The sequence below is a fragment of the Sciurus vulgaris genome (genome assembly GCF_902686455.1).
Source record: "Sciurus vulgaris genome assembly, chromosome: 9".
NCBI lineage: Eukaryota > Metazoa > Chordata > Mammalia > Rodentia > Sciuridae > Sciurus > Sciurus vulgaris.
In genome coordinates, this window is record NC_136469.1 from 3348205 (window position 1) to 3420293 (window position 72089).

Genomic DNA, 72089 nt, shown 5'->3' on the forward strand with positions numbered 1-72089 from the left:
TGCCAACAGAAATGTCACCCCTAATCTCTCTGATACCAAAGCCTTCTCTTTTCTGTCATGCGATTCTCAGGCCCACAGCATCATTTTCAGCATAGCACAGGGATACATTTCCTCCCCCATGTTGTGTGCCCAGCCAGTCTCCAGCAGTAAAGCAACCTTATCACTGAGCAGTATCACCAGGGGTTCTCAGAGAGGGCTGCATGCTCTCAGCAAGGAGGCTCTGCCATCATGTCCTGAGACACCAAGGGAGGCTGAGGAGAGCCAGGACCTGAACTGGCCTGCACTGTGTTGCTGACAGGGCTCCTGCAGCAGGGCAGCAGTCTGCAGTGAGTGCCCAGGATGAGCAGGGGGAGCTCAGCAGAAAGGGGGCCTCCTCTGTTCACTATCACCACTGTTCACCTATTCTCTCTGAGGTACCATTTGTGTGGGAGGGAGAGGGCATATACCCACAGGCGGGAGAGAGGGGAAGGGCAAAGGGAAGAGTGTGCTCAGGGTCAGGAGCTATACAGAAAATCTGGAACACACAAATGGCCTCGCTTCATCAGACTCTACAGCAGGGGTGCGTGTCCACCTGGCCACACCCACAGGTGAGAACAGGAGTCCTTGGGACAGTGAGTCCTAGGATACCAGTGGCACTATACTGTTGGGGAGAAAGAAGGGCATACCATTTGTATAATCATAAATTTACATATGGTAATGTTGTTTGATTCATTCTATTATTTTTTCCCTTCCCCCCACCCCTCCCACCCTTCTTTTCCCTCTATACAGTGCTTCCTTCCTCCATTCTTGCCCCCCTCCCTAACCCTAACCGTAACCATAACACTAACCCCTCCCACCCACCCCTTATGTGTCATCATCCACTTATCAGCGAGATCATTCGTCCTTTGGTTTTTTGAGATTGACTTATCTCACTTAGCATGATATTCTCCGATTTCATCCATTTGCCTGCAAATGCCATAATTTTATCGTTCTTTATGACAGAGTAATATTCCATTGTATATATATATACCACAGTTTCTTTATCCACTCATCAATTGAAGGACATCTAGGTTGGTTCCACAATCTGGCTATTGTGAATTGAGCAGCTATGAACATTGATGTGGCTGTACCTCTGTAGTATGCTGATTTTAAGTCCTTTGGATATAGACCAAGGAGTGGGATAGCTGGGTCAAATGGTAGGTCCATTCCAAGTTTTCTAAGGAATCTCCACACTGCTTTCCAGAGTGGCTGCACTAATTTGCAGCCCCACCAGCAATGTATGAGTGTACCTTTCTCCCCACATCCTCGCCAACACCTGTTGTTGCTTGTATTTTTGATAATCGCCATTCTAATTGGGGTGAGATGGAATCTTAGGGTGGTTTTGATTTGCATTTCTCTTATTACTAGAGATGTTGAACATTTTTTCAAATGTTTGTTGATTGCTTGTACATCTTCTTCTGTGACATGTCTGTTCATTTCCTTAGCCCATTTGTCGATTGGATTATTTGTATTCTTGGTGTAGAGTTTTTGGAGTTCTTTATAGATTCTGGAGATTAGTGCTCTATCTGAAGTATGATTGGCAAAGATTTTCTCCCACTCTGTAGGCTCTCTCTTCGCATTGCTGATAGTTTCCTTTGCTGAGAGAAAGCTTTTTAGTTTGAATCTATCCCAGTTATTGATTCTTGCTTTTATTTCTTGTGCTATGGGAGTCCTGTTGAGGAAGTCTGGTCCTAGGCTGACATGTTGAAGATCTGGACCTACTTTTTCTTCTAAAATCTGCAGGGTCTCTGGTCTGATTCCAAGGTCCTTAATCCATTTTGAGTTGAGTTTTGTGCAGGGTGAGAGATATGGGTTTAGTTTCATTCTGTTGCATATGGATTTCCAATTTTCCCAGCACTATTTGTTGAAGAGGCTATCTTTTCTCCATTGCATATTTTTGGCACCTTTGTCTAGTATGAGAAAGTTGTATTTATTTGGGTTTGTGTCCATGTCCTCTATTCTGTACCATTGATCTACCTCTCTATTTTGGTACCAATACCATGCCGTCTTTGTTACTATTGCTTTGTAGTAAAGTTGAAGTTCGGGTATTGCGATACCCCTTGCTTCATTTTTCCTGTGAAGGATTGCTTTAGCTATTCTGGGTTTCTTATTCTTCCAGATGAATTTCATGATTGCTTGCTCTATTTCTGTAAGATACATCATTGGGATTTTAATTGGAATTGCATTGAATCTGTATAGCACTTTTGGTAGTATGGCCATTTTGACAATATTAATTCTGCCTATCCAAGAACATGGGAGATCTTTCCATCTGAATTCTATGGTAGCAGGATGCTGTGTTCCTGGAAGCAGCTGGGGAGGGTTTACACTGCCAACTGGAGAGGTTGCCTTTCTGAAGGACACAAGACCAGCACCAAGCAGTGAATACACCCAAGACAGGAAGTTCCACAGGGCTCACCCTCCCCACCCTGGCCTCTCAGCCCCCATGTCGGCTACTTCCTGTCTCCTAGTTATTCTTCAAGGGTTACCTGAGCAAGCCTGTCCTCCATGCCAGCCTGGGGTTGGCAGTGGTGCTCTGGAATCACTGAGAGAGTGAGCATTATCCATGTCTAAGTGGAGGGTGGTACTGCTGCCCCTGTACTGTCCCTGCCAGGGCCCACAGGACACCCACAGTAACTCCACATTGAGAAGATCCAGGGCAGAGCATCAAGTGAGCAGACACCTGAGATGTGACCCCAGCAAGGCAGCCTGTGGCTGGTGTCGCTCAACTCTTCTTTGCCCCAAATAGCTAGGAACAGCCAGGTGTAGGAGCCATACCTGTAATCCCAGTGGCTTGGGAGGCTGAGGCAGGAGGATCGCAACTTAGTGTGACCTCAGCAACATAATGGGACCCTAAGCAACTTAGTGAGACCCTGTTTCAAAATAAAATATAAAAGGAACTGGGGATGTGACTCAGTGGTTAAGCACTCCTGGCTCAATTTCTGGCACCAAAATAATAATTGTTATTATAATTAGGAACAGATGATTCTGGAGGCACTACCTGGAAAGAGGCGACTGGACAGGATTGAGGGACTGCAGAGAGGCTAAGCAGACGTGGTGTGTGGTGAGAGATGGGTCACAGGAGGTGCTTGGTGAGACTGCTCTGGTGATGGCCATTGGCCCCAGCCTGCTGCAGCATCTGCATTCTCACCAGAGCTTCTGGGCTTCTCTCCACAGAGTTCCCTGGAGGAAACATTGTCCCTCTTCACGGCAGGTGATTAGGCATGCTAGCTCCGGCTGGTCTCCTGCTGTTATCTTCCTGCTCTTTCTTCAATTACTGTGAGATTTCAGGCACATAACTTAGTTTCTTTTACCCTAATGTCCTTGTCTACATGTAGGGATGGTAGCAGTGCCACCCTGCAGCATTTTGTAACAATTAAGTGGAGAATCAGTGTCATTTACAGATGGTGTATAATAAGTGCTGGGGACATGAAATCTCTGTGTAATATTACTTCTCAAGTGCTGGGCACCTCTGCCTTTAATCATGAATGACAGTGGGGACTGGTCCACCTGTGTCCCTCATGGTGCTCCCACTGGGAAGGGGCTGCAGTTGACCCTCAAGACTCTAGGGAATGGCCACTCTCAGACCAAGTCAACCAAAACTTCCAGGGTGGCATCGAGCACCTGCCAACGGTACAGCTCTCCCCCTGCCAATCCCAATGTGCAGCTGTGGTGAGGACCGTCAAGCCAGGCCAGGCTGCACAGTCTGACAGGCATCAGCCAGGGCATGGCTGGAGGCTTGTTAGAGTGTGCCTCTCTACAGTACCAGATGTGCCAAATTAGTCTGAGTGCTACCAAGATTCCCCATGTTATTTAGCTGCATATTGAGTTTGAAAAGCAGGTTCCAGTAACACTGTAAAGCAATTGCTTTTAGCAGCCAGTAATCTCACCAGCAGCAAAATCTTCTGGCAATAATTTCTTTCAGCACTTAGCTTCCTAGTGTCAGTGGACAGTAAGGTCACTAAGGTTTAAGAATTTTAATTAACAAGGGCTGAGGACATAGCTCAGTGGGAGAGTGTTCGTCTACCATGTACAAAGTCCTGGGCTCCATCCAGTACCACAGGGGGAAATAAAACACTCCAGAACATGCCATCAAAATTCCTGGAAAATCTCCCTACCCAAGCACACTGAAAGATTATTTACTTTTGGTAAAACAAACTAAATATCTATAAGAAGTGCCTTTATTCTGTTGTGTTAAGAGACAGAAGAGGTTAATTTTTGTCCTAAGGTAGAATGAATGACTTCTTGTTTTAGAATGAGAGGAAAGTAGGGGGCCATCTGGATGGATAGGAGGAGTAGAAGGTGAAGGGAAGAGGAGTCCTGTGAAAGTTATGTGTGACCACAATGGCCCAGGTCACGGGCAGAAGGTCAAAGCACCCTGCTCCCCTTCCTTAAGCAGGTTTTTCTTTGAGTGTAAGTTGCTCTGAATTAAAACTGGAAGGATTTTCTTCACCTGTTAAGTAATTGGCCTAGGAAGTGAGGATTCTGTGTTTTACCAAGATGATTTCTTGTGCTTAATGTGTTTTTTGTTGTTTTTTACTTATTTCAGAAAATTCAATCCTTTCTGTTTAAATGAACTAAGATATTTCCAGGCGAGGTGGCACATGCCTGTCATCCTAGCAGCTCAGTAGGCTGGGGCAGGAGGATCCCAAGTTCAAGTCCAGCCTGGGCAACTTAGTGAGACCCTGTCTCAAAATAAAAAGTAAAATGCACTGGGGTGTGGCTCAGTGGTAAAGCAGGCTGGGTTCAATCCCAGGTACTAAGAAAAAAATTTAAAGAACTAAGATTTTTCCACAACTATGTAATTATCAGTATTTTCTCTTGAAGTCTTTAAATTGTTCCCTGTAATCCTATTTTGATGGAATTTTAAATGTTTGGTTTTTTTTCCACAAATTTAAATTCTACATTAAGCCTTCTTCTTGATCATGGATTAACTTTGGAATTTTCCAGATGGGTTCCAAAAGGTATCTCTTCTTACAAAAGAGAGATGTTAAGCTAATTGGGCTCAGGTTGCAGATTAAATTATATGGAAAGCATTGTCAAATAAGCAAGCTCTCTCTGAGTTCTATTTGTATAGATGTGCTCCTAGTATACTTTAGAAATTGTATGAGCTAGGCACAGTGGTGCATGCCTGTAGCTCAGGAGACTGAGGCAGGAGGATCATAAATTCAAAGCCAGCCTCAGCAAGTTAGTGAGGCCCTAAGCAACTTAGTGAGACCCTGTCTCTAAATAAAATATAAAAAAGTGCTGGGGATGTGGCTCAGTGGTTAAGCACCCCTGGGTTCCATCCTTGGTACTAAAAAGAATAAAAAGGAACAAAAAGAAATGTGTGAAATTCGCAGAAATCTAGTGACCCTATTACTGCCCTGTCGGCCACAATCCCAGCTCCATCCTGCAGGGTCACATGGCACAGAGCACCAAGCTCCCTGTAGGTCTCCTTATCTGCAGAGTGAACGGCGTCACGTGGTGCTCTTCTGAATAATCCGCTAGCCGCTGTAGACCTGTGCAGCTTCACCTGAGGGAGCTTCATGGGGAACTCTGACAAGCACAGGTTCTGATGACGCTGAGATCACACCCTAGCTGGGGGAGAATTCCCTCTTTCCGGCGGCAGAAGCTGATCAGGTCCCAAAGTGATCTACCCAACGATAAGCAGATCAAGATCATGTGAGTGCCCAGGTCGGGCTCTGGCAGATCTTCATGCTAAATCAGCCAGTACCAAACTCGCTACGAGATTCAACGTCAACGGACTCCATGGGTTGACCCGAGTCCAGCTGCCCAGGACAGCCTCTCATGGCCGGTGCCGTGCCCTGAATCAGGGAAGCAGCGCTGTACTGAGGTGAACCCGCCGTGGGTGTGGACCCAGGGAGAGCAGAGCGGGCTGAAAGCTTCCTTCACTCACGGCTGTCAGGAGCAGCAACGCCACCCACACCATGAGCAAACCCAGCGAGGACACGTTCTAAAATCGCTAACATGGTTCTGGCAATGCGTCGTCACTCTGGGCGGTATACACCCCGTGGTGGTCCATGTCCACAGAGGCTGCACCATCCGGAGCCCTCCAGATGGCCTCCATCAGTTTCCAGGACACGCGTGTGCTAGGTGCATGAGCTCTCCCATGCAGGAAGACGGGCCACAGCGGCCGATGGTGGTCACCAGGAAGCATGTTGGCTTGCGGCTGGCCTGGGGAAGTCTCAGCACAGGGCCTGGCTCCCCGGAGGTGAGGAGCACGTGGGGGACGCTGCCAATGCTCAGCAGAAGGCGGAGAGCACGGCATCCCTCGGGCCCACAGAGGCTGTGCCAGTCCACGGCCATCAGGTCCCCCCTCTGGAAGACAGACTGGGCCCTCGCGAAGCAGGTGAGGGAAGGTCCATGTCTCCAGCAACGAGACCTCCTTATTTTCTGCTCTCACAAACTCTGACACGGATCAACCTAGTAGAGATCGAACTCATTCTGCAGAACCTATTCTCACCAGGTCGAGGAAGCCTTCCCGGACCCTCCAGCTGATGACCATCTGACCCGTCCTGTTCAGGGTACTGCCCAATCCAGGAATCACTCTTTGCACAAATAACATCTGCTAAATTTAACTTGTCTAAAGTTTTTCTTTTATCAAAAGTAACTGAAAGAGAAATTCTAAATATTGTGCTTGACGGGAGGAATATGGTGTTTTCACTACACCATTTCTTCCAGCTCTTTCACACCTGATCATAAGACCCAGGCCGCATCCTCCCAGGCACACATGCTCTGCATGGGGTAATTTAAATCCTGTCCCTTACACCAGCTGGGGAAGCACAGTTCAATCATTCAACCTCTCTGCATTGAAGTGCCTCCTTGAAATTGAGCCCCAAAATTCACCTTATAAAACTGGGATGCAGAGTAGCAGAAAACATCTAGACAGCACCTCCCCCCATGCTTTGTTGGCCCCAAGGAAGTGAAACCCTGTTTGCATAATTCCACAGTAGCAATTGGGAGTTTTTAATGTGATTTCTTACTTCCCTAGATATCTGTTTCTCACTCAAAGACCTCAAATTGGCTACCAATGAGCAGATGAATTATGCTCATAAGAAGCCCCAAAGGGACAAAACTGGTTTTAGAGACTTATCTTTTAGATTCGCCAAGAACATTAATCATGCATGTTAAAATTTTCAAACATCTTTTTTTATTCCTCGTCGCTGTCAGTTTCAAAGCAGAGAGTGTGTCCCTGCACTCTGAGCAGGAGCCTCCAGCTGACACCCTCCGTTCTGCTGCCCGTCCCTTCCCCACGTCCACGGCTCTGCGTGGTGCGTGGTCTCCCTCTGCTGCCACCCACCGCCCTCCGCCCCAGTCTGCACAGTCTGTCCCACTCAGTGTCACTCTGGAGGCCGGGCGGACTGATGACAGCGAAAGAACAACTTCACCCAGCGACACCTCTTCCCAATTTGTGCTGGCAAACGAATCCCCAGGATCGGGGCAGTCACAGTTAGAGAGCCGTGTCACGCACACAGCGTGGTGGGCAGCAGGAACGACTCCCGGTGATCAAAGATGGAAACGAGGGAGGCCGAGAACAAACCCAGCAGTGACCATGAGAGGCATGTTCTTCCTCTCCGAAGCTTGAGATAAACGCGTGATAGGCGTCTAAGCGGACAGACAGACACACGTCGCTTAAACGATTCAATGAGCAAACTCAGGTTTAGTGCCACTGGACTTCCGGGATCCCTGACATCAGCTACTGAGTTAGTGATTGGATTGACCGACACTCTTAAATCTGATCCCACTGAGGTCATCTTCTCTGCCGACCCTGGCTTCTGCATTCCGGAGGATGGCTCGTCCAAGCATCACGGCGACCTCGGTGACCGGCAGATCTTACCCTGATGGGTCACGCTGACAGGCAAATGTGGCGCACCTTCAAAAGGAGTTTCTGGTTTCCAAACCCAGAGAGAAGAGTGTCCCACGCACGAGGGCCCAGCTGCCTTGCAGGAAGGGAGCCCACTCCAGCACCACCCAGTGCCAGGGACGTGACTTTGTTGGGAAGCAGGTTCTTTGCAGGTGTTATCAAGTTAAGATGAGGTCATCCGTGATGACAGAGGGACCTGATCCCATGATCTGTGTCCTTATGAGAAGAAAAGTGTCAGAGTCACAGGGAAGAACATCATGTGGTGATGGGGACAGAGGAAACAGGCATGAAGCATCTGCCCGTCCAGAAGCACCAAGGATGGCTGGAAGAGGGGCCAGGGGAGATCAGGGTGCCAGCTCCTCTGGAGCCTCGGGAGAGCGTGGCCAAGCTCAGCCCAAGACGGCTCGATGGCACTTTTCCACTGTTAGGACTCTGTGTGACACTGGTCACACCAGCCCCAGGGAACCCACGTTCCGCAGACTCATTGTTCCCAGCAACGGCTGTGGGAAAAGCAGGTGCAGACAGCTTCCGGCTGACCACAGGTGTCAAAATACTGAGAAAACTAAGAGAAGGGTCCAGGAGAGATCGCGAGAAGAGAAAAGGCCAGACACAGGGAAATGGGCCCCAGCAACTTCCTGGGCAGCAGAGCACAAACTGCAGCTGCGGCTTTCACTGAGAAACTCACAAAAAGGTTAGTTTTCAATAGGGACCCTGGAGCCCTTGGCCTCTCCAGAGAAGGAAAACGCCTGATCCATATTTTGACTCATCCATATGAAGCCCTCCACAAGCCACCCACTGGCAACCCTCTCGGGTCCCCCCCGCTGCCGGGGCTTTGCTCTCACTTGTCGCCCTCCATGAAGATCATTCTTTGAATCTGCAAGACAGAGAACCCACCCAGCTCCATGCTGCATGTTGCATCTTTGGGGACTCATCTGGGATCTGCAGAAGGGTGAGTGAGACTGACCAGTGACTCCCTGCCCGTTCTGGGAGTCCTAAGTTCCATTCAGATGCATTCAAATAGTTCATATTCTGCGTGACACTCTCTCTCTCTCCCCCTCTCTCTCTCCTTCCCCTGAAACCAAAACCAGGCATCTGCCCTTCACTTAAGACCTAATAGCACAAAACTTTACACCAAGAATACAAAGAACCCAATCAATAAATGGGCCAAGGAGCTGGACACTTTACAGAAGAAGACATACAGGTGATTAATACATATATGAAAAAGTATTCAACATCTCTAATAATTAGAGAAATGCAAATTCAAACAACTCTAAGATTGCATCTTACTCCAATTTAGAATAGCTATTATCAAGAACACAAACAATAATAGGTGTTGGCAAGGATGTGGGGCAAAAGGCACACTCATACATTGCTGGTGGGATTGCAAATTGGTGCAGCCACTCTGGAAAGCAGTGTGGAGATTTCTCAGGAAACGTGGAAGGGTGGGTCCATCTGACCCAGCTGTTGCACTCCTTGGCCTATACCCAAAGGACTTAAAATCAGCACACTACAGTGATGCAGCCACATCAATGTTCATAGCAGCTCAATTCACAATAGCCAGATTGTGGAACCAACCTAGATGCCCTTCAGTAGATGAATGAATAAAGAAGCTGTGGTAAATATACACAATGGAATATTATTCAGCCACAAAGAAGAATAATAATATGGCATTTGCAGATAAATGGGTGGAATTGGAGAATATCATGCTAATCAGCCAATCCCGAAAAACCAAAAGTCGAATGTTTTCCCTGATAAGTGAATGATGGTATATAATGGGGGGTGGGGGATGGAGGGTGAGAGAAGAATGGAGAAACTTTAGATTATGTAGAGGGAAATGAGAGGGAGGGGTTATGAAAGATGGTGGAATGAGACAGACATCATTACCCAATGCACATGTGTGATCGCACGAATGGTATGAGTCTACATCATGCACAACCATAGAAACAAAATGATGTACCCCACTTGTGGACAATGAATCAAAATGCAGTCTATAAAAATAAAAAAATAATAATAAAAAAAGAAGGAATGGAAAAAAAAAAAAAAAAAAAACCTAATAGCACGCCTGCCAGTCTACAAGACTCAGACGAGAGGCTTGCTGGGCAGACAGGACCCACCCCTTGACCTAGGCATGGGGGCCATTGGTCCTAATGAACGTCCTTTCAGTTTCACTTTTGTGGGGCCCAGCTGGTGTGTGGGATGGGGAAGGCCCGCGACCCACGGAGGCTCGCCTGGCCCGGACACCCCTCAGGGCACCAGCCATGGGCACCTCTGATTTGCCCACCTGGAATCCAAGCTGCTTGAGCAAGGGACCCAGGTGGAGAAGGAGAAAAAGTCCTTTCAAATCCAAGCCTCCGTGGACATAGAAGACGGGTTCTTCTTGTTCTGAGATGCTGCTTTCAGTGAATTCCTCCCTAAACCCTGGAGGGAGGAGATGCCCAGAAAGGAACTCTGGAAAGGCACCAGGCCCCAGGCCCCTGGGCGATGCTTCAGAGGACTACAATCAGCTCTGAGGACACCATACGGGCACTGCCCCAGATTTCAGGGACTTAGATTCTGGAAGTGGACACAAGGGGCCTGTCAGCAGAGGCCCTGAATCCTGTGGGGTTTCCTGTTCTGTCTAGATGGGCACAGGAAGAAAAATTAAAAGACCCCATATGCACAAGTTGTCTTTGTTCTTAAGAACCTTTTCCTGGGGATTTTGGGGGTCTCCACATTCTTTAAACATCTGGACTGACTCGTCTGACCCAAAGTGCACTCTGCTCTGCTCTAGGTGTCCCATGTGCTCCTTAACTAGAGTAATTATGGCTGTGTCACTTGTTTGAAGACTTGTCTTTTTGAGCTCATGGCTTTTCTGGTGAATTTACCTTTGGTCCTGTCCTTCTTGTTCTGATTTACTTTGTTATATCTAACTGAAGTTTTTGGCCGTCTCTGTTTTTGTTGTTGTTGTTTGTCTGGTTTGGTTTGGTTTTTTTTTTTTTTTTTTTCCCCTGCTGTCTTTATTCAAAGGCCAATGAACTCTCAGATACAATGGACATCCGAACCAGGCTCTGTTTTAATTTCTAAAGAGTAAAATCAACGTTTTGTATAATATTCCTGTCTGTTTTCACAGACATTCATGCATGCCTTCATCTTATAGATGTTTGTGTCATTTGCTTGGTATCAAAATTGACTTACAGATAGATGAGAGCTCATAAGTATAAAAGAAATGGATCCAAAATGTCTTTCTGCTCACGTGACTTAAAAATTTAGCAAAAAGAAATAGTAAAGATGTTTTGAAATTACTAATGCACACGTTTTTCTAGCACTGGTGGCTATAAAATGTTTGTGGTGTCCTTTGCTTACAAGGTTTTTCTTCCTCAGGAGAAGATGGCTTGCAACGTTAACCAGCTTTGTCTGATATCTTGGTTTTCACTGGTAACCTAAAGTTCCCAGCACTCTTTGGCTTCTTAAGCTGTACAAAAGCACATACTTGGGCCTATTGAATGTGATTTTTTTTCTTTTCTTATTGATTCTTTTTAGTGATGTATTACATAAGGATACATTTTGACATAAGCACAAAAGCATGGAATGTAATTTGCTCTGATTCGGTGCCCAGCCCCTCCGCTCCCCATTTCCTCCCTCCACTCCTCTGATCTTTCTGCAATACGTTTATAGATCTTTTAAAATCAGTGTCTGCTGGATAGACTTAATGTGGAGACTCGCTGTGCTGTAGTCAAGTACGTACATTCAGAAGTTCCATCTTCCACTGTCCCTCCCCTGTGTGGTCAGACCTCCTTCTCACTATGAATCTTCTTCATCTACTTCATGGATCTTTCCTCTATTTTGATGGAATTCCCTCTTCCTATGTTTTTCCTTTTTCTTCCTTTCTCCTCACCCACCTCCCACTTTAGATGATCTTCCACATATCAGACAAAACATTCAACCTTTGAATTTGGGGGGATTGGTTTGTTTCACTTAGCTTGATAGTCTCTAGCTCCATCCATGTACCAGCTAATGCCATAATGTCATTCTTCTTTATGGCTGAGTGATACTCCATTGTGTGTCCACACCACATTTTCTTTATCCATTTATCTGTTGAAGGACACCTAGGTTGGTTCCACAGCTTGGCTGTTGTGAATTCTGCTGCTATAAACATTGATGTGGCTCTGTCACTGTAGTATGCTGATTTTAAATTCTTTGACTATATACCAAGGAGTGGGATAGCTGTGTCATATGGTGTTTCCAATCTCAGTTTTTTGAGGAATCTCCATACTGTTTTCCAGTGTGGTTGCACTAATTTGCAGGCCCACCAACAATGTATGAGGGTACTTTTCACCACATACTCTCCAAAATTTATTATTATTTGTATTCTTGATAATTGCCATTCTGACTAGAGTGAGATGAAATCGTTGTAGTTTTGATTTGTATTTCCATAATTTCTAGAGATGTTGAACATTTTTTCATATTTGTTGACCATTCGTATTCTTCTTTTGAAAAGTGTTATTTTGTTCCTTTGCCCATTAAATATATTTTTTAAATTGTTAATAAAAGGAAAACAGATTGAGATTGGCTTGTTTCGGGTCTTCACTAAAAGCAAGGTTACTGAGAGTTAAGATTCTAATTAGCAGATCAAATTCTACAGTCAAAAAGTACAAAAGGTTTCAGCTGTGTCTACAACTAAAATTATGTAAGGTTTTTTCCAAAGGTCAAATTTTGATGTGCTAATAAAAAAACCAACATCTAATTCTCTGTTAAAACAACAAAGATCTCTTGGAACATTAGTCTGTTCTTATATATCAAGATAATTTCTTATAGCTATTGGATTTTATTACTTAGGGAAACTGAGTGTAACTCTACTAAAGCAAACAGCTATTGTTTTAGGTTGTTACTATAAAATTGACACCCTAAATATATGTGACTAGAGATATGTATACATCCGAAAACTAAATATATTTATCTAAGCTTTGTCTAAGTATTATTTAAAAGTTCGTATCATGAAAGTTATGTGTGTTTAATGTAGGCAAGATAACGGACTCATACATTATATCAGGCATAAATGGGGCCTGCTGCCACTTAAAAAACCCAACTTAAACCTGTTTCTGTTTCTGATCATTAACACTGTTTTTTTAAGTTTATTTTTAAAAATTCACATGTGATTAAACTAAAGATTTGTTTGCATCTTTGTAGAGGTTAAATAGCTACCAAAGACATATCAGTGATATCATAAGATCATGCTTCTTGGTTCAAAGCTATTACATAAACTAAGGAAGTTTTGCTCTTGTTACTTTCACTTCGTGAACCATTTTGCAGAAGTCCTGCTTCTGACAGAACTGAATTAACCTAAGACAATAAGTTCTCACCTACAGAGCAGATAGGACTCCATGCTGACGTCCAGTACCAGCACTGACCCTAGTTAGATGAAAGGGGTAGCTAAACAATCATAGGCTTCTAAGCTGGAGCCCTTACTCCCACTTCAAGGATGGTGAAACTGGCCTGCTGGATGTTTAAAACCAAAACTTGAGATTAAAGCCAAGGACGTAAAAGGTCTGAGTAAAAACCAACCATTATTTTGTCCCTTGCCCCCACAGGTCAGCCAGGACCCAGGGAATGGCGGGGCCCCTCTAAGGGCTGTGTGACTCTGGTGAGTCACTGACCTCCTGGTCAAGGGGATCGTGAGGACCCTAGAGAACAGGAAGCCAACCAGTGCACATTCTGCAAAGGGGAGGGTCAGTGTGAGAGAAATGTCCCTGATGCTTCCACAGAAGCCACAGCGGTCAGCACTATTTCCTAATGGCAGTTAGGGCTACCTCCTCAGGGGATGCAGACAGGAGGAAAAGATGAGGGCAGACACACAGGGAAATGGTTCCCAGGACAACCTCCCGGCGTCAGAGCAGAAACAGCAGCCGCATGCTTTTGCAGAGACACTTGCAAAAAGGTTACTTTTAAATTGGGACATGTGTGGCCTGGAGTCCACAGCCTCTCCAAAGAAGGAAAACGCTGGCTCGAAACTCGGATTGGACCAAAGGCTGCGTGCATGCCTCGGGAACACAGAGACATGCTGGGCCAGGGCCTGACTTCCTCAAGCCTCTAGGTCCACATAAACCACAGACAGCAGCCGTCCAGGGCCATCCCCTGGGTCCCTCCCAGTGTGGGATCTTTGCTTTTTAATAAATTCTCATACTTTACTTTCACCCACTGCTACCTGTGACTCTCATCCTCTGCATTTTGTGAGACAAAGAACCCCACACACAGCTTGCTTCAGGTTGCAAATGTAGAGCCATCTCCAAGAAAGAAAAGAAAGTACTCAGGAGGGTTTAAACAGAGGATGTGTGCCCCACCCCAAAGAGGTCTCTAAAACAAGAACAGGATTCCTGGTAACCAGCCCATAAAGGCAAAGCACCGACATAGTAAGAAAGACCTGGAAACAGTTCCAGAGAAAACAGCGTCACCTACAAGAGCCACATTACTAACCACAGATGACAGCCGCCCAGCCGCCAACCTGCTGCCAACAGGAACGGACCTGGGGACACAACAGGTTGTCTTCAATAAGCTGGCGGAGACAGCCGCCCGCTGGAACTCTGCCTGACTGTACCGTCAACCAGGAGCAATGGCAGAGACACCTTCCTTCAGAACCGTAAGCACCGCCACTCAGTCTCACCGCAGGAAAGGAAGAACTGACCTTTGGATAAAACGGGGTCGAGGTCCAGAGGTGACGTGTCAAAAGAGTGGTGACCTGAGGCGTTGCTGAGCATGGTGGGAAGCACAGAGGAGTGCCCCCACGGGGCGAGGGGCTGTGGTCACTGCAGGCCAGGCACCAGGAACGCCTGCTGCTCAAGTGCTGCGCAGCCGTGGTCACCTGCCTGGAGGAGGCTGGGGTCGAAGGTCGCCGTGCTCTGGAACTCTTGGAGGGGGGAACACAGAGTCGCTGACTTCATGCTGCAGTTATTTACTAAGCAGCAAGCTATCTTTCACTTGATTTTTTGTGGTGCTGGGCATTGAGCACGAGGCCTCACGGGTGCCAGGCAGGTGCTCCATCACGAGCCGCTTCCTCAGCCCTGGACTTTATCTGGACGTGTGTATGAATGATAAAAGACGAGTAGCTCCTAAGAATCAAATAAGGAAACAACTGCAAATCAGTCGTGGGAGGAGGTTTGATGAGCTAATGGTATGCAGGAAAGGGAAAGTAAAATGCAAGGAATGGAAATTCACTAAGAAAAAATAAAATAAAGATAGAGTAAGAGACCCACCTAAACTGAAATGGAGGGGGAGCAATGGAACATTAAAATCACAGGAAAAGTACTAGGGCAACTACGGACCAAAATAATTCCGCTCGCTCATATGAAACAGCCTGCATCAAGGCAATAAAGCCCGCTGGGGTTGGGGTGGACAGATGCCAGCCTACCCCGTATGCCAGCTCCTGGAGCTCACGCTGGGAGCAAGTCCTCTCCTCCAGCATGAGCCGGCCCTGGGTTGTTCCAAGGGACAGACGTGGCAGAGGCTGGGCATTGCCTGCCATCGTGAGGCGTCAGGCAAGACCCTCTTGCTAGTGGACTCCTCTCGCAGCCGTGCTGGGAAAGCCACAGGGCAAGGAGTTCCCTGAAGCCTCCAGGGCTGCTGACCACCCTCAGCCAGAGCCAGCAGGACTTCCAGCCGGAGTGGGCCCAGCTGAGCCCGAGGTGAGAGTGCAGCCTGGCTAGGACCGACCAAAGCCCTGACCGAGGCCTCCAGGCCGCGCCCAGCTCCTGTGCGGGACTGCGATGCGAGGTACCTGGGGCGTGTGACTTGTGCAGCAGTAGGCATCTGCACAGAGCTGCTCTGGCCCTCGTTCTTGATAGTGAACCACTAGGAACTAGAAACACCTTTAAATGCAAAGCACAAAGATCAACAGAACCACCAGGAGAGTGTGACACGTCTACAACTCAGTGAAGGATCCAGATAAGCTTTCCTTAGAACATATAGGACAGGAGGAAAATGTGTTAGATTCTAACCAATTTAATTAATGAATATGGACACAGTTGCCCTCAGGAGAGAACATTTATTCTTTACAAGTGCATTATTTATACTAATTTACTATATACAAGGACACAAAACGCATTCCAACAAATACCAAAGAATCAATATCGTGAAAATATATTCTCTCACAAGACAAGTTAGTAAAGTCATAAATAGATACACAGAGAACACCAAATAATTACTAGTTGGAAACTAAGTATACTTTTTTTAATACATTACAGGTTCAGAGCATGAAACATTGAAAAATACAAAACATTTAGAATTGAAAGCCAACAAAAGAATTCCTAGTATATAATAAGATTTATGTGAGTCAATAATAAATATTTTCCCAGGGAAATATGTAATTGACTATGCACATGTTATAAAAGAAGAAAAACTAAAAAAAAATTAATAACAATAACAAGTTAAGTGATCAACTTGAAAGTTCAGACAAAGAGCCCAAGATTAAGGCCTAAGTAATGGAGCTAAATAACAAAGAACAGGCTCATAAAATAGAAAAATACAGGCTGGGCACAGTGGCTCCACACCCGTAATCCCAGCAGCTTGGGAGGCTGAGGCAGGAGGATCACGAGTTCAAAGCCAGCCTCAGCAACCTCAAGGCACTAAGCAACTCAGTGAGACCCTGTCTGTAAATAAAATACAAAATAGGGCTGAGGATGTGGCTCAGTGGTTGAGTGCCCCTGAGTTCAATCCCTGGTACCAAAAATATAAATAAAAAATAGAAAAATACATACAATAGAGAGGCTAGACAAAACTCAAAATTACTTCTTTGAAAACATTACAGAAGAGTAAAACCAGTGGCAGAAACAACCAAACAAATTTCAAAGGGAGCGGGAGAGGGAGGGAGGAGGGAGAGAGGGTACAAACAATAGACACAAGTCACCAGAGACCTCGGCCTGCTGCTACTACCACAGACACCCGGGATGCCAGCTGAGAAAGAGGCCAGGTTTGCTTTGGCCCCCAGTACTGGAGCTCTCAGTCCGTGACTGGTGGGCCTGTGGGGGGCCTGTGGTGCACAGTGCAGGTGGCACGGCCTGCATGGGAGGCTGGGTGCAAAGAGAAGGGAAGAGGCCAGGTCCCAGGGACCCACACCGCCCCTTGGCCCCACCTGGTAAAGGTGCCTCCCCTTCCAGCAGCACGCCGAGGACCAGGCCTTCAATACCCGGCCATCAGGAGACACTCCAGAGCCAAACTACAGCGCAGGGTAAAGAACCGAGCAACCCTGGAGACCGTGCGCTTCTAACTGTACGCTGAGCCCATGAACAGCTTTATGCCACACATGGCAAACTTACAGAAAGTGGCTAATTCCCTAGAAAACAGCTTACCAAAGCCGAATCAAGAAGTAGAGAACCAGCAAGCCCAACCCACCGGAGGTCTCGGCTCAGCCGTGGAGACGTCAGGGTCGGGGAGCAGCAGGCCCAGGCTCGAGCCCGAGATGGCCGAGGGCCAACTCACTCACTTCAATCAAACACAGGTGGGGAAAGCCCCCAGCATGGCCCTGAGCTGTCAGCATGGCCACGGGGAGCAAAGGGTCCCCAGAGGCTCGGGTGGCTGAGGAGCGGGCCAAGGAGGGGAGAGCCAGGGCAGAGGTAGACCGACCTCGCCGGGGACTCCGGGCCACCAGGCGAGCAGCGCGGCTCTGTGCCCCTCCTGCCTCTCCATCCAGAGGAGGGTGCGGATGTCGCGGCCTCTTGAATCCGCCCCTGGTCTGGTGGATGGCTCGGGGTGAGGGCCTGGTCTGGTCGATGGCTCAAGGGTCTTCCCAGACCATCAGCCGCGTCTGGACTTTGCACATGGGCTTTAAGCCAGAGGGCCTTCGTGTGCTCGCTCTCGGGCAGGAAAGTGAGTGTATTTTGCCTGTGGAAGGACAGGAAGGAAAAGCACGGGATAAAAGCCGGCTGGCAGACCGTGTCGTGGCTGTGGTGGCTCACAGCCACCCTCCATGAGGAATGGACCGCCTTGGTTCTTTGACCTGGGGCTCCACCACGCTGCGCTCACAGGCGGCCCGGGGTGTAAATGCAGTGGTGGGGTCAACACACACACACAGGTGCACACACGTGTGTACATGTGCACGTTCGGTAAGACGTCAGGAACCCAGGGGCAGGACACACCAACCTCAAGGCAGTAGCTGCCGTCAGCAAGGGGAGGAGCTGAGGAAAGGATTCCAAGAGGACTCCAGCCACATCCATTTTGCTTTCAAAAATTCGAAATCTCAATTGGAACAATGTTAACATTTGTCAGAAACCAGGTCTTTGGTACCTATTATCAAAAAATATTTTATTAGAAAATTATCCTCAAATCTGAAGCCCATTTTACATCATACTAGTTTGAAATATTTCCTCTCAAAATAATTCTTCAGCTCCTTGTATATATATCCAACTTTCTCTGTCCCAGTATCACCAGAGACAGGCCATCTGCCATCCTGGGAGTTGAGGCAGCCCCATGAGATAGAGAGGCTGGCATCCTGAACCCTGCAGCTGGGTCATGCTCCCGGCCCCCACAGATGGCAGGGACCAGGACTCTGTGACCTGGTCGCTGTCCACCACTGTCATTGTGAGGTCAGGAGGAAGTGCTTGAAATGTCGGAGCAATTAGTGGGTAAATGTGATTGGTAGTAACTCAGCTCAAAGCAGGGCACCCTTAGAAGACCTTATATGGCCTGAAACAGGAAATGAACAGATCTTCCTATAAAACTATGTGGTTGCAAGACCGACCTGCCTAATGCACACTCAATTCCTAATTCACTCAATACATTGATACTTAATGCATCAATTCTAATGGGAATTCAGAAGATACCAGTCTTATCTATTTGCCATTGGTGATATCTGCCGTTTCTCACATGTCCCCAAGTGGATTAGCGAGCCCTCTGCATGTTAGAGTCTCAGGAAATATAAGCAGATTTTTTGTATTTTAATTATTCCGCACATTACAAATGATTGATCATACCCTGATAGGGGATAAAGGGAGAAATTAGTATCTGCTAACAATAAATAACTGAGGAGAAAGCAGTCACGTTCAAACTTCCTCAGGAACCTCATTCTCTCTCCTCCATTTGGTTTAAAATCATATTACACAGTATATGGCAGTCAAATCCACCAAGGGGCTGTCATTCCCCCAATTTAAGATGTTCACTTTAAGTCATTTGAGCTACTTCTGCTTCATTCCTAAGTGCCGAGATCTTGGAACGAAGGACTGAGTCATACTGAGACGTTCTGCTTCTCCTCCACCTCGCCTAAGCCTGGCCTTAGGCCACTTATGCGGCATCTCTAATGTGCTGTGTCCCTAAAAATAGAGCACGGGTAAAAGAGCAGAGCGTCCTCCTCAAGTCACACAGGACTGCACAGAAGATGCCCAGCACGAGGCGCTCTCCCCAGCCCTTAGTGCACTGTCAGCAGCTCTGCGCCCCATCCAGGGCCACCAGAGCTGTGCTGATGGCGGCTTCTAATTCATCACGCAAAGCCTGGTGTCGCCAGGAGTCTGATTTTTAATCTGAAAGATGACTCAGGCGTTCACCACATTGTCAGCCGACGTCAGTGATGTCAGACCCTCTGCCTGCCACCTGCTCCTTGTTCAGCGCTCAGACGGACTCCCATTTGTGATTTGCATCCTAGTAAATGAAAAGAGGAGATCTGTGCTCTAGAACATCACAGGGGTCTGCAAACAGCAACAGCTCAGCTTTCAGTTATGATCAGCAACTCCCAAAGCCCTGCTTCCTGTGGCTTTGATTTCAGTAAGATACTGGATGAAGTGGAGAGGTGAAGGCTGTTCACTCACATGTTTAGGGATAAGGACTCAGCCTCTCTTAGGTGCCAGGTAAGGGGCTACTCATCAGAAGCTCAGCCAGGGACCCACACATGGTCTCCAAGAATTTTGATTGGCAGGAAGAATACAGGAGGAATACAATACCAGGTGCTATATAGCTATCCCACTCCTCAGTTTATACCCAAAGGACTTAAAATTGGCATACTACAATGATACGACCACATCAATGTTTATAGCAGCTTAATTAACAATAGCTGAACTGTGGAACCAACCTAGGTGTCCTTCAACAGATGAGTAGATAAAGAAAATGTGGTGTGTATACACACAATGGAATATTACTCAGCCTTAAAGAAGAATGAAATTGTGGCATTTGCTGGTAAATGGATGGAACTGGAGAATATCATGCTAAGTGAAATAAGCCAATCCCAAAAATTCAAAGGAAATGTGGATACTAATTCACAATAGGGCGTAGTGGAGAGGGAAGAACTGAAGTTCACTGGATCAGACAAAGGGGAAGGGAGGGAAGGGAGGGGTGGAATGGGAGGACAGTGGAGTGAGCCGGACATCACTTTCCCGTGTTCGGATGTGGACACCCCACAGTGGAACTCCACACCGCGCACAACCACAAGAACGGGAAGTCATACTGCTTGCATGTATGACACATCCAAATACACTCTACTGTCATGCATCACTAAAAAGAACAAATAAAACAAAGGAAAATAGATCCAGTGCCGGGGGCTTACCAGGAGCAGGCCTTCCTCCATGGCCAGCCCTGCCTTGGACTCAGACGACCCTGGGTGGTTGTTTCATTTTAATAAAAAATTCACTTGAATTTAATTAAATTTTTAATTTAGTTAAAATTCCAACTTAATTTACATGACTTATTTAAGATATTGTGTCCATTAAGTAAGGTTTGCAAGTGTGCCTTTTTATAAATAATTTCAAGTCTCTTAGAAGAAAACTTCTAGAAAAGTCAAAATAACTAATTGTTTTCACTTTCCTATTTCTTTTAGTTTACATCTTTCATTTTGTACACTTCAAACACAATTCCTCTCTTTTGCCATTAACCCTCCAGATCAGGTGTCAGCAGCCAACCCAGCCCGGCTGCTTTGCAGAGGTACATCCTGGCGGCACAGGCAGGCGGTGGTCTGCCTGGGGTCGGTGGGTACTGTCACTGAGCGCCGCCAAGGCCGCAGGGTTTCCACGGAGCCCACAGGACCCACGCAGCGCACGCATGGACTCCGCCCCTCGGGAGTGCGGGCCTTGCTCCAGGTAGCCTAGGCTGGACAGGTGTCTTCCAGACCTAGAGCCCGCGCCACCGCGTCGCCTGACTTTCCCGTCGCATTGAGCCGCGTTTGCTCCAGCCGGCTCTCAGGGGCCTGCAGGCGGCAGGCTCTTCCTGCGTCTTGACTGTGTCCTCGCCCTGATGTGGCGCAGCTCGCCCTCCGCTTCCTTCTGTGTCTCAGCCTCCACCCTGGGCGCCCACCTGCCCCGCGCTGGCCTGCCTGTCCTCTTTCTCTGTTTGCTGTGGTCCCGGCTGCACAGGCTTTCTGCGTGTCCACCAGTGTGCGCATCACTGACCCCTGAGAACAGCCACGTGAGGGGGCCACCGCCCACTCTCCCTTAGCCACTTCCTCCCTCTGGAGCCATGTGTTCCACAGGCTGCCCCTCTGAGGTTTCTGCGGTGCTTTCTGTGACTGCGTCCCCCACCTGCTCCACTTGGCCACTCACCTCCCAAGCCAGGTCATGAGCCACCGAGAAGGAACATTCTACGGTTCCACCGCAGAAACACCTCCTGTGCCCACTGCTGTTCCTGCTTCCAAAACCTGCTTGCTGCACCCAAAGAGGATTTCTGAGGGTAAACATGACAGGCTCAACACCCTTGAAGGACTTCTTAAAGTTCTCAGAAGTTCAGTGACGCTCAAGAAATGGACCAGGAAGAAAGACACAGAAGGACCAGGTACCAGCAATGTTGAGAGCTCAATTACGATCAAGACAAATTCCTGGTGACATCATAAATGTCAACAGTAAAGAAAGATGCCAAGGGCCATCAGAACAGATCGAGTCGGTGTGGACTCAGATTTGCTTCACTTCCCCACAGCTGAGGACCGCAGGGTGATAGAGAGCCACAGGGGTCTCGGGAAGGAAGGTGGGCCTGTAATTAAACCAGCAGTCATCTTCTGAGCACATGCACAGCTGATATCCCCAGGCAATCAGCAACCTGCCGACCACATCCAGCCAGCCAGAGGAAAACAGATTGGAAACGGAGAGACCACAATAAAGGGCTGCAGATGAGCATCGATCGCTGCCCACAATATCCACCATCGGAACTTCCACACGTGCCGGTCACAGCTCAGGACATAAGGGACAGGTCACAAGCTGTGACGGGGCAGACCCGTCCTGCAAGCAAGGGCAACCAGCGAGATGGGGGCCAGAAGGACAGGGGAACGGACGGACTCCAGCTTCTGCACAGGATGGGCCAGGCCCAGCTGAGGAGGAGTTGAAACACTCTCTGCAGCCCGCAGCTTCTTCACGGATGACGGTCACTCAACATCAGAAATTATCCTCGGCTTGTCAGCTCCTTGAGGTTCGCTTCCTGCTGTTCAAGTGACATAAAATCCCATGCTCTTTAGTGGAAATAACACAACCCGACTTTGCTCCTTTTCCTTGAACGCACTAGTCTGGATCTCAGGGAAGTCCCTTGCAGGCAGTTGCAGGGTGGCCCTGGAGGACGTTTTGAGCTGGCTGGATTTGGGTGCAGACCTTACTTTCATCTCCATACAGTTCTATGCTACCTGCTTGTAACCGTCCTTTTTCTGTATTTCTAATTTATAAATTATTTCTATAAATAATGAAGGAGGAGGAGAAAGAGCAGGAATAGGTAAGAGGAAAAGAAATGGAATCGTCTGAAGTCTTAAATGCTGTCAAGACACAAATGAGGTGAGATGATAACCTGAAGGCATTCAGCAGATTCTGTCACAAGGCAGTCACGGTGACAGGCAGGAGGACGATGTCTCTGAAGGGGGCCCTGGGCTACTCTGGGAGGAGAGGGAGCTTGTGAGGGTGGGGACAGAGCCAGCAGGCAGGTGCTCTGCTTTTCACACTGGAGGTGACAATGTTGACTTATGTCCCAGGATCTTAAAGAAACAAATGGTCCTGAACTTTTAATGACACAGGCACTTGGGGACATTTATTTTCATAGTGCTGCTTACATGGCATTTCAGCCAGCTCGCACAGGGCCTTAGTACGTGACAGGATTGTGGCCCTCAGCAGTCGGGAAGTCCCTGGGCATCACGCCACGTGCTCCTGGCACAGGACCTGAGTTTCCAAGGCACTCCTGTGACAGCCGATGTGACCTCACAGCGTCCAAAGCCTCCACGTGGTTTTACCCTCATTTGCAATCTAGCAACTCTAGGAAAGAGTATGGTTCACCTGTGGTGACATGCTATTAAAAAGTGGATCTTAACAGGAAAAACGTCATCCTCATTCGTCTCTAAGACCCTGAAGCACCTGCAATGTAACCCTGTGCTCTTCCACCACGTCCTTCTGAAAATCAGAGGGACTCTGTCTGCACACCGACCCCCATGAATCCTAAAAGCCCTGCCCAAGGGCAATGGGACTGCATTTAGCAGAACTTGCTAAGACATGCTTCTAGGACTCAATGCTGAAGAAACCAGGATACGTTCAGAAAAGTTGCAAATTAGTTGAGAGATCCACATGAAAATTAGGAGGTATTACCTATACACAAAGTCTTAAAAATTCCATCTCATTTCCTCTGGCTCTAATTTGCTTCCACATGTTTTCTCCCTCTGAGTTTGAATTTTCTAATTTTCTAAAAAAGGTAAAAAAAAAAATGCCTTATTGAAGCAATGATCACTTTTCACTGAGCACTGGGAAAAGACCTCATATTTCAAAGACGTCTGGCATTAGGTTGGGTCTCTGTGCTACTGACACCATGCATATAGACTTGAAGACAAAACACAACAGAGAAAAAGCTGAGTAGGACAGATCCACAGTCAGAAATTAAAACCTTAAATTGCAACTATAACTTTCTTTGAAGCATTTTGAATTTAAAGACGAATTTTCAGATTTAAGATGTAAGTTCTAAGACAATGAGGTAAAAAATTGGAATACAGAATTATACAATATTAGACATAATTTAATGATATGATCTTTAAAATGTTTATATATAGATTCTTATTTTCAACTTTTTTCTCTAGCTGATGGTCTTGTGTGTTAGTCAGCTTTCTGTTTCTATGACCAAATACCAGAGAAAAACAAGTTTTCAGAACAAATTATTTTGGCTCACGTTCCCACTGAGATCTGTTGACGTGGGGTCTGTGCTGGGGCCAGCTGTGGCAAGAAGGTCTGGCAAGGCAAAGCGACTCACCTAAGGACGGCCAGGAAGCAGAGAGATGCCAGGGACAGGACGTGTCCTTCAAGGACAGGCTGCCAGTGGCCTGCTCCCTGCAGCGGGGCTCCACACCCGAGGGTCCTGCAGCCCCACCAGCTCCTCAGGGACATTCCAGATCCAAACCGTAACTCCCATCACTCAGCGCCAGAGGGAAGCTCCATGGCTAAAGCCAAATAGCTGCGCTTGATGTTGTGGCCCTGTCCTTAGAGCACCCGGAATACATCGGACGTAATGCCCGGTCATTCAAGATGTGTGTTTCAAGGTGCTCTGTAGGAGTCATGCAGTCATGCTGGCTGAAACCTGACAGCACACTCAGTGCGGCCTGTCGGACTCCATCCTCCACTGACCCTCAGGACCATGGCTTGGCGAGCACTTGGCGTCACAGTTGCTCCCTCAACCCACATTGACCCGCGTTTGCTGAGTGCCTGAGGGCACTATGGCCGTCACTGGGGATGTGACAGGAAGCAAGGACAGGCGCCCGGCTCACGGGCTCCCAGCTGTGGGCTCGGGTGTGTGGGTTACACCGTGGGTCTGTCGTTGTTTGAGTTGCACACCTCTCAGGGGCTTCGCGTCTGCTTTGGCCACCGTGCCTGCCGCCCCCTTGATGTCACACGCAAAGCCTTCTTATGATGCTCCCAACATGCACCCACAGGCATTAGGCGGTGCTGCCTCCAATCCAGCAAATGGGACCAGGTTGAGCTTAACTCCCAGCTCGGCTTCGTGCCCGGGGAAGTTCATCTACCAGTCTAAGACCCTGTCCTCCTCTGTTAACATGAGAACAATAGCAGCACCTCCTCTGGAGAGTTGCTGAGGGAAGAAAGAAGACAGTAGGCAGATCTCTCTGCACAGTGACTGCACAGACCTGCGCTGCCGTGGGGTGCGGAGCGCTCCAGCCGTGAGCAGCAGATGCCGTCTCCCTAAAACAAAAGCCGGCCTTTAAAACATCACCTACGTCAGGTGGTGTCTAGGTGCAGGCTCTCAGCCTCTCTCCACTCTCCAGCACCGAGAATCCACCCTGGGCCGTGCACTGCGACTCCAGTGCTCCACCGCTGAGCCACACCCAGAGCAAGGGCTCGCCTTTCCTTCGGTTTTCCTAATCATGCCGCCAGTGCCGGCGGGCCTAAACCCTGGGCGGTGATCTGGATCTGGAGAAGACTGGGGAGGATATCAGGGCATGGCACAGCGTGATGCTTGTGCCCTTTACTAAGTGTACACAGAGGACAGTCCCAGCACCCAGAGACGGTCCCCAGCCCTGAAGCACTTCTCCAGCTGACTGAGCCTGAAGCGGACAGGCAGGACAAGGCAGAGCCTGCTTCACCGCGCGTCCTGCCTCGGAGGGTTGAAGAGCCACTTTATCCCACCCTTCCATCCTTGGGAATGGGGATGTGAAGACCTCAGCCTCACGCCGTGTGAGACAATTCCCAAGCCCTGGGGAGGCTGACGGAGCTTGAGGGTGCTGGACAAGTGATGGGCAGGGTTGGTCCCTGGCACCACTGCACGTGCATTAAGCCATCTTCACTGGGACCAGAGGGGTGACGGATGCTGGACTGCTGAGAGGCAGTCAGGACTAACACCTCTTCACTCATTCACTCACTGGCTAAGGGCTTACTGAAGTTCTATTCTATAAGGGCCAAGAGTATTTAAAAAGAAAAGCCCCCTCCTGGGGGAGCGTGATGTTAGTCCATGTGTGCTCCAGGTAAGGACAGACGCCGAACAGAGCTCGAAAGTCAGTAAGACATGGGCCATGAAGGAGTGGCTGGCTGGAGAAGATAGATGCTTCACGCCGCCAGGAAAGGCCTTGTTGGAGCTGGGGAGGTCTGCAGGGGGAGCAACCAGCCCGGGAGGTCCGGGTCAAGTGCTCCAGCACAGGCCCAGAGTCAAAACAGATTCTGACATGTTCTAAGACTTGAAAACAGGGAAGGGCGGCTGTGTCTTGCCCACTGAACTTTAATCTTTTTCTTTAGTTTACCACGAGCAATGAGACATCTACAGCAGGTGAAGTCAGAGAAAAGCAGGAGTCACGCAGTACAGGCCTCCTGGCTGTGACATGGACTACAGATCATTTCTGGAGAGCATGGAAAGCCATTGCAGGGGTTTTCACAGGAGAAGCCACAGGACCTGACATGTGCAAGGATCACGCTGGCTTCTCCATGAGGGCACGTGTGTGCACGTGTGTGCTTGTGCACATGCGGCATGGAAGGTGGGAGGCTAGAGGGAAGAGTGGGGCAGGGTGAGAGATGGAGAACTTTGGAGCAGACCAGGCAACGCCAGCTAGGACGGGCTGAGCAGGGAATGGCAGACATGCTGTGCTCCTGCCCCTCTGTGGCGCCGTTGTCTGTTACCCAACCCTTAAATCTGGACCCCCTCATGGCTCCCTGTGGTCAATAGAATGGGGAGGTGACTTTGTGTGACTTCAAGACTTGGGTTTAGACCTTGTAGCTTCCAGGTTTTCTCTTAAGATGTTGCCATGGGAACTCTGTGTCAAAGTCTGTGACTTATTGCCACAGGATGCAGGTGGTGTGGAGCAGACCCAGGCCCTCCAGCTGCACAGACATATGAGGGCCACTCGTGAGAGCAGGCCCTGGTCCTGCAGCCCAGACCCCATCAGCCAAACCAGCCACAGAATCTTCCAGCCAGACCACCAGATCGTGGGGAAGATTCAAGCACTGCCTTTAAGTCGCTTTGTCCTGCCGTGGTTTGCTCTGCAGCTGTAGAGAACAGAGCTATACGTAGAGGGTCAGGGGCATCAAGGAATCAAGGGCAGATCTTAAATCTTCAGCTTCAGTGACAGAAGAAGATAGTGCCATTCACTGGGGCAGGGAATCCTGAAAGAGGAAAGACTCAGAAAACCACATGTGTTTTAGCTACATTGCGTCTGGAAACACCTGCTAAGTAAGGGACATCAACAATGAGGGTGTGCCTTCGCCATCCATTAATACACGGACAGCACGGGAGGCCGGAGGATGGATGAGATGCTCCTTGGAACAGTGTCCTTGGCGAAGAGGGGAAGGAGAGCTGACCCTGGACTGAGGCTGGTCGGAGAGGAAGAGCCAACAAGACTGCAGAGCAGAGGAGGCTTACCAGGCGGAGGAGAAAGTCAGGTAGCCCCGCAGCCTGAGCCAGTCACAGAAGGGAGAGGGAGGAAACGGGCTGAGCAAGAGCGGCTGAAGCACCGCTGGCTTCTCGGGTGGAGAGGTTCTGGAGGAGCTGGGAACCCCGAAGGGCAATTTACTACCCTCTTCCACTTTCCCTCAACCTGTCTGCAAAGCAAGATGGTACAATTACTTACAGAAAAGGATGGACTCGTTGCCAGACGCCAGTGCTGATTCCCCGCCTCGCCTGTCACCTTGGCAACAGCTGAGCTGTTCGCTGTGGGACTCTACCCTAAACGTCCACAGAGCTGGCATGGAAAACCCGCACAGCACCCGACCTGACAGTACTTCCAGGAAAGGCTCCACCTGGACACGTGGAGCTCCACGCGGGAGCGTTTCCCACGCCCAGGGTCCTGCCCTCCCGTCACACCAGCCAGCTGGTTAGACAGAGCTGACCGACCATGGTGGCCAGGCACAGCCAGCACGAAGAGCAAACAGGGCAGAATCCACCTGCGCCTTCTGTTACGAGCCAAGCTTGTGTCCACCCAAGAGCCACAGGCTGGAGCCCAAATCACCAGGTGGGGTATTTGGAGGAAGTGAGTAATTAGGGCTGGTGAGGTCAGAGGTGCCTCCCTGATCCCAGAGCGTCAGTGTCTGCCCAGGCTTGCTGTCCACCAGCTGTGCCCTCAGCAGGAGGCAGCTGTGCAGGAGCCAGAAGAGAGCCCCCGAGGAGCCAGACTGGCAGGTGCCTTGAGTTGGGGTCTCCTTTCTTCCAGAACTGGGAAGATAGCTTCCGTCATTCAGGTCACACAGAGACTGTGGCATGCAGTGTGAGGAGACCGAGTCACCTTCCATGGAGTGGACACAGGTTCCAAAAAGGAGCCCTCTGTAGCCGTGCCATGGCTCACTCACTCAGCAAGCACCACTGACAATCCACTGCAGCAAGCCGCCAGCCGGAGCTCTCCAGTCCGTGGGGTCCACCTCCCCTCTCCTGCAGGTTCTCCTGCGGGATCCTTCTACTCGCCTACTGTGCTGACCAGGGCATCGACTGAATGCATGTGCCTGTCCTCAGTCACCCTCTCACCGAGCACTGCCCTTAAATACGCTTTCATCTTGGATGTGCTACCTTGTAGATTTTGTTTCATATCATGTACCAGGGAGCAAATAAAATCTTACTTATTTAAAAGATCAGTTATTTTTCAGGAGTAAACATGGCGTGGAAAGACCAGCGTGGACTTTGGAGACAAACTGGAATGTGCGATGTTAGCTCTTTCTGACCCTCCTGAGGCAAGTCATTCAGCATCCCTGAGCCTCAGCCTCCTCTTCTGATTCATAGAGTAACAATATCCATCTTGTGGGATTTTTGTGTGATTAAAGTAAAACATGTACATCAGGAGTACTGCGTGCCAGTAGTTTTCAGTAAGCTAGCTTCTTCCAACCTCTGATGAGTTAGATGTGGTGTTCCCTCAGTTTTGCCAGGTAAACACCGACTGCAGTAAATATCCTGCAGCGTAAAGTATTCCTTCCTTCTAAATGACTTCCAAGGCTAGGTGCAGCTCAGTGGGCAGAGCCCCTGCACACACGCAGAGACCTGGGATCCATCCCCAGAAAGAAAGACAAAGAAGAAAGGAAGGGAAATGACTGACTTCCGGTGCTTCCTGTGTATGCCGGGCAAGCCAGCTTTCAGATATTGCCAGCGGGCCTCTGTGGAGCCGAGAGCTCCCGGCCTGCTGTGCTGCCCTGCGCTCTGCTTTCTCAGAGAAACCCAGAGAAAGATCCGGAAAGGGTCAAAAGACACAGTTACCTTTGGTTTTTAACAATAAGTGCATTTAGTTGTTAAATAAAAAGTCAAAATCACGACAGGTTTAGTTACATACCTAACTGGCTTCATTTGCAAGCCTGCCTTCTGGCACCTCATTCTAAAAAACTCGGGCCGCACAGAACAAAGGTTTATCAAGTGGGAAAAAACGAGAGGACAGCAGCAGAGCTGACCGGGGGACCTCAGCTGCTTCAGGGTTAAACAGAGGGGGCACCCGGGCCTGGCTGGGTGTCCCCTTGAGGTCTCAGTCTGGTCACAGCATACACCGTGAGTGACCCCATCACGGTTTGGTTGGTCCAGTTTATGGGAGCCTAGTGCTGGAACCTCAGTCCAAACCCTGGGCACCCATAACTGCTGCCTAACAATGGTGATCTGAGGGGTCTGACCGTCGGTCACAGGGGTCCACTGTATGCTTGAACACAGCCCTGGCTGCTCTGCCACAGAAGCTTATTTTTAGAGCACATTTCCTTCTCTTCTTCTCTCCCTGCTCCTCCCTAAGCTCTCCGTCCCCGATCTTGGAGGAAACTGGATCGCTTTCTTCCTCATCCTGGGCTGAGCTATCTGACCTTGAGCACACACCACCACAGGAACAAAGTAACTCAGACTTGGGGTGGCACCAGGAGATCTCGGAAATGACCGTCTCCCAAATTGACAAGTGAACTACGACTCCAGGCAGAACACGTGGAATGTAGCCTTTGATTTGCCCCTTAAAAACCCCGTTCTCCCTGATGGGCAGAATCAGCCTCTGGGACAAGATTCCCCTGTGTTTCTCCTTTGCTAACAAAGTGATGAAAATTCTTTTTCCTTCTCCTCAAAACCATGCCCTCGTTATTGAATTGGCACAGGGACACGGACCTAGCTTTCTGTGATGACTTCATGAGCCTGCGACTGGAACCTGAGTTCTGAGACGAGACTAGATTCCCCTCTTCACCAATTTCCTTCTAGGTTCTTGTCTTACTACTTTGAAGACTAAAATCCATGGACAGCGATGGAAGGGAAGAGGAAGCAGAGTCGGGTTTATTTAGGACGAGAGAGACCGCACAGGATGAGGGAGGGGCCGAGAGCAGGAAGCCCCGTTTTGGTGTGCTTAGGGGCACATGTCGTCTTGGGGTACAGCATTGACCGAACTCTGAGTTAGGCAGGCATCGAAAGCATCAAGGCCACTGACCGAGCCCTCAGCCTGCGTCCTGACCCTTCCTGTATCTCCATGGGGCTTGCTCCCACCTCCCGTCTCCCACCTCTCGGGGACCAGGGCGTTGTTTGGAGTGTTATTGAGGTCTATTTTTTAAATTTGAAAAGGCCCTGACAGTGCCCATCATTTCCACTAGCCTCCTGTGCATCCTCTGTCCTTGTGAGCCTTGATGGGCCACTGCTGCCCTCGGTCATCCTCACTGCCCCTGAGCAGCCCGGTGGCGAGGGCGAAGCTGGTAACACAGGGAGAGACTGCGTCCCAAGGAAAGCTTCTGATCCCTGTGGAAGCCCGCTGCGGGAAGTGGCCATCGCAGCTGGCGCTGAGGCCAGCTTTGCCCACAGCACACTAGAGAGAAGCAGTGGCGCAGGAGAAGGGCTCCAGGGAGCGGGCTCAGGATGGCCAGTGCTCAGGTGTCATCACAGCTGGGCAGCAGGAAGACCCCCACGCCCAGGAGCTGGGGCTGGGCCTTTCTTGCCCTGAGAAGTCGGGAGCTGGACCAGGACCACAGTGCTCCCTCTCCGGCCCACCTGTCTCCAGTGGCCGTGTGTCCAGGTTGCGTGCTGGGAGACGTGCTGGGGCCAGGCGAGGAAGCTCAGGTGCAGCAGAGGCTCCTGCCCTCCCTCCTGGTGGAACACACTGAGGTCACCCACGCTGTGCCCCAGAGCCTCTGAAGAGGAGGACCTGGGACGCCACAAAGAGGAAGGGTGACGGGGCCTCTGAACCCGGGCCTGGAATTGGTCTCCTCCCTCCTATTTCCTGGAAACTGGCATTTGTGCAAACTAGGGCTGCCCCTGGCCAGCACCCAGGAAACCACTGGGGTCTCCACCAAGTCTATGTGGGCTCCCCAACCTGTAGGGCAGACAGGGGCAGGTGAGCAGCCTTCCCGGTAGTGGCCGAACTGATGAGATTCGTGTTTCTTTTTTATGTTGTTTCTTCCCAGCCTGATGCAAGCGAATGACCTGATCCCGTCTGCGGCGACCCCAGCGGAATTTGGCCTTTGGAGACTGTTTCTAATTTCTTGCTGTCAGCATGAAGAGGCTGGGATGGAACTGGGGTGTGTTGGGGGCCCTTGATTCCAAAGGGGCCCCGTAAGGTAGGAGAGCCTCCTCAAGTGGGCAGACAGGAGGGGAATGAGCACTGGGTGCCCAGGTGAGACAGGCCTTGGCGTGGTCCCAGGGTCAGCTCCAGCTGCAGGGAGGAGAAGCCCATTGCTTCCTGCAGCCCAGTGGACCACGCCAGGAGAATGGGCTTTGCCAAGCTCCTGGCTGCCTCCAAAGGGTTCCCCGCCACTCGGTGTGATATGCCTCTACCTGACAGAACACAGTAAGTCTTCCACGGTGATTGCCTTCTCTCCATCCTGAACAATTTCTCCCTGGAAGACTGTTTCTTAATCAAAGAAAACTTCCCCACTCCTAGGAAAAGACTGATTGGTTTGTGGCCGTGCGACAAATAGCCAGCAGAGCTGGTTTCACATCTAATCGATCAGTGGCTTCCCTCCGAAGCCCACCACCAAGTGACAGCCTTGCACTTTGCAAGGCAGCCTGCCAGTGGCCCGCCTGCACGGAACCTGCTCCCAAGGCTAACATTGGCTCCCTGAGCCACACACTTACCTGCGTTCGGAGCTCAGCCGCACCTCTTGGACTGACGTCTACCCACTCCTGCCCTGCAAACGAGCACCGGAGTCTTCCCTCAAATCCTCCCTGTGACCAGCAATGTGCTGATGGCTCTTCACGTGGCCGGTCCAGCTCTCCCTTGCTTAAGTTAGCAATAAATTCAGCTCCGATCTTTCTTTTGGATTTCAAGTGGCAAACTTGCCATCCGCATTCCCAGATTAAAATTACTCTGGGTGTGGAGGTTCTCGGGAAGTTGAGGGCCGAGTGTTTCTCTCATCTGCAGAAGCTAGAGAAAAATAAGGAGAAAAATAGAAGGAGGAACCCTGGGCAGAGGAAGGGGTCAGGGAACGGAGAAGGGGTGGGAAGAGGAGGAACTGCAGAACGAAGCTGATCAAGTTATGCTGTGTGCGTGCGTGTATATGTCACGAGAAACGTTGCTGCTACACATGACTCACATGCCAATAAAAACAATGAGTAAACAGGATGAAGCCCAAAGGAGCCCAGGAAGGGGGTCGGCAGAGGGAGGAGGGGGAGAACTAGGTATTAAAAGGGAGGAAAACAGGCTATGCACATTTTTGAATGCGTCAAAATGAACCCCACTATTGCACATACCCATGATGCACTAATAAGAGCATTTTTAAAAAAATAATAAAATGTCTCAATGTTGATTTGGCTTCATGTAGTTCAAGGTGCTGTACGATGCTGGACGAGCGGTCCCTCCTCCCCTTCCCCTCCCCCTCCCCCTCCTCCCCTCCCCCTCCCCCTCCTCCATTAGCATTTATTCCTTTGTCTACAACACAGGAGGTCAGCTGGGAGACTCAGCTGCCTTTCAGCTCACTCTGCATGGTTCTGTGTCTTGGAATTCCCTGTGTGGTCTGATTTCTTCTTGACTCCTACATGTTTGTTTGATAAGGCTGACTGTGTTTATTTTTGTTTGTTTGTTTGTTTGTTTGGTAGCAGAGATTAAACCCAGGGGTACTTAACCACTGAACCACAGCCCCAGTTCTTTTTATATATATTTTATTTTGAGTCAGGGTCTCACTAAGTTGCTTAGGACCTCACTAAGCTGCTGAGGCTGGCTTTGGACCTACACTCCTCCTGCCTCAGCTCCCAAGCTGCTGGAATTTAGACTGGCTTCTTCACATCACCATGCATCAACGATTGTGGCCTCAGAGCAACAGCAGTAATGGACAGGTTGAGCGTTAACTGTGCCCAACGTTGACCAGCTAGATTGTTTGTATGTACCAATTCCCTTAATATGAAGAGCTTAACAAACACTATTATCATCTCCACTTTAGAGAGAAGAAAATGGAGGCCTGAGGCCAGAAGCTGCCCGATTCTCAGAGCAGAATCAGACTCCAGCCAGACCATCCAAACTCAGAGCCAGGTTCTGGTTAAAACAACCCAAGTGCAGAGAGAGCGGTGCGCGCACACCTGTCCCTCAGCACCATGGATCCTGTTTCAGGATTTCTTCCTGCCGAGACTTTTCACTCGTTGTTCCTAGCTGTCTTCCTGAAAGATGGGTTTAGTGGGCGTCCACTTTTATCATGAAATCTTGGTGTTTGTTATTTTACACCATCTGCTTCCCACCCTTAAGTATTTGATTAGTTTAATGATATATTCTTAAATAATATGATGCACACATATCAGAGCTTCTGAATCTAGTTACTGAAAGGAGTGAACCAAGGGAATTTTAGCATTTCTAAACTGCTTTCTCCAAGCCCTCAAACAACAGCGTGACCTATGATGTAATTCATTTTGGTATAATTCCTCAGTCCTTCTGCGCTCTGGGAATTGTAGTTATTCTTCTTCTAAAAAGTGGTACTGCTAATGCAGAAAAGAGGTCAGCTCTGTCTGACATCTTGAGACCTGTTCAGAGCACAGTGCTCTCCGAGACAGCACCATCTTTCAAACGGAAGGAATCTTTAAAGCAGCACTGGAGTGTAGAACATCCAGATGGCTTGGCTCCACTCATACCTTAGCCAGATTCACAACTTGTTTGCTGCCTTTGCTGTTTCAGAGAAACCTCTGAGCAGACTCACTACCGAGTTTCCTCAGATAAATATGTAATAGAAGGTGTCACTCGGGAAGCACTGCTGTTTACGCAGGTGCAGAGGAGTCGAGTCCCTGGACAGCGGGAGCCCTCCCGGCCTCCGGCTCTTGGGGACCTGCTACTGCACTACCTGCACAAACACTCTAAGATGCAGACTGGGCGGTGGCCCAGGACAGTCCCACACACTTTCCTTCCCCGAAGCTTAGAAACGCTGACTACATTCCTATCACCCTAGGCACACAAGGAAACAGGAAAACACTGACATGCGTGCAAACACCAAACAGAACCCCCCCCCCCCCACTCCGCCCCGGGGTCCTCGTGGTCTTAAATTCACCACAAGTGCAGAGGACTGCTGCTTCTTGATGGAACATCACACAGCACAGGGACCGTGCAGGAAAACCCTGGACGTGTACATGTTCTGGGATTCTCCCATGGGTGAAGAGCCAGGCTTATCAGAATAAAGCACCCTGTGGGTCTCGGTGAACTGCGATCCAAGTGAAACGGCATATTTCCGAGGAACTAGAATTCCAGAAGATGATGTGAATCTCCCAGAAGATGGGGGTAAAAGTTTAACTTACAAATTATTTTGCCAGGTGGAGCACTATTGAGATATCTTTTTGATCTATTAGGGAATTAGTCTATAGGTCTCTGTCCTCAAAAGAACTGTCCTTTTCTGGGACAATATCAATCATTATTACTATTATTCTGCAAATCATGGATGATAGAGCTTGCACTGATTCACAAGATAACACCAAACAAAACTAAAAGGTAAGAGAGAAGCACGTGGCTGCTTCCCAGTCATTCAGCAAGTGCCCGGAACATGAATCAGCCACGCCTTCCTCTTCCTTTTGGCCCAGACCCCACTTCCTCCCACCTTGTTGTCTTATACTATTTTATGTCTTTATAACCATGTTAAATCTCACTTTGGCACAACATGAGCAACATGAGACATGGGAAATTAAGACTGAATGCTTCAGAGTGAAGTCAGTGAGGTGGCACAGAAGGACTCTTCCGCGCTCGACCCTCACAGAAGCACCGATTAGAACAACTACTTATACAAGAGACATACCTTCACGAGCCAAGGACTCCGGATGGGAGATGGCGACACCAAAGTGAAGCCCAGAGCCGAGAGCAGACACAGTGCAGATGGCGGGACTGCCCCACAGCCCCACGTCCCTTCCCCCTGTCTCAGGCAGCACAGCAATTCCCTCTACCCAGACAGGGAAGGTGGAACTGGAACCCGACTGTACAGCGAACCCTAGCACAGGCCCACCCACTGTGCCCCAATGCTAGGCCAGCCCTCAAGGGCCCAGCTCCAGGCACATGCTGCCCCGAGCTCCAGGTCAGAGCCCACAGTCTCAACCCCCTGGGCAGAACCCATAGGCCCAGGTCCCAGACCGGCACTCACAGGCTCAGGCTTCAGGACAGAGCCACAACCAAGGCATTAAGCCAGCCCCACCCAGCCCCACCCAGTAGAGAGCAGTGATAAACCACACTCTTTGGACCCAGGTTCCAGACTGGCTCCCAAAGACCTAGAAGCCAGACACATGCCTCTGGACTCAGAGGCAAGTCTATCCATGAACTGACATCAGCCCCCACCTCCCTGGAGACTCAGGACAAAGTCCATACCTATGGTCTAAGTGCCAGGCCCTCTCTTGAGTCAGCATGACACTTATGGACCTGGGATCCAGGACCATGCCTGTGGGCCCAAGAATTAGGCCCACCCACTCATACTTGGGCAGCAGGCCATTCCACCTGCTGCCCACCGACTGCCAGACTGCCTGCATAGAAGCTCTGGAGCAGCCAAATAATGTAGGGCTTTCCCTGCTAATGCCAGTACTTAAAGACTAAAGAGGTGTCTACTTTCCAAATGCTGTACACTGATGCAAGGTCACACAGACCATGAATGATCAGGGAAATATGACACCATCAAAGGAACAAAATAAAGTTTAGAAACTTACCCTAAAGAGATCTCTGCCTGACAAAGTCAAAATAACTGCCTTGAAGAGTCTCAGTGAGAAAACCCAGATAGATAATTAAAGGAAGTGAGAGAGCAATGTATGAGAAAAAGAAGTTCAAGAAGAGATGAAAACAATGAAGAAGAACCAACCAGACTCTGGAGCTAAGATGCACAATGGCTGGACGGAGAAATTCAGTAGAGAGCATCAATAGTGGATTAAATCAAGCAGAAGAGTCAGTTAGCCTTAAGACAGGTAATTTGAAATCACCAGAGAAACAAAAGAAGAAAGAATAAAGAGAGTGGAGATTACAGGACTTATAGGACACTGCCAAACAAGCTGAGAGATGCATTGCAGAAGTCTACAAGGAGCAGAGAAAGAGAAAGGGAGAAAAGTTCATGTAGGTAATGTTACACAACTCCCCAAATCTGGAGAGAAAGTGAACATCCAGGCCTGTGAATTCCAAAGAACACCTAATAGAATGAATATAAAGACATGTTCACTGCAACACATTATACTTTCTCAAAAGCCAAAGACAAAAACAGAGTTATGAAAACGGCAAGAGAAAAGCACTCATCACATACAAGGGAACCTCAGATAACCTCCACAACCCTGTATGACCAGAGAGAGGGGGCGGCATGGCCAATATCCAGCAAGTCTGTCCTTCAGAAAGCAAGAAGAGACAAGGACCTTCCCAAGGAGGCATAAATAGCAAGTGTTCACTGCTAGGCTTGCCTTGCCAGAAAAGAAAAAGAAAAAAATGAAGTTCTTCAATCTGAAATGAAAAAAACTATAAGTAGTAATGAAAAAATACAAAAGCATTAAAATCATTGTAGAGGTAAAAATAGAGTCAAATCCAGAATACTCTCATATTGCAAAGGGGTTTGTATAAATCATTTTTAATTAAAGATGCCAATATACTAAAAATAGCTAGTTAAAATCATTTGTTAATGAATACCCTATAATAGATGAAAATTGTGACGTTAATGCATAAAATGCAGAAGGGGGAGTTTAAATATAGAATTTAGTATAGAATTTTTATATGCAGAGTTGTCAGCTTAAAGCAGACCATTATAACACATTTTGTATAAACTGTCAGAATAAGTTTAAATGGTAATAGTTAAGTCTTTACCTATTGATAATTACTTTAATCCAATATAAATCAATTTAAACATCCAATCAAAATACACAGAGTAGCTGAATGGATTTGGGAGAGGGGAAAGCAAGATCCACTTATATTGTGTATGTGTGGCAACTGGTTTGGATTGAAGGACACACTGAAGGCAAAGGAAAGGAAAAGCTATGTCACAGGAATGGCAATCAAATAAGAGGTGGCTATACTTATATCACATAAAGTTAAATCTAAGTCAAAAACTGTCACAAGAGACAATGAAGGCCATTGTGTAATGATAAAGTCCCAATTTCTTCAAGATGACATAGCTTTTGTAAATGTATGTGTGGCATTACCAAAGCACCTAAGTATGTAAAGTCAATCAAATATCAACAAAACCAAATGGGAAAGTAGACGGTGATACAATGAGAGCAGGGACCTCAAGGCTTAATACTGGATGACTCATCTAGACAGAAAATCATCAAGGAAACAGCAAACTGGAAAACTGTAGACCACATGGACCTCACAGACCTATGCAGAGCATTGCCCAAATAGCAGAAGAATGCACTTTATTTTTCAAGCACATAAAGATATTCTCCAAAATAAATTGTTTATTAGGCCACAAAACAAGTCTTAACAAACTTTTAAAAACAAAGCAACGTATCAACATCTTTTCTGACCACATTGCTATTAAATTGGAAATAAATAACAAGAGAAAAAATTGAAAAATTCACCAATATGTGAAAATTAAATAATGCACTGCTGAACAGCCCATAAGTTCAAGAAGAAATCAAAAGGGAACTAAAATACTGAGTAATGAATGGACATAGAAACACATACTAGAATCCCTGGAATGCAGCCAAAGCTGTTGTACAAGGGAAGTGCGTAGTAAAAATGCCAACCTTAAGAAAAAAGGGAGATCTCAAGCGGACAATCTCACTTTGCATTTCAAGGAATTAGAAAAGAACAAACTGCTGCCAAAGGTAGCAGAACCAGGTATTAACAAAAACCAGAGCAGAGATAAATGAAATAAAAAGAGAAAAATAATACAAAAGATCCATAAAACTAAGAGTCAGTTTTCTGAAAAACTGACAAACCTCAACTAGACTAAAAAAACATAAAACTCAAATAAATAAAACCATAAGTGAAAAAGGAAACATTACAATGGATGCCACAAAAATACAAAGGACATAAAAGACTAGAAGCCATGGGTAAATTCCTAGAAACATAGATGTCAATATTGAATCATGAATAAATAGAAAATCTAAGCAGACAATTAATGAGTAAGTAGATTGAATATATAACCAAAAATCCTCCAAAAAAGAAAATCTGAGGATCTGTTGACTTCATTGATAAATTTTATCAAATTTTTAAAGAATTGAAATCAACCCTTCTAAAATTCTTCCCAAAAGTTGAAGAGCAGGGAGCACTTCAAAATTCATCTACAAGGCACGTGTTACCCTGATACCAAAGTCAGACTTGGCACTACAAGAAACTAAAATCATAAATCAATATCTCTGATGAACATAGCTGCAAAAATTCTCAACAAAATACTAGCAGACTGTCATAGTCAGCTTTCCATCACTATAACACATACCTGAGATAACCAGCTTTCAGCGAGAGAAGGTTGTCCTGGCTCACACACTCGGAGGTCCCCGCCCACGCAGTGGGCCTGTGGCGACGCAGCAGGTCCAGGCAGCAAGTGCAGTGGGAGAACCAGGCACCTGCTTCCAGGAAGCCAAGAGATGAAGAGGAGGGCACCTCAGGCTGGCGCCCTCTTGGGTCTCCCCCTGGTCCTCCTCTTGGAGTTTCTGCCCATCGCCCAGCTGGGAGCGAGCCTCCTCACAGGGCCTTCCAGAGACATTCTAGATTCAGACTCCAGTGCGATCTAACCCAGCAGCTGATTCAGGGCTCACAGGACGTGAAGGAGTGTGACCACGCCTGGGACATGAGGCTGGTCTCACACCCGGAATCGACACGTGTGACAGCACACACGGAGTGAAAACGATGGACACGGGACCATCTGATCAGACGGAGAGAGAGCACCTACAAAATCGCTTCCCTCCTCATCACCGTCAAGTGCACCGAGGGGCTCAGAAAGTGGTGCAGCTCGAGTGTGTTCCCTCAAGTCCACAGGTTGGGAGCCGGGTGTCCAGAGTGCAGGACTGAGAGGCGGTGGGGGTTTAAAAGGCCAGGCTGGTGAGAGGATCCAGGTGCCCCCACTCGGCCTGGCTCCCTGTTTTGTTTCGGGCTCTCCTCCTCTCACATGCACTCCTGACATTTTGATGCCATCTGCCAAAAGTGATGCACCAGGGGGTCCCAAGCTATGCTGTTTGAATTTTCAGCCTCCAAAGCTGAGCTAAATAAACCTCTTTTCTTTATAAGTTAGTGAGCCTCAGGTATTTCATTGTAATAATGGAAGGCTGACCAACACAGAAGGAAGTACCTTAACACAGTAAAGACATATGACAGGCCCAAAGCTAATATACATTTCCCCTAAAATCAGGTATAATGTGAGTATGGCATCTCTTACAATTTTAGGCAAGAAAAAATAATATATGTCATCAAAATTGGAAAGGAAGAAATAAAATTGTCTGAAAATGACATGATCCCATATATCAAAAACCCATAAAACTCCACAAAAAAAATTTGGGGGGTATACTGAGGATTGAACTCAGGGGCACTCATCACTGAGCCATATCCCCACCCTATTTTGTATTTTATTTAGAGACAGGGTCTCACTGAGCTGCTTAGTGCCTCACTTTTGCTGAGGCTAGCTTTGAACTCATGATCCTCCTGCCCCAGCCTCCTGAGCCACTAGGATTATAGACATGCACCACCACGCTCAGCTTCCACCAAAAATTTTCAAAATTAATTAAACAAATTTGCAAGGTACAAAATCAACATACACAAATCAGTAGTGTTTCTATACACAATAAGTACCAGAAAAGAATTTTTTAAATCTCACTTATAATAGCATCAAAGTGGGCTGGGGAGATAGCTCAGTTGGTAAAGCGCTTGCCCTGGGTTCGAGCCCCAGCACCACAAAAAAAAAAAAAAAAAAAAGCATCAAAGTACTTAAAATTAAAATTAGCTTAGTTCATGGATTAGGAGAATTAATATTTCAAAAATGTTCACACTATACACAATATCTGTAGTTTCAATGCAATTCCCATCAAAATTCCAATGACATTTTTCATAGAAATAGGAAAAAACAATCCTAAAACTCACTTGGAACCACAGAAGATGTCTAATAGCAAAGACATCTTGAGTGGAACGCACAAAGCGGGCAGCGTCACACCTGCTGATTTCATATTATATTACAAAGCTATCAAAAGCAAACCAGCCTGGTGGTAGCATAAGAGCAGATGGGAAGATCAATGGAAAGAACAGGAATCCACAGGAAGCCCAGAAACGGATGCACATGCCTAGAGTCCATTGATCTTTGATAAACACATGCCCAAAACACACATCAGATAAAGAACTTTCTTCAATAAATGGTATTAGAAAACTGGATATCCATGTGCAGGGGAGATTGGTCCCTTAATACACATGATGTAAAAATCTCAACTTAAGATGGGTTAATAGTACAAAATCAAAACCTGAAAGTGTGAAAATACTACAAGAACATAGAGGAGAAAGGATTTTCAACATTGGTCTGAGTGAAGATGTGTTTTGGTATTTCCCCAAAAGTTCAGGCAATGAAAGCAAAATCCACCTAAAATACTTGCATAGGACACAGGAAGTAACACAGCGAAGAAGCCCCCTGTAAGATGAGTCAGCCCTGCGGACACCGTTACAACCGCCATCCACAGGGGTAAATCGTCAAAACACAAAGGAACAGGAACATCTCAACATGATAAAAACAAGTGACCTGATTGGAAAATGGGCGAAAGACCAGAGCAGACAGTCCTCAATAGAAGGCATACAAACGGCCAGCCGTTCTGGGAAAATGCAGCATCCTGCTAGTCATTATGGAAACGCAGATTCACACCACGGGAAGGTGTAACCTCACACCTGCTTCAACAACTGTTGCCACAAAGGTCAAGGATACGGCTATTACGAAGGATGTGGAGAAAAGTTCACTTTGGCTGCTGTCGGTGGGAATGTAGATTGGTGTAGCCATTGTGGAAAACAGCATGGAAGTTCCTCAAAAGCTTCAAAATGGAACCAGGGTAGGGTCCAGCAAGCCCTCTGCTGGCTACAGAACCAGAGGAATCCACGTCAGTGCGCTGAACAGACGCCTGCAGTGCCATATTCCAGGTCGCATCCGCCAAGCAGCCCCTGGGTGGAAAAGCCTAGGCATCCACCCTCCCGTGAGCGGATCAGGAAGCCGGGGTGTATAGGTCCAATGGAATGTTATTCAGCACTGAAAAGAAGGACACTGTGACCCAGGATGAGCCTGCTGGACATTCCGTGAAATGGCAGCAGGCAAACCACATGATCCGACTTGTACGTGGACTCCAGAAAAGCGGCTCTCAGGAGCAGACAGGAGGATGGCCATGGCCAGGGTGGTGTGTGCAGGACACACTGGTTCCAGGGTGTGACGTGCACAAGGCAGGATGAGGTAGTCCTGGGGTCCGAGGGGCAGCATGGGGACCACTGCTGATGATGACCAGTGATGGCGTGCTGGGCTCTCCAGGGGGTGGCTCCCTTGTACTCAGCACACACGCATACAATGTCCACACGCAGTCCCCGCCAGGCAGAGGACACGCGGACTGGCGTGACCGTGGTGACCGCTGCACATTATACATACGTGGCAATCTCGAATACAGTCCACTTTCATTTGCCGATTATGCCCCACTAATTACTGTGCAGAAAATAAGGGACGCACACTCACAATATGTTTTACTCAGAGTGAACTGTGCATTTCATTTGTTAGAATTTAAGGCCTGTAACTCAGAAAGTCAGAAACCAGTGGGATTAAAGCTAGCCGTTATGGAAATAAAAACAGATATTCTCCTTCATTTTCTCTTCCGCATCTTTCTACCTGTCCATAGTTTACCCGACCCAAGCACATGGTTAGATATCAGGAGAAGTCGACAGAAAAGCATTCCTCCAGACGTTAATAGATGCTCCTGAAGAACTGAGTGACTTTCTCTCAGTAATAATATAATTAAATCAATTTAAAGTGCTTAAAATTTCCCCAGGAGGAAAATCCTTAAAGATTAAGACATCAACACCAATTTCTGAACAGCAACCATTTTCTTGGTATGTGTGGAAAAGTAAAGCATGCTCCGCCCCAAACACGCTGGTCTGCAGTGTTCTGAGCTGGTTCGGAGGCCTGCAGACACCTCAACGGCCCCAAAGCCTCCACTTGTAGGGGAAATGGACCCTGCAGAGGACATGGACCCTGGTGAGGACCCTCGTCTGCCTCTCTGGTGTAGGAAAGACCACATCAAACCTGTTGCCACAGAGAGAAACTTAGGGACACAGAGACGACACAGCGTCCCTAAAGGAAAAACCCCTGTTAAACCATAAAACAAACAGCGTGTAAGGCCCATAACGACACGCTAGCTAGCGAGGGCACAGGAGGGTCAGGAAGGGACCAGAGCTGAAGATGCTCTGCATGGCGCGTGAATCACCCGGTCACTTTCTAGTTCCCTGTTTCCAGGAGAAGACCTCCGTAGAGAGAGACCCTGCCCATGTGAGGACGGGTTAACCGCGACTGGACCCTGACCACCAGGACCCTCTGCCCCATCAAGTCCCACTGTCAAACCCAACTGCCAGAGGCGTGGATGAGAATGGAGCCTACACACCATCCAGACCCCTCCTGGGGACCCGCCCGTGCTCAGCACTTCCCAGCCAGGAGCAGAGCCCAGCCTGTGGATCCCCCCCACCCCGATTCCACGCCCTAGTGAAAGCAGCACCCGGCTCTGGGGGCTGCCCACGTCCCGCTGAGGTGCACGCTGACACTTGCTCTTCACATTCCTTCTTGGCTGCCAAGACCCGACTCCTCCTCAAGTTACTTCCTGCAACAGAGTCAAGACCAGGGAAGGTGCAAGGTCTCCCTGCTTCTGAAGACCTCCAAGAGATGCCGCCCAAGTCACCTGAGCTGTGCAGTGGGGCAACAGCTTCTGTTCCCAGGGTCTTTCCCCCGCACCCTGGTGGCTTGTGGCCACCCCTCCTGGGAGACTTGCTCTGTTCCTTTCCACGTGGCATAAAACCTTCAGTTCTCTGCTCCTCCCTTTGAATTTCATATTTGTGGCTTCCGTGCACATGTGCGTGCTAATGAACTTGTCTGCCTTTTCTCCCGTGAATCCCTCTATTGTCTTTTTATCTGAGCAGATTCAATTACTGAATCTTCAGAGGGAAAGTTTGAACATCCCTACAGATGCAGCCTATTTATAATTCCTATAGGAATTATTTCTGCATGAGGTCACATGTTAATTTCTATAATAATTTTGGGATTTCATTTGATTTGAAAAAAGGAATTAAATAGTATGACTAACAATTATTTGATGCCTATAATGTTCTGGGTGCTTTACACACTTAATTAAATTTAAACCTCTCATTTTACCTGTAATATCATTATTATTGCCTTCATTTCACACAGAGAACTAGAAGTTTGAGAGATTGAGCACATTTCCCAGGGTCAGTTATGGTCACGGCTGCCAGGAGCAACTCCAGTTTGCACGGCTTTTCTTGAGAAGTGTACATTACGACATGCACTGCAGGCTGGCGGACTGACCCACAGGAAGCTCTGTTGATGACCACCAACAGAGCTGGGGCCGGGGCCAAGTCCATGACCCTCGCAGCCACCGGTCTTGCGGGACTGTGCCATGTCTGCTGGGTTCCTTCCAGCCGGACCCCGGGGAGAGGCGGGGAGAGGGCAGTGTAAGAGTCAGGACGGCACATCAAGCCTGAGAAGAGCTTTGCAGCCAGGGTGAGGGGCCACCAGGAGAGCACACTCCTGCCTGCCTGCGACATGACCCGTCTCCCCTGCCCAGCAGCCCTCTTAAGTGGGACGTCTAGATGGACGCAGCATGGTGCCAGCCTGTTCTTCAAGCTCTTCTCCATCTCAGCCCCTTACCAGCATCCTGTGCCCGGAACAGAGCTGAGTGGGCACTGCCCGCCAAAGCCCTGGCGCAAGAGAACACCAGCGGGACCCCAACAAGAGTTCTGGGCTCTGCTGTGTTCTTCCCAGGTTAATCCTCGGGCCTCTGTGGGTTCCGGGAAGGCAGAGGCTGTCTCCCAGCTTGGGCTGAACTGCAAATAAATCCATTTTTCTGTCATTTTTCTCTTACTCTAGATGCAGCCAGGGGATCGAGTCCTGCCTTTGGAACCCCAGAGCCTCGTCTCGGGACAGACCCCTGGTAACAAGCAGCCTCTGAGGGGTCTGGGTCTTCACAGGTTAGGAGGCCAAGGAAGGCGCTCAGCAAGCCTGAGGCTGCAACCACCTTGGATGACCAGAGCAGCTCCGGGGTGGAACCAGAAGCGGGCTGGGAAGACCGTACGGAGTCAGTCAGGAGCCCCAACGCGCTGGGTCAGCATGACCAGCTGCCTGCACTCTCTGGTCTCCCATTACCCCTGGGTTAAAGGATTCTGCGGCCTCATTTCCTGAGGCATTTTAAATGCTCTCTCAGGAAAGCGGGGACTTAAGATTTCAGCAGACCTTTGGCCTCTACCTTGGTGGCACCCGACATGACCAAGATAGAGCAGGACTTTCATTTCTCTTCAAATTTCCTTTTAATGAAACACGTCGGTACGCACAAAAGCACAAGGAGAACAGCGGGAGAAGCCCGCACGGCCCGGCAGGTGAAGCCGCAGGTGCAGACGGTCGCTGCAGCCGCTGGTCTGCACAGAGTGGCCTCTCTGCCCTTCCCCCTGGCATCACCGATGTCCCTCCGTGGAGCTGGCAACCGTCACCTGCACACTGCTTTCCTTCATGGTTTCACTCAGGAGTGAAGAAGCCCCCGGGATGTGGCTTATTTTCACAGCTTTTGAACATTGCCTAACGTTTCATGACACTGTGCGTGAAACTCAAGCAAACGCCGTGTGTCCCCTCGCAGTGGACGGCTACCTGGTCACCTGTGCTGCTTGTCTCTCCGCACCCACCGCTTGTGCCCCCCAACTCAAGAGTGGGCTGGACCCGGTGACTTCCTTTAAACAAGGAGAACACAGCGACAGTGACAACGTCACGTCCCTGACAAAGTCACAAGCACCCGTGACTTCCAACTTGTCCCCACCTCCGCGGTCTCTCGAGCTGGCAGTCTCCGCCACCTTCCTGCTTGGATGAAGCAAGCCGCTCCTTCGTGCTGCGTGGAGACGCCACTTGGCCACCGACGCCCAGGATCCCGCGGTCCTCCGAACGCCCCCATCTCCACTCCAACGCCTCTGCTCCTCATCACTTCTCCGTGTCCTGGCAGCCCGCATCTCAGCAACCCCAGATCAGGCTAGGGTCCGGTGTCTTGGCCACGACCACCCAGGGTGCAGAGGAAAGAGCAATCCTCTGACCCGGTGACGACCGCCAGCGACGTGCTCCCCTCAGCCTGTCTTGAGCAGGGTCAGAAACACAACACCATCCAGCTTTTTATTCTTTCTTTCCATTAAAACACAAAGCCTCTAAATTCACCAAATTCTGTGTGATCATAGGTAATAATTTAAGTAAATAATTGACACTGAATGTCACAATTACCGAGATCTTTTCTTGCAAGACTCCGGGATCACCGCTGCTTTGAAGCCAAGAGATTAGATGAGCAAGCAGGAGACCCATCTTGGAGGGAATGTTTCTGCCCTGACTTCGGACACCCACTCTGTCCCACTCCGGGTCAGAAACATGCAGGTGCAGGTTTCCGGGAAGGAAGCATTCTCCAGGGATGGATGGCTGACCTGCAGGCCAGGAGGGGCCACTGTGCATAGTCCAGACTCACCAACATCAACCCCGCTCTGGGGGTCAGAGACCTGCTGCTGCCCACCTCTACCACCTCCACGGCCAGACCTCACTCTACAACGCCGTGGGCTGCACACACTGGGAATCCCGCCCAACCCTCACAGGTGCGACCCGCAAAGGGGTCCCGGCCTCCCCGACACGTACCCAGCCTCGTGCTGTGCATGGGGCCGGCAGCGAGAGCTGTCACCTACACCCCACCACCTCTGAGTAGGAAAGTGGACTCAGGCTGAGAAGCCGACACAGACACCAGGGTTCCCAGGGACGGTGGGCATTCGGTCTTCCCACGTCACCAATACTCACAGGTGGCACACGGGACCCAGGGAAAACTCACAGAGAAGTTAGAAGATAACTACCCAAATACAATCTCAGCATGAAGTCCATCACGCAGACACACAGGTGCCCACCGTCCTGGGAGTGCCACCCGGCTACGCAGCCTCCATCAGATGACTGACAGCCTCCACCTGCTACCGTCAGTGAGACGAGCTCTGGAGGAACCCATGCCAAGTTGCAGATTACGGCCAGTCGGGTTGGAAGTGGAGGAGCATGATAATCAGCGTTACTTGTGGATTTAATTCACGTTTCTGTCCACAAAGCTCATCTCCTTCTTGTCCAATTATTTTAGGATCATCTGGGGACGTTCTTGTTTTTCTTCAGTGAAGATAAACAAACCTGCCTTTTGCGATCTCTTTATCCTGACCAGAAGAACAAAGGCATAAATAAAAGAAATAGCAGGCATAAATAAAATAAAGAATCAACAGTGACAAAAGGAACAGCCATGGACACGGTCCAAGCGAACCCTCAACAGGGAAGCGCCTGAGAACATCAGGCCAGCCCTGTGCAGCCCGGGCCCCGCAGAGAGTCTGGGGAAAGCCCACCCGCTCCTCACTCCTCGGTGAACACGAGGAGTGTTCACTCTTCAAAGGCGGACGAGGCCTGGCGGAACCCGCCTGTGAAGGGCAGGACATGGCGCCTCGCTCCAGGAGGAGCCCAGGAGCCTGCAGGGACAGACGCCCTGCCGCTCTGCGTCTGGCCTGTGACTGGAGGAAACAACTTCCTGTGTCAGGAGCCCAGGCAGAGGGTTGAGGCCCTTCCCTAGCCTGTCTGGTCAGCCTCACCCCCTCCGGACGCATGTCCCGTCCTGAGTTGCACGTCCCAATCCCGTACACCACACCCCAGGCCTCCGAGCTAGCAGCAGAGGCTGTGTTTTGTGTAATGGGCCGGCCTGGATGAACTGTGTTCGCTGAAATGCGCCACAGCTGGTGGCCGGGTGTTATTTAACCAAAGTGCAGCCGCTGAGCAGAGGGCAGGGAGGCAGAGGAGAGGCCCCAGCACGGCTGGGAGGAACACCACCCAGCTCCGGCTGTGACCCACTCGCTGGATGCCCGGAGGGTGCTACGAGGGACAGAGCAGCTGGAGAAAAGCCCCAGGCACTGCCCGGCTCACACACTGGAGGGGAGACAGGTCCCCGTTTTACTTAGCCATTTTGCCACTGTGACCAAAGGCCTCACTAGAACACCTAGAGGGGAAGGTTATTTTGCGAGCACGGTTTCTCAGGTCTCAGTCACAGCTGGCTCCCGCCCTCAGGCGCAGGTGAAGCAGGACCTCCTGTGGGAAGGCTGGAGAGGAAAGCAGCTCAGGACGGGCACCTGGGAGCAGACAGAGAGCCCCACTCACTAAGGGTAACCTACCCGGAGGCCCGACCCCCATGACCCCGCTCCCCAGCCAGGCCCCAGCCGCCCACAGCGACCCCGTGCCCCTCGGCTGGATCCACCCTGACCAGATCGAGGCTCTGATGACACGGTCACGTCACCTCTGAGCTTCCTTGCACTGTCTGACACATGAGCTTTGGGGACAGCTCGGATCTAACCAAGGCAGCCCCCACTGGACCTCGGGAGCCGCAGAGAGGAATGACCACGCTGTGCTGCCAGCTCTCCCAGGGGCGTCCCCTGAGCCCTGGCCCCAGGACTTGCCTGGCCACACTGCCACAGAGGGTGCGAGGCCGGCCCCGCCCTGTGAAGCAGCTGCACCTGGTCAGAGAGCCAGTTCTGCGGGCGCCTCATCCCTGTGGGGGCAGCCGGGCCAGACCCTCCCAAGGCACAGGGGAAGCCTCACCCCGACAGGCCCCCACCACTGTTCTAGAAGTGGCCATGCAGGGTCCCCCACCCGCCACCTGCCACACCTGCGTGAACTGCAAGAGGGGCCCCATCTTTTCTTCTTGTTTACCCACATTTTTGTTACTTATTTGTTTTTATGTTTTTTCTTTGTTATTTTTAGGGACACATGACAGCAGAGGGCATTTTGTCATATTATACACACTTGGAGCATAACTGATTCTGATTAGGACTCCATTCTGTGGTTGTGCATGATGTGGAGCTAGACTGTGTATTCCTATATGAACGCAGGCGATGATGCCCGACTCACTCTACTGTCCTTCCTGTCCCCAACTCCCTTCCCTTCATTCCCCTGTATCTAATTCAAGGAACTCCTCTTCTCCCAGCCCCTTGTTGTGTGTTGGCATCTGCATACCAGAGAGAACATTTGGCTTTTGGTTTTGGGGGATTGCCTTATTTCACTTAGCATGATATTCTCCAGATCCATCCATAAACTGGTAAAAATCATAAAGCTATTCTTTTTTACAACTGAGTAATATTCCATGATATATATACACCACGTTTTCTTTATCCATTCATCTGTTGAAGGGTACCCAGTTTGGTTCCATAGCTTGGCTATTGTGAACTGAGCTGCTGTAAACATTGATGTGACTGTGTCACTGTAGTGTGCTGATTTTAAGTCCTTTGGATAAATATCAAGGAGTGGGATAACTGGATCAAATGGTGGTTCCATTCCAAGTTTTCTGAGGAATCTCCATACTGCTTTCCAGAGTGGCTGTACCCATTTGCAGTCCCACCAGCAATGTATGAGTGAACCTTTTTCTCTACATCCTTGCCAACACCTATTGTTGCTTATATTCTTGATGATCGCCATTCTGCCTGGAGAGAGACGAAATCTTAGCTTTGATTTGCATTTCTCTAAGTATTAGAGATGTTGAGCATGTTTTCATATATCTGTTGATCAATTATTTCTTCTGTGAAGTATCTGCTCAGTTCCTTAGCCCATTTATGCATTGGATTATTTGTTTTGTTGGGTTTTTTGTTTTTTTGGTGTTAAGTTTTTGAGTTCTTTATATATCCTGCAGATTAATGCTCTATCTGAGGTGCAGGCAGTAAAGATTTTCTCCCAATCTGTAGGCTCTGTTTTCATGTTCTTCATTGCTTCCTTTGCTGTGAAGAAGCTTTTTAGTTTGATACCATCCCATTTGATGATCCTTAATTTTACTTCTTGTGGAGTCTTGTTAAGGAAATCAGTTCCAAAGTCAAAATGATGGAGAGCTGGGCCTACATTTTCTTCTTATAGGTCAGGGTCTCTCATCTAATGGCTAGGTCCTTGATCCACTTTGAACTGAGTTTTGTGCATGGTGAGAGATAGGGGTTTAATTTCATTTTATTACATATCAATTTCCAGTTTTCCCAGCACCATTTGTTGAAGGGGCTGTCTTTTTTCCAACGTATGTTTATGGCACCTTTGTCTAGTATGAGATAACCGAATTTTTGTGGGTTTGTCTCAGTGTCTCCTACTCGGTTCCATTAGTTTTCATGTCTGTTTTGCTGCCAATACCATGCTGTTTTTGTTACTATATCTCTGTAGTATAATTTAAGATCTGGGATTGTGATGCCTACTGCTTCATTTTTCTCACTGTGGATTGCTTTGACTATTCTGGGTCTCTTATTTTTCCAAATCAATCTCATGACTGCTTTTCAATTTCTATGAAGAATGTCATTGGAATTTTAATAGGAATTGCATTAAATCTATAGAGTGCTTTCGGTAGTATGGCCATTATGACAATGTTAATTCTGCCTATCCAAGAACATGGGAGATCTTCCCATCTTCTAAGGTCTTCTTCAACATCTTTCTTCAGTGTTCTGTAGTTTTCACTGTAGAGGTCTTTCACCTCTTTTGTTAGATTGATACCTAAGTTGTTGTGAGCATTTTTGTTTTGTTTTGTTTTTTGTTTTTGTTTTGAGGCCATTGTGAATGGGACCTGCAGAGTTGGTCTTTCCAACTCCAATATGCTATTTGCTATCCCGTAACCAAAAAGACAGAGAGCTAACACTATGATATTCAGTTGGAAAATAACTCAGCATTGCACAACAAACCAACATCCCAACACACACACTACACACTCAGGAGAATGCCAATCACTAACATGCCCATTCCATGAAAGTGGTAGAGAGTCCACACCACCAGATGTGCAAACCTCAACATAGGAACATAAAAGATATGAAAACAAGTTGAGTCAGATTTTTTTTTTTTTTTGTCACTGTGATCAAAAGTCGTGACAAGAACAATTAGAGGAGGAGCACAAATTAAAATTTATTTTGGCTCATGGTTTCCAAGGTCTCAGTCCATGGATAGTAAACTCTATAGCTCTGGGCCCAAGGTAAAGAAGAACATCATGGTGGAAGGGCATGGTGGATAAAAGTAAGTCCATGCTCCCTGCTGTTATTCCTTAGAGTGCTAAAAATTTTGGCCATAGCAATTAGAAAAGAGAAAGAAATAAGAGGCATATAATTAGGAAAAGAAGAAGTCAAACTAGCCCTGTCTGCGGGTGATATCATTCAATACACAGAAATACCTAATGACTCCACCAGAAGACTATCTGAACAAATTAAGTAAAGCAGCAAGATAAAAAAAAGAACATAAAAAATCAGTAGCTTTTCTATAGGCCAACAAAGAATTTGCTAAGAGAGGAATCAGAAAAGCAGTTCTATTCACAATAGCCACAAAAAATAATAAAATACCTTGGAATAAATTTAAGGAAGCAAAAACTTCTACATTAAAATTACAAAACACTGAAGAAATTGAAGAAGACACTAAAAAGTGGAACAATCTCCCATGTTCATGGATTGGGAGAATTAACATTGTTAATATAACATGTTAGCCATATAACCCAAAGCAATCTACAGATTCAATACAACCTCCATCAAAATGCCAATGATATTCTTCACAGAACTAGAAAAAGCAATTCTAAAATTCATGTGGAAGCACAAAGACCCCAAAGAGCCAAAACTATCCTGAGCACAGAGAGAGAACTTGAGGCATTGCAGGACCTGATTTCAAGACTTCCGATAGAGACATCATAACAAAAACAGCATGGTGTTGGCATGAAACAGACACCAACGGAACAGAGTGGAGAACCCAGAAGTAAATCCATGCATCTACGACCAACTGATCCTCAACAAACGTGCCCAAAACTTATAATGTAGAAAGGATAGACCCTTCAACAAATAGTGCTATAAAAACTACATCCATGTGCAAGTGAATGAAACTTGACCCCTATCTCTCAGACTTTACAACATTCAACTCAAATGGATCAAAGGTTCTAATGTAAGACCTGAAACTCTGGAACTAGTAGAGGAAATCATAGGAGAAACACTTCAAGATATCAGTACAGGCCATAATATTATGGAATGGATCCAAACAGCATTTAAACAGATAAACTAATAAAGAAAATAGTCTATATACTCATTGGAGTGTTATTGGGTCATAAAGAAGAATGAAATCCTGTAACTTGCAGCAAAATGGATGAAACTAAAGGATACCATGTTAAGCAAAATAAGTCAGACTCAGAAAGATCCTGGAAAGGGTGCTGGGCAGGTGGAGGGAGGAGAGCAAGGGCCAAAGAGGAGTGGATGGACACAATCAGGTGTCATATGTTCATGTACGGAAATGCTACAATGCATCCCATTAACTTTCACAACTAACATGTTCATCATCATCATAATAAAAATTATCAGGAAGGAAAAAATAAACACACTTGAAAGAATTTTATAGGCAAGTTCTTTCCATGTTTAAAAGGAGTATATTGTTCCAATCAAATACAAACTTTCTAGAACATTGTATAGTTGGCAACACTTCTCAATTTTCAATTTATCTATGAGATATATATCAAAATGAAAAAGAACTGAATTTCTGACCTTCCAAACACCTCCCCCAAACTCTGCCACCTAAGTAGGTGACATCCTCATGGTCTGGTTGCTCAGGACGTAAAGACCTCAAGGTCACTCTCCCTTGGGTTGCATGTAGTAGGTCCTCCAAGAATTGAGATGTTGAAGCTTTGTCCCCAACTTGGTGACATTAAGAGGTGATGGGACCTTCAAGAAGTGGGTCTAGTGGGAGTTGTTAAGCCATTGGGATCACCACCCTCTGAAGGAAGGAATGCCCCATGGGACCCTGGCTTGTTCCCATGACAGGTGTTTATAAGAAGTAGGCCTGGCCCTGTCCTCTCTCTCTCCTGCACATGCTCCCACCTCAATATCAGTGCCATGCTGTAACTCAGCCAGGGGCTCCTCACCAGAGCTGCCACCATGCTGTCTGGACCTTGCAGTAGAGCCTGACAGTGGCTTTACCAGGCACAGCACCATCTGCCTACTCTCCTGTCATTTCCTAACTCACTCATCCTGCCATGCTTGGTACTCAAATATGGCCTTTGAACTTGCTGACTCTTCCCTAGATATGGGTGCCTCCTTCCCTAGCCCCCTCATCTTCCACTGGTTTCTTCTTTCTTATTTAAAATTGCAAACCTATCCCCACACCAGACCCCAGGTTGGAACTATTTTTCCCTCGGTACCCACTAGCCTCTGGTCTTACACTCTGACCTGTGGTCTCCCACTCTGGATGCACTCCCTCCATCCACACTGCCCATTGGTGCATCCACAGCATCTGGAACAGTGGCCCCAGAGAAGCACTACATTATTGATGAATGTATGAAAAAAGTACAGAAAAGGCAATTATAGACCAGTCTCTCTCCCAAACAGAAATAGGAGCATTCTAAACAAAATTTTGTAAATAAGATTCAATACTACGTAAAAGTTGTATTTATTTCTTCAATGTAAGGGGGAAATAATCCTTACAAAACATATAATTCCCTTTGGTTTTTTTGAGATTGGCTTATCTCACTTAGAATGATCTCGCTGATAAGGGGATGATGACACATAATGGGGGGTGGGAGGGGTTAGTGTTAGGGTTAGGGTTAGGGTTAGGGAGGGGGGCAAGAATGGAGGAAGGAAGGACTGTATAGAGGGAAAAGAGGGGTGGGAGGGGTGGGGGAAGGGAAAAATAACAGAATGAATCAAACATCATTACCCTATGTTAATTTATGATGACACAAATGGTATGCCTTTACTCCATGTACAAACAGAGAAACAACATGTATCCCATTTATTTACAATTAAAAAAAAAAAAGAAGAGGGTAAATGGAGGGAAAGAAACATATAATTCCCCACATCAGCAAGAAATTTTTACAAAAGTGAGAAATCATATTACCATTTGTACAGAAATATTAATGATTTTGATGGAATTTTAAAATATTTATATAGAAAGGAACTTTTAGAAAATTAAGAGTAGAAGGGAACTTAGTTAATCTTGTGCAAATTAAAGAAGCATATACAGGAGTATGTGAAAAGTAATCAGGATGCCATCTTCTCTGCTACTCAACATGTGCTGAAGAATCCAGATCACCAGGGAAGAAAAAAATACAATAAATAACCCAATCAATAAATGGGCTAAGGAACAGATACTTCCAAGAAGAAGAAATACAATTGATCAACAAATGTATGAAAATGTGTTCAACATCTCTAGTAATTAGAGAAATGCAAATCAAAACTACTCTAAGATTTCAACTCACTCCCATCAGAATGGCAATTTTCAAGAATACAAGTAAAATAAATGTTGGTGAGTATGTGGGGGGAAAAGGCACACTTATACATTGCTGATAGGAGTGCAAATTGGTGCAACCATTATGGAAAGTGGTATGGAGATTCCTCAGAAAACTTGGAATGGAACCACCATTTGACCCAGCTATCCCACTCCTGGGTTTATACCCAAAGCATTGAAAATCAGCATACTACAGTGATGCAGCCACATCAAAGTTTATAGCAGCTCAATTTACAATAGCCAAACCATGAAACCAACCTAGATGCCCTTCAACAGATGAATGGATAAAGAAAATATGGTATATATACACAATGGAATATTATTCCTTAAAGAAGGATGAAATTATGGCATTTGCAAGTAATGAATGGAGCTGGAGAATGTCATGCTAAGCAAAATAAGCCAACCCAAAAAACCAAAGCTGAATGTTTCCTCTCATATGTGGATGCTAAGTCACATTTGAGTATTGGCTAGAGAAGAATAGAGTTACTTTGGAGGGGAGTGAGGGAGGAGAGGGGGTCTGGGAGCAGGAAGGATAGTAGAGTGAATCAGACATTCCAACCCTATGTGCATATATGACTACATGACCAGTGTGATTCTGCATCATGTAAACCAGAAGAATGAGAAGTTGCCTCCATTAATATATGATGTGTCAAAATGCATTCCACTGTCATGTATAACTAATTAGAACACTTTTTTCAAAGAACAAAAAAGGAATTAATAGTGAAAGGAGAGAAAAGACATACAAGGTAAAAACTGCTCTGCCAACTTGTTAGAAATTTTTCTAAACCCTTATTCTCAGTTCATATTATTTCAGACTAGTAACAAACCATTCAGTAATTGGCACTGGTAACACATGTCTAGGAAAAACCACCCACTAAAAAATCCACATCGAATTACCAGATTTATTAAGAGAATTTAGGAAAGTAGCTCTATTTAAGATTATGTTACAAAAATTAATGCATTTGTGTACACCTGCAACAAACAAAAATGTTATTTATAAATAAGTATTATTAAGGTTATATAGAGAAAATCTCAAATCTTTATTGTGATTTATTAAGGAAGAACTAAGTAAAATGAAAAGATAAACTATATTCATGGATAGAAAGAAAGTATTTTGGTATTCATCACAGATTGAATTATAAATTCAATGAAGTAATAATGATCAAATCCTCTTCATACTCTCTCTCTCTCTCTCTCTCTCTCTCTCCCCCCCCCCTTCATCTTTCTGGTAGTTTACTAATTATTTAATTTTTCAAAAAATAGATTTGGCTTTCACAATTTTATCTATTATTTATTTCCCAATTCAATGATTTTTTTGCATTTATTTTTTTCACTTGTTTTAGATCAAAACACTCATCCTAGCTTCATAAGGTAGAAGCTTATATTGATTTTAGGTGTTTTTTTATTCCTAATATAAGCATTAAAAAAAGAAGAAAATTTTCTTCTAACCCCTACTGCTGCTGCTGCAACCCATAAACTTTGAGTTATTGCATTTTTATTATCTTTCAGCTCAAAGTATTTTCTAGCTTCCTTTGTGATTTCTTCTCTGATTCATAGATTGTAAATGTGCTATTTAATCTCCAACTATTAGAAGTTTCCTAGATATTTTAATGTTATTGATAATTTTTCTAATTTCAAAGGGACTAGAAAACATACTCTGTACAATTTCAACTTTGAAACAATTTATTGAAAATATTTCATTGCCTTGATGTGGTCCTTCTTGCACCATGTGGACCTAATGAGACTGCTTATTTGTGATTATTGAGTGATGGGCTTATGAATAGTTCTTAAGGTCAAGATGATCGATGCTGTTGCTCAGGTCCTCGATGGCTTTATGGACATGTGCCCTCTGCAGGGGGCATTGGGTGAACACTTCCATGGGACACAAATGTTCTCCCAGCAAGAGCCACTCAGAGATTTCTTCACGTCACACTCGTCCCCAACATTCCTGGTCATGGATCCTCCAACCTCGTTCGGCTGTGGTGGAAGAAGCCCTCGTGGGAAAGAGCAGAGACAACCGTGCTCACCACAGGACCTTGATCTTCCGGGGTCAGTATGCGCTGCTGAAATGCACATACTGCACAAACTGAGTGTGGGTGTGACCGGAACAACACCCTGCGTCACTCACTTCTCTGGGTGCAGAAGTTGTCCTGATGTGTTGTTTTGAGAGTAAGGGTGACCTCGGGGTTTTCACTGGTTTCTCCCTAGGGAACCATCCTTGCTCTGTGAGTCAAGGAGCACACAGTGACTTCTGACAGCTGCCACCAGGTGGTACCTCCGCACACACCTCCTGGAGGTGAGGAAACTGCAGTGGTTCGTCGCTGGATTTATCACCAAGCTTCACCACCTGTCCCACGCATGTTCCCACGGACGGGCCGCGGCGGAGGTGTGGTCTGGGTATTAGGACAATCCCCGAGGATTACCAGCTGCCTGGAACCCATAAGCCCCAAAGTGCTAGTTATGTCCCCTTCCCAGGGGACAGTCATGCCCATCAGTGACTCGCGTCCACTTTGGAAGGCTAGGAGGAAGACTGACATCACAGGCCTGGGTGTGGCCACAGGACCTGCTCATCCCGAGTATGTCAATCGTGGCTTCTGAGTCAAGGCAGACCCGGAGTAATCCCAGCGCTGCTGAAATGCACCTCAGCACCACACCCAGGCTTCCGCCTGCACACGCCAGGAAGCAGGCACGACTGCATCCTTTCTGAGGCTCGGCCCTCGCCTCATGGTTGACGCCACCCAGCTGCAGGCCAGTGGGCAGTGAGAACGGCAAGGTGGGCCACGGCGAGCACCTGGCACCCCACCTGGGCACCAGCCTGGGCGAGGGCCTCCCGGTTCCCTAGGAGAGGACCGAAGACCCCTCAGCAGACAGGGAGGAGCGGTGCTGCAGGGCCACAGAGGAGGCCCTGTCCTCACCTGGGGGGAGCCCGGCCTGCCGGGAGGCTCTGGGTGAAGGTGGGACAGGAGACTCTCCGCAGACGTGTTCCTCGCCCGTCACAGGCCGCTCTGTCCACGGCCCTGCATCAGTGAGCCCACCTTCCAGCCGCGCTGCAGCTCCTGGCCTGCTCTCCGGGTCTGCTGCTTCTCCAGCCCAGCCAGGTCGCACAGCCAGGTCTGCGTGCATGTTTCCTCAAGAGCTGGGCACACTTGTGCACGGTCAGGGCTTCGGGGGGGGACAGGCTTCCCTGAACCCTTGACACGAGCTGCTGTTGAATCGATGGCCTCCACTGTGGCTTACGAAGGCAAAAAAACCAGACCGAGGCTCAGGTTCAGGGGTGGCCAGAGTCTCACTGCGACCAGGGCTGGCTCGCGGGAGCTGCTTCTCGCGAGGCCGCACGCCCAGGGCCAGCTCCTGAGGTATGGCCTGCCTGGCCCAGGACACCACGTGCCACGTGGAGAAGCTGCTGCCTCCAGAACTGGGTGGCTTCTGCCAAGAGCCGGCGTAGAGCCAAGCTCCCTGTGCTCCTGCTGACAGAGAAGCGTCCCAGAGCCCCGGCCACAGAGACCTCCAGGGAGCACGCGGCTTCCCGTGCCCTCCCAACAGGAAGGCGCTCCAGAGGAAGGAGGCAGAGAAAGTGAAGCACCACGGCATCTGCCCAGCACCACCGCAGGCAGGGGCCACAGGACCCCTGACGGGGTGTCCACCGCATTCCTGTCAGAGCACCAGAGTACTCGGAGACCTGAGGCCAGTCTGTGGCCAGTGATGGCCAGACACGGGAAAAGCAAGCTCTCACACAGCGCAGAGCAGGTGGGTCTAAGAAAGTCAATAGAAAACAATATTGGACCCAGTACAGTGGCCACACCTGTGATCCCAACGGCTCAGGAGGCTGAGGCAGGAGGATGACAAGTTCAAAGTCAGCCTCAGTGTAGCAAGGCCCTAAGCAACTCCATGAGAACCTGTTTCAAAATAAAATATAAAAAGGGCTGGGGATGTGGCTTAGTGGTTCAATCCCCAGTACCCGGCCCCCAAAAAGCAATATCAGGAGGGAAAAGAAAGTCAAAATTACTTTAGGCAGCACGCTGCTCTTTTCATAAAACTAGAGAAACACACCATATTGTTTAGGGACATGCACGCAGCACAGCTGCATCTGAAAAGGCAGAGAAAGGAAAACTGTCACCCCATGAGGGAAGGAGGAAGCTGGAGGGGAGAGGTGAGTTCAGCCTCGGCAGGGCGGGGACACCCCAGTCCTGGGCTGGGCTCCCTGGCGACCATGCTGCTGCTACGCTCAGACACGGGCCTCATTCCCAGCTCACGAGCGGCGCGGCTACACGCCAGAGTTTCACACTTTATACAAGCCCAGGCTGCAGTGAGGAAGCATGGGTCTCAAATAAAAGGAAATGGAGCTTCGGGCTCTACGTGAGGAGCAGCTCAGACAGCGGGCCACGTCAGTGATGAGGTCTGAGCATATTCACCTTCTCTTATTCCCGGTCCCACCCTTCTCCTCCTCTCCAACCACCAGGGAAGCCAGCCTGACACCTTCCTGTCCTGAGCTGGCTTGGTCCTGGCCTGGGCCTGGGGCCAGCATGTCTGAGCACAGCCGTCTCAAGGCCAGCTGCTGGACATGGCGCTGGAGCTTCGGCCCACTTCCCCCCGACAGGCCCTCTGCCCCGCCCTGTCCACCTCTGCCCTGCCCTGTCCACCTCTGCTCCGCCGTCTTTCAGACAGTCTGCTGCTTTCCCGTTTGCTGGCAAATCAGTCAAGATTCTTTTCCTTTTATCTCAAAACCTGGTCCTTGTGACCTGGATCAGCACTGAGGTTGGACCGAGCTGCCCAGGTCACACTTGCAAGCTCTGGGCTCTGAGCTTCTCACTGACCAGCACCTGGGTCATCTGGGAGCTTCGAGAGGCAGGCAAGCCAGTTCCCAGCCGCAGAGAGGACTGGCCAGGTGCTTCGGGGTCTCGTGATGCTCTCTGGTGATCACACTTCTGAACTACTGTTCCGGAAGAAGACCCCCGGACATGGTGAGCCAGGCGTAAATGAGTGTTGATTCCCAGGAACGAGCGTCTCCAGACGGAGGGGCGTGAGTAGGGCCACCCTGATGGGTGGGTGGACCTCATCGCCCCCGCTGAGAGCATCTGCCCGCTACCTTGCCTGTCTCACGCTTCTCTCCGCGCACGGGGCTTCCATCTAAGGGATCTGGAGTCCTGCAGGACCTGTTTCAATGACTCCTGGATCTTCAAGTGGACAGATAGTCCTGAAATACTGATTTACATGTTGCTAGAATTTTATGAGAAGACAAAGAACGTGGGATCCTTATTGGTGACAGGGCCTGCTCATCAATCGGAGAGCAGCTCTACAGAGAGAAAGCCACTCAGACGCACCTGAGAAGGGAGCAGCAGAGGGCAGGGACTTCTCAGACCATGAGGAGATTTGTCCAGTCAAACCTAAAAGCCCAGAAACTCTGTGCATGGGGGCTGTACAGGTCTGGGAGCCACGGGGAAGGCCGGCAGTGGCAGTGCACCCTCCTACTGCCCTCAGTGAACACGCTGCCACCTTCTCATCCAGGTGGCCTGCACGGAGCCGCCGGAGGCTCAAGGCCCTGCTTCCCCTGAAGCCCACCCTGCACATACCTGCATGCACCCTGTTGTCCAGAGCAATCTTCAGTCTTCAGATCACAGCTTCCAGCAGAATCCATCTCAAGTCTGGCAACCGTGAGCTTCGGGCCACAAATAACCGGACACAGCTGGACCCTTGACTTGCGCCACACACCGAATCAAGCCAAAACAGAGCAAAGCTCTGAACATAAAGTCGGAGACCATGAAACCCTGGAAGAAGGCCTGGGGGACTCACCAGGTGGTTGCAGGAGGTGACTTCCTGTCAGGACGAAAACGCAGACCCCGGACCCAGCGCTTCCGCAAAGCAAAGGAAACGGTCAGGAGAAGGGAGGGGCGGTGCCTGCACAGGACGCCTCTAGAAGGCCCAGACGCACACCCAGGAGCAGCTCCCGCGTTCAGCAGCAGAGGGGCAGCCAGTTCCCGAGGGCCGAAGAACTGAGAAGAAGTTTCTCCAGAGAAGACACAAGTCACCAGCAGGCACAGGCAGAGGCGCCCCACGGGCCTTGTCACCAAAAACGCAAACAAAACCCCCGTGGGATGCGACTGCACACCTGTCAGGGGCGACTGTCTTCAAAGACCGGAGACGGTGTTGGCAGATGTGGGGAGGCAGGACACTGTGCGCTGCTGGCGGAAATGTCAGCTGGCGCCGCTGCTGTGGAAACGGTGTGGAGTTTCTTCAGAACATCCAAAGTCGTGCCACCGTGTGATCCAGAGGTCCTGCTCCTGGGTATTTATCCACAGGAACTGACAGCAGCTCTGGAGCGCTGGCTTCCTCCCACCTCGGGTGCAGAAGCAGCTCAATCGTCCACAGACAGAAGAATGGACGGGGAGTGTGCTCTGTGCGTCACTCAGCGCAGTGACTGATCCACGAGCTGCAGCAGGGATCAGCCTGGAGTCGCAGTCGGCCATGGGAGCACGGCTGTGCCCTGACCCGCCCACCAGGCATCTGAACAGCTGAGCCCAGAGAAGCACACGGCCTCTGCTGGAGCTAGTACAGTCCCTGTCACTGACGGAAAGAGGCCCCGAAACTTCCCTCCTGCACAACAGGTGGAGGCAGCGAAGCCAGGGCTCGGTCCCGGCACGTCAGACTCATCGCCGTGGTTTTTTAAAACTCTACATCATCAGCCTCACTTTAAACCTAAAAATAGGACAGAATATGTGAACGTGCCCTAGGGCAAGTACTGACCTACTGTGAAGGAAAGAGTCAAAAGAAACCACATGCAGAGCCAATCAGAATGACCACTGCCTAGCCCAGCCACCTCCGTGGCCAGGGAGACGCAAGAGTAAGCCCAGTTCAGTTGCCAGGGTCAGGCAGCAGCACCCAGGTCAGGCACCACGGGAGTGGGAGAGGTGGGCTATCGGCCCACAGGGTGGTAGATTTAATGTTAAAGAAAGGGTTTACCTAAGCACACAGGGGTGGCCTTTCCTCTGTGGCAGTGACAGACAGTGCTGCCGTCAAAATCCCAGTGTCTGTCCGTCAAAATCCCAGCTTTCATTATAAAGGCGAGTTGTTCCGCCTCCTAGCACTTGCTGGATCCGAGAACACTCAGAACTAAACCAGCCAGTCCATGCCCTGGCTAGTCCCGTTCACTCCACAGACGCCTGCCGGGGTCTTCCGGCAGACCCCGGAGCTCCGCTGCCGAAGCCTCCCCTAAATTCCTCCTGGCATGAGGGGACACTTCAGGCATTTATCAGCTTTATCAGTGCCTTTATCAGCTGCCTTTAGCATTTGATAATCTCTTTTTTATTGAGAACATTATATCTTAGGCCAAGAGAAAACTGCAGGCAATGGAAGAAGCAACCATGCAGAGGCGGAATGAAGGGCTGGGAGCACCCAGGGGTGGGAGGGAGGAATAACAAGCCTGAGACACCTGGAGAGCAGGAGGGAGGCAGGCAGAGAACCAGGAGGACAGCCAGCTCCGGGCAGAGGAGGCGTCCGTCGGCCGTTCTGAAACCTGGGCTCACCCCCACCTGGAGAGCTCCCACCTCCCCGAGCAGTCTGAAAAACGCTGGACGTGGTGAGTTCTCAAGGGCTCCTCACATGGAGGGTCCAGAGGTGGAAAACCTCCTCGACATTCCACACCCACCATCCTGCTACTGACGGACAGCCTGTGTGTGTCAACGGTGCCGCTAGGAAAGCAGTGCTGTGCGTCTGTCGGTCACTGGGGAGAAGCGTGGCTGTTCTTTGCTTGTGCGCCCATGTCAGCAGGCCGCAGACGTGAGGTGCTGTGCACTTCCCAGCTGGTGCCACACGGGCTCAACCGTGCTTCCTGAGACAAGACGCTCCCATCGAGGACCTCGTGAGTGACACAGGGCTCTGGTGACCCACATTCTAAAACTGCCTTTGGGCAATAGTAACAAAGACGGCAAGGTATTGGCACCAAAATAGACAGGTAGGTCAATGGTACAGAATAGAGGACATGGACACAAACCCAAATAAATACAATTTTCTCATACTAGACAAAGGGGCCAAAAATATGCAATGGAGAAAAGATAGCCTCTTCAACAAATGGTGCTGGGAAAACTGGAAATCCATATGCAACAGAATGAAACTAAACCCCTATCTCTCACCCTGCACAAAAATCAACTCAAAATGGATCAAGGACCTTGAAATCAGACCAGAGACCCTGCATCTTATAGAAGAAAAAGTAGGTCCAAATCTTCACCTTGTTGGCTTAGGACCAGACTTCCTTAACAGGACTCCCATAGCACAAGAAATAAAAGCAAGAATCAATAACTGGGATAGATTCAAACTAAATAGCTTTCTCTCAGCAAAGGAAACTATCAGTAATGTGAAGAGAGAGTCTACAGAGTGGGAGAATATCTTTGCCACTCATACTTCAGATAGAGCGCTGATTTCCAGAATCTATAAAGAACTCAGAAAACTCTACACCAAGAATACAAATAACCCAACCAACAAATAGGCTAAGGAAATGAACAGACACTTCACAGAAGAAGATCTACAAGCAATCAACAGATATATGAAAAAATGTTCAACATCTTTAGTAATAAGAGAAATGCAAATCAAAACTACCCTAAGATTCCATCTCACCCCAATTAGAATGGCGATTATCAAGAATACGAGCAACAATAGGTGTTGGAGAGGATGTGGAGAAAAAGGTACACTCATACATTGCTGATGAGACTGCAAATTAGTGCAGCCACTCTGGAAAGCAGTGTGGAGATTCCTTAGAAAACTTGGAATGGAACCACCATTTGACCCAGCTATCCCACTCCTTGGCCTATACCCAAAAGACTTAAAATCAGCATACTACAGAGATACAGCCACATCAATGTTCATAGCTGCTCAATTCACCATAGCCAGATTGTGGAACCAACCTAGATGTCCTTCAATTGATGAATGGATGAAGAAACTGTGGTATATGTATAGAATGGAATATTACTCGGCTATAAAGAATAATAAAATTATGGCATTTGCAGGCAAATGGATGAAATTGGAGAATAGCATGCTAAGTGAGATAAGCCAACCTCAAAAAACCAAAGGAAAAATGATCTCGCTGATAAGAGGATGATGACACATGTGGGGGGGTGGGAGGGGGGCAAGAATGGAGGAAGGAGGGACTGTATAGAGGGAAAAGAGGGGTGGGGGGGTGGGGGGGGAGGAGAAAATAACAGAATGAATCAAACACCATTGCCCTATGTAAATGTATGATTACACAAATGGTATGCCTTTACTTCGTGTACAGAGAAACAAGATGTATCCCATTTGTTTATAATAAAAATAAATTTTAAAAAACTGATATGCTGAAATTAAACTTAAAAAAATAAAAAATAAAAATAAAACTGCCTTTGGTTCTGCAGAGGATTCTTGGGCCACACGTGTGGCCCCTGCCAACTGCCTGCCACTTCCTCCTTCTGCTGGGAAAATGTGCTCCCAGGCAGGAAGCAGAGGGGAAGTGAGACATCAGACAACCCCACTCGACTGCGGCAGACGAGCCCGGTCTTACCGCCAGCTGGAAACGTGCCTCAGGACAGCGCTCACATCTCCAGACTCGGGCTTCACCCCGAAGCTCCTCCGGGAGTCCACCCGCACCCAGTCCCCCGTGACCACAGCCGCCGCCCCTCACGAGAACCCCAGCTTCTCCACTCTGCCATCAATGACAACCGCATCATCTACCCGGCTGCCTGACCTGGGGAACCCGCCAGCGCCCACTCTGACGCGGTCAGTTCTGCCCACTCTCAGTAGCCTGTCCCTGCTCAGGCCCACGCAGCCCTCTTCAGGCTGTGCCCACCTCACTTCCCAGCCCCTTCCCAGAGCCCCCACCACCCATGCAGCTTTGCCTGCGAATGACTCCCTGTGGGGTCTGTGCGCGTTGGGCCTGGGAGGTGGACGGACCTTCTTTGCTGTCACAAGGCCGACCGCTCCCCTCCCACCATTGGCTCCTGCATGGCTCTCCCAGGCGTCCCCCCCACCAGCACACCCTGTTCCTTCTCACGTCAGCGTCACGCTCTCTGCTGGCCTCATGTCTGGAGCTGTGTCCCCGAGGCGTGTGTCTGCGTCCTAAGCCCTGCTGCTGTGAACATGGGGACCGGTGCTTCTGCAGATGTGACTGACTTGAGATGAGGACCAGGGTCTCCCTGGTCCCATGACGGGGGCCCTTGTGAGAAGGAGGACATTTGAGCACAGACCTGCACAGGGGAATCGTTTGTGAGACAGACCGGAATGCTGCACCTCCAAGCCAAGAACTCCAGAAGTTGCCTGCAACAACCAGAAGCCGGGGGCAGCGTGCACCCCTCTCCTCTGGAGACTTCAGAAGGACGTTGGACCCTGCACCTGAGCCACTGGCCTCCAGCTGTGAGTGATGGATCTCTGTTGCTGCGAGCCACCAGTCTTGGGTATTGGTACAGCGTTAGCAGCTAGCACGGTGACCCGGCCTCGACGCGCGCTCTGGGCGGTGCCTCCGTCCTCGTGCGTCTGCATCAGGACAGCAGTGTCCTGCCCACAACTTGCCCCTCATTGTCCAGCCCCTCAGCCTGCTCCAGTCCCCTCCTCCAGCTCACTGCACACAGGGCTGGCGACCCCCTTGTCACAATGGGGCTTGGTGACTGGGCAAGCCACCGTCCTTAGTGGAGGAAATGCAGGCTCTGCAGGCAGATGTGTGTGCACAAGGCTCTGATGAACACAGGAGAGAAGATGAGCAGGAGGTCTGAAGGCAGCCCAGAGACCTGTCAGGACCGCCGGTGGGTGGAGGAAACAGCACCCCTTCCCACCTGCAAAGGCCGGCTTGCTTTTCCTCCACGTACCTTGTTACTTCTTGCTGGCGCCCTTTACAGTTCCTCTCGCCCTGCAGACCAAAACGCACATCTCAAGATCCAGGAATATGAGAAGGGTCTACAGAACCACTTTGCACCATCACGACTGAGAAATCAGTGATTGCTGGCATCCAATCTGCTTCCTGAATTTGCATCACCCGCTACAATGCCCTTCTTTACAGGTGGTTCGTTTAAATTGGGGTCTGAGCAGGGCTCCTCGGCTTCTGCAGCCTCCCCCTTGTCATTCCCACCTCCAGGCCTCTGCCAACAGGATGCGTGTGGACCCAGGCCGGGTCCGCCTCTGGGATCCCGCCTGTAGAGACGATCTCTTCACCCCCACAGACTGTGGGCCGCCAAAGCCGCAGGGCCTTTAGGTGCCATTAGTTGCTGGCCTGTTCCAAGCAGTGGGTTTCACGAGGCGTCCGAGGTCGCTCGTCTGAGGTCGCGGTTTCTCTCCCAGAAGACGGACTTCCTTCTCCCTGTGGCCTGCCAGCGAGTGTGGCGGGGTCCGACCGCCTCTCCTCCCCCAGCCTGAGGCTCGGGCCTCTTTCTGGGTCACTTACTCCTTTGTCTTATGTTTCCACCTGCCCGGAGCCTGCAGCTGCCCCCACCCCGGGCTGAGGACAGCAGCATGCCAGACGCTGCCACGGGGGTCTTTGTTCTCAAACGCCCTTCGTGTTGTCAGGAGCCGGTTGTGAAGGGCACGCACGCGGGGCCCCAGTGAGCCCCGGCGCTGTTCTCCAGGGCGCCCCGACTTTGGGCTACCGTTCCCAGCACCCGGAGCGTGTGACCTTGGCCTGCCCTTCACCTCAGCCATGCCACCCTCCAAGCCTCAGGGAGCCCCAGGTGCCACCTCTGCTGTTTGGATGTCCCCATGACTTCACACTTGGATTTACAATAAACGCCCCATGGTGTTGACTTTATCATTTAAAAAGTAATTTTCCAGAGAAAGCGGGTTCCCCTGAGAGGCCTGGTGCCTCAGTGTCTGCTCACTGGCACCCACAGGAGCTGGGGTCCAGTTACAACTGACGCGCGTCTGACTTGATTTTTCCTTGACATTTATTTTTCCCTGGAGAAGCAGGACACTCAGGCCAAAATCAAGGAGAAAAGAAGTCTTTGGATGTGAAAAACCAATGCCTCTGGTTTTAGTTTCCAGAAGGCGCAGGCTTTTTCTGTAATTGGACGGCATGGATTTGCTGCTTAAAGCTGGCGTTCTCCAGGTTGGGACGCTAGTCTCCACGGCACAGGATACGCCACAGCTGGAGGGGGCTTCCTCCATGTTTGCTCTTAAACCAAGACATTGTGGGAGGAAAATCCTCCTGTGACCGTCTGCTCTGGAGAAGGCAGCCTTGAGAGGCTCCAGGGTCCCTCCCTACCCGTGAGGCTGCTCCAGACAGGACATCACACGCCACGGGACGAGACTGCCTCAGGAATGACAGCCACAGGCGCTGACCTGCTACCTGGATCGCTGATGTCACACCGTGGACGTGTGGAGCTTCTCACTCCTTCAGAGAAAAGGCTGGGAAGGAGAGGGGTTGGTCCGAGGAGAAGCATGGACTTCTCGTCTGTTTTCAGACGTTTGAGGAAGGATGCATCCTAGGTGCCTCTCTGGATCAAGGGCCCCCCAACTGGCCGGTTGGTCCTTCCTAGGTGTCCTCTCCCATTAGCGGCAATGCTGCATTAGAAACCTGCCTTTCAAGTTTCCCCAACTGAAATGTTTTTAAAAAGGTCAAATCAAGAATTTCTTCTCCATTATGTAAGAAAAAAAAAGAAGCCATGGAAAAATACAGAAAACCTCAATTTAGATTATGTAGAAGTTTCCTGTAGCAGAAAGTCACTGGATTTCTAGGTGCGGAAGGTGCGCGTCTCCCAGGGCCACACGGTCTGCAGGCTGCTGCTGCAGCTCCTGTGGGAACTGCGCCTGGCGTCCCCTCGGTTTCTCTACGTAGTGAGATGGTGGCCATTGCCGTGCAGTGCTCACCAGACAGCGCTCTGTGTGGAGGGACACTGGGGGAAGGAGGGAGGACCCCCCAGGGATCTCCCTTCACAGATGGCCCCGACCACGCCCTGCTGTGGTCAGCTCCACAGGAAGGGAGGCAGCCTGGGAGTGAGCCAGGGCGGGCGTGAGATTCCCCATCACAGAGAGGCCCAGGGGCACGGGGGCCAGCCAATGTGGGGTGCTGACTCACGGCCAGCTCCGGTCACCTGAAGGGGCAGGTGGGACACTGGTCCAAAGCAGCATGGCACACCCAGGACTGCCTGGTCAACTGCAGGGTCTGTGGGCTTCACCTGCCTTGGTGGATGGCACTCAGGGCCAGTGTGGTGCAATGTGTGCTCAGGAAATTCAAATGCACGTCAAGGATGTGGGAAAGGCCTCACTCACACATTGCTGGTGGGCTGCACATTGGTTTGATCACCCCAGAAAGCAGTAGGGAGATTCCTCAGAAAACTTGGAATGGAACCACCATTTGAACCAACTATCCCACTCCTAGTTATACCCAAAGAATTTAAAATCAGCATACCACAGTGACACAGCCACATCAATGTTTAGAGCAGCTCAATTAACAACAGCTAAACTGTGGAACCAACCTAAGTGTCCTTCAACAGATCAGTGGATAAAGAACATGTGGTACATATACACGATGGAATACTACTCAGCCATAAAGAAGAATGACATGATATCATTTGCTGGTAAATGGATGCAACTGGAGACTATTGTACTAAATGAAATAAGCCAGTCTCATAAAACCAATAGCTGAATGTTCTGTGTGCTCTGTGGATGCTAACCCACAATAAGGGAGGGTGGGGAGGGAAGAATAGAAGTCCATTGGATTAGAAAAAGGGAAATGACGGGAAGGGAGGGGATGGAAACAGGAAAGACAGTGGAATGAATCGGACAGAACGTTCCTAAGTTCATTACGAATACACAACCAGCGGAACTCATCCCGACAACCACAAGAAATGGGATCCTGATTAGAATGAGTCATGCTCCATGCATGTATAATATGTCAAAATGCACTCTGCTGTCATGTGGATCTGAAAAGAACAAACGTCACGAAAGCATGTCGATGTGTTTGCTGGTACCAACGCTGGCGCCCGACTGTTAGGATTGCCGATCGGGAAGCCTGACTGCTAATGGTGTCCCCATCGTCGCTTTTCTCGATTCCTGAATTTCCTCGGTGTGCTCGCTCATCTGTCCGAGGCGTTTAGCGTCATTTTGTCACAGCCCCTAACAATTCTCCTGGGATTGCACGGACAGCATCCATCTGCGATCAGTTTGGTAGGAACCGACATCTCATGACAGGCTGCCTTCAATTCAAATCTTATTCCATGCCTCTCGGGGCGCGTGACCGTTCTCCCACAATTCTCGAGAAAGTTAACTCCATGTATCACACTTCACGTTGCTCTTTGAATAGGATCAGTCTTTCCATTTTGCTTTCTTATTGGTACCAGCAGATTTAAATGAATACAGTTGATTTGCAGGTGTGTTTCTTATGTCACCAGCTTACCGTGAAGCTTTCAGCTGAGTCGCCTGGGTTTTCTTCACGGGCTCTTCTACTGCCCCCTGATAATGAAAAGGCGCCCAAGCTCCCCGTTCTCAGGGCTCTGCTCTTCTTGTGAGTCTGCTTCTCCCGTCTCATTGTCGTGGTCTGGATACGCAATGGCCACCAAAGCTCACGAGCTGAGACGTGGCTGCAAAGCAGCCAGGAGCAGAGTGGGGCTCCAGGCCACGAGTGCCTCCAGGGGCTCCAAGGGCTCTGACCTCACAGTGCACCAGCCACCAGTCGGTGGATTGATTCATTTGGGGTATTAACTCATCGACGGCTGGATGGACCCCTGGGAGGTGCGGCGCAGGTGTAGAAGCAGGTCGCCGGGGTGTCCGGAAGGGTTATCCTGCCTGGTGTGTCTCTGCCTCGCTCACCGTCTCCCTGGCCCCTCTCCACAAGTCAGCAGCCCCCACACCTGCTGCCGTGACTAAACCTCGGAAACCAAGAGAAGAACCTTTTCTCCCCCAAGTGGTTCTTGCGAGATATTTTGATCACATGACAAAAAGATGACTAAGGCATTCTTCAGACAGACGCTGGGCCACAAGAAGGATCAACAAAAGGCAAACTGAAACCGTGTTCATGTGTCCTTCACACAGACACGGACAACCCCCAAGGAACGCGTGGCTCCCGGGGCCTGGCTTTGGGGTCCCGCTCCTGGACTCACTCAGCAGCAGCGGCAGTGGATCGTAGAGAAGGGACAAAGGAAAGGCACATCCTGCAGCCGCTTCTCAGCTGCCTTTAGCTCAAAACTGTCCTGTGCTCACGTGCCACCTTTCGGGCTCCCACTTTCAAGGCTGGGATCCACGCGGCAAGTCCCTCTGAGGGCCCACCCTTCAACCCTGTGCTGGAACCGGGACGCAAAAATGATGCAAAAGGAGTGGAGACATGTCCCGCCCTGGAGAGACTCCTCTGCCCCCTAGGTCTTGACCTGAAGGTCGGAGAGGAGGGAAGAGGTTAAATTCTCCTTTTCACTCCTTCTTTCTCGTGCTATATTGTGTTTCTGTGTGTTTTGCATGTTTTCAATCTTTTATTTTTGAAAGCAAAGGTGCTCATTGTGAACTCCGCAGTGTTTGTACAGTGACCAAATATGGAAAAAATGGCTGAATGCACCCACATCTGTTGGTGGGCTCTAACTCAGCAGTGCGCGTAAGCACAGTGTAGGGGCTGGGGAGGCAGCTCACCCAGACCATTGACCTAGCACGTGGGAGGCTCTGGGCCCGATCCCCAACACACACAAAGCTAGCAAACAAACAAAAACATGCAGACATACATCTACACACCAACACAAGGTATTTTATGTTGAAATAAAGGATAAGACAAGTAGCTCTGGAAGATAAAAAGAGAAGGTGGGAAAACACAGCTATCCCTGGGTGCCCTGGGGGATGGACGGCAGGACCCCCACAGACGTAAATGTGCATGCCCAGGACCCATTGCATATGAGCTACACACATCTCGCATGCTCTAGACCATCTCTAGAGTGCTTATGATCGCTGATACAATGTGGATGCTAGGCAAACAGCTGAGGACCAGGACAGAATGTCTGCACCTATCAGTAGAGATGCAATTTGTTCAGAATATTTTTGATCCAGGTGGGTTGAATCTATGGATGCAGAACCTCACCTGTGTTCATGCAAGCCACAGTGGGTCATTTTCAATTTACTGCAGCCTGCATTACCTTCTCTACCTCATTAAGAATCTATCTTCTATTTAGTTTTTGAAATCGGAACATTTTCAAACTGAAACTTTCCAATTCAATTCTGTTTAAGTCATCAAAATATCCTTTCATAAAAGTTTTTGATGGCTAGAATCTTTTTCATAAATATATTTGAAACTGTCTCACCTCATTTCCTGTCCCTAAAGAAAGAATAACAAACTTGAAAAAGCTAAATTTCATTTGAAGTTCAAAGATCAGAGTTGAGCTACAACTTGCAGAATGGTCCTTGACGAGGGCTGACCATGATTCATCCCGCAACGGAACTGACAGCACCTGTGCGCACTCCCTGTGGGTAGCGGTCCAGGCTCACCGTGGGAGGGCGCTCCTGTGCTGCCTTGAAGGGTGACCCCACTCTGCACAGAGCTCAGTCTCACCGTCTGGGCTTTGCACGGCGGCCTGCAGCCCCCTCCACGACCCCGTCCTCACAGCTGACTCCACCAAGAGCTGTCCCAAGGACACCCAGGACCCCCGGACTCTGAAGGAGAAGCTCAACATGACTTACCCAGGCCAGAGCGCCTCCAGGAGGCACCGCCACACAGAGCTAAGGGTGGAGGGAGGTTAGACCTCGGGCTCACGGTGTGGCCTCTCCGCCTCCAGGCACGGCCCCTGCTGGGATGGCTGGGGAACGGATGATCCATCTCCTGCACCAGACCCACGAGCAGCCGTCCTGGTTCTTCCTCCCAGAGGAGGGAGGATTTCTAAACTCCTTCCCGTCCATGTTTCTAGCCAAGACATTCCGTCTGCACCTGAGATTCGCTGGCACCCAGGGGCCGAGCGTTAGGGCAGGAAACAAGGCGCACCCCTTGCCTCCGCTCTCCTGGGGGCGCAGCTCCCCCAGTGCTAAGCAGCAGCAGGAGGACGGGACCTCAGAGTGGTGGCGAAGGGTGTGGGTCCCACCACTCAGAACACCAGGATGGCAGACACCCTGACCACGGCCGCAGCGAGGACCAAGGACAGGCGATGAGCCAGGTGGGGCAGGGGCCAGGAAGCCCCTCGGGAACCACCTGCGTAGCGGCGGTCTCCGTCCGCAGAGGCAGAAAGCAGGACAGGCGTCTCCTCCAGGCAGCCCGCCGCCATCGCCCTCTCCCACGAGGTCGCCATGGCCACCTGGCACTCCGTTGTGTGTCTGCCTTTGTTGCAGGCTTGTGTTGATTAGAAGCTGAGACCACAGTGGCAACTGGAGGGAGACCGGCTTCTCTCCTGCCTGTCTGGCCTCCCTCCATCCTCCTGCCCCGAGTTTCCCCTCAGCCTCTTTCCAGCCCTTCATCTGCCTCCTCCTCACTCTCTGCCCTCAGCCGTCCCACCCAAGTCCAGTGGCGAAGGGTCTCAGGAGGAAGTGGAGCAGCCTCCCAGCCCACGCTGCTCCGAGGGCTGTACTGGATCCTGAGGCAGGTTTGGCATCGGGGGCCTTAGGGACAATAAGACCTGCAGGACGCCCCCGGGAGCACGACTGCATCTGCCCAGGGTCGCTCAACAACCTCGCGCATCTCAGGAGACCTAATCAAACATACCGTGTGCGTTGCCTGCGGGAGACTCCCACCTTCACGTCCAAGACCCTGCTGCCTCCTGCTGGGGTCATTTCATCCGCACTCAGCTGTGTCCATCCCCATAAATCAGGGGCCGTCCAGATAAGTGGGACAACCACTCCCTGTTCCCAGCCAAGAAGCCCTGACCTGAGTCTGACTGGAAGCTCCTCTTGCTGTCCCGATGACTGCCAGGCTTGGGAACCATGCCAAGAAATCCGTCCTGGAAGCTACTGGCCACTCACTGCTGGGCATGCACAGGGCCCTGAGGTTGAGCACTTTCACCCTCTGAGCCCACGGCCACCCTTCACGCTACAGGAAGGCCCCGCTCCAGCACTGGCTTCCACCCTGCTGGTCAGCTGCTGACCCAGGATGGATGGACGCACTGCATGGGATTAGCAGGGGCCCAGATCGAGGCCTGTCCGTGACCTTCCCAGGACCACTGGCAGCTTCTGGACACTTAGCCAATGGCCACTCCCTGTCCACCCTTACTATAAAGAAGGATGAGATCTGTCTTCATTCTGAACCAAAGAAAGAAAAAGAACCCAGCTACACCTCGATACTCCGTCACTCAGTACGAAGGACAAGACGATGGCCCTGCGTCTCCGGGCTCCTCGGCCCGCATCCCTCTTCTGTTACAGCATCACAGGGGCATTTCACGGACCCGATCAGTCCAGAAAACTAACTCCAGCAGCTAGGAGGAGGGTGCACTGGAAACAGAACAGGCTGGGGCCACAGAGACCAGTGAGCTACAGAGCGACTGCAGAATCCAGGAGAGACGGAGGCTGCAGGTCAAGAGGAGAGGGTGCAGAACCACCAGGAAGATCCCTGGGCCCCTGGGACCACATTCTAGACCAGACTGAGCCAGAGCACCGCGCCCAGGAGAAGCAGCCCCACCGACACACAGCATGGCGGCCTGCCG